This window comes from Gossypium arboreum, chromosome 13, assembly GCF_025698485.1.
Source record: "Gossypium arboreum isolate Shixiya-1 chromosome 13, ASM2569848v2, whole genome shotgun sequence".
Taxonomy (NCBI): Eukaryota; Viridiplantae; Streptophyta; class Magnoliopsida; order Malvales; family Malvaceae; genus Gossypium; species Gossypium arboreum.
In genome coordinates this window covers 110,006,684-110,067,631 of record NC_069082.1, presented here as the reverse complement: position 1 = coordinate 110,067,631, position 60,948 = coordinate 110,006,684, and the positions used below count along the sequence as shown (strand labels likewise).

At 36.2% G+C, this 60,948-nt stretch overlaps 2 protein-coding genes and 1 pseudogene across 2 annotated transcripts; 1 reads left to right on the top strand and 2 right to left on the bottom strand.

Annotated features, from left to right (window-relative positions):
* Positions 1-1,766: 1,766 nt before the first annotated feature.
* On the bottom strand, positions 1,767-14,239 carry LOC108464280 (DUF21 domain-containing protein At1g55930, chloroplastic-like). Its single transcript, XM_017764479.2, has 15 exons — positions 14,014-14,239; positions 12,401-13,351; positions 11,713-11,810; positions 11,516-11,609; positions 6,527-6,604; positions 6,234-6,337; positions 6,000-6,081; positions 5,382-5,521; positions 5,223-5,301; positions 5,046-5,109; positions 4,747-4,838; positions 4,211-4,276; positions 3,921-4,037; positions 3,480-3,656; positions 1,767-2,883 (listed from the first exon to the last, which is right to left on the bottom strand). The coding sequence occupies exons 2-15, from the start codon at positions 12,923-12,925 to the stop codon at positions 2,626-2,628; spliced, it is 1,974 nt and encodes a 657-aa protein (XP_017619968.1). The 5' UTR covers positions 12,926-13,351; positions 14,014-14,239; the 3' UTR covers positions 1,767-2,625.
* Positions 2,096-2,712, top strand: LOC108464281 (uncharacterized). Its single transcript, XM_053024035.1, has one exon. The coding sequence runs from the start codon at positions 2,096-2,098 to the stop codon at positions 2,450-2,452; it is 357 nt and encodes a 118-aa protein (XP_052879995.1). The 3' UTR covers positions 2,453-2,712.
* A 222-nt stretch (positions 14,240-14,461) lies between the features above and the next one.
* Positions 14,462-31,457, bottom strand: LOC108463381 (ABC transporter C family member 3-like; annotated as a pseudogene).
* Positions 31,458-60,948: the final 29,491 nt, after the last annotated feature.

The window sequence follows — 60,948 nt, the reverse complement described above, 5'->3', positions numbered from 1 at the left end:
TTTGCAGTAAGCTTAGTGAGTCAATTTATGCACTCCCCAATGGAGGAACATGAAGAAGCAATGTTTCGAATTCTAAGATACTTGAAAAGTTCACTGGGAAATGGCTTATTCTTCAAGAAATCCGAACAAAGAGGAATTGAAGCTTATACAGATGCAGATTGGGCAGGCTCAATAACAGAAAGAAGATCTACATCAGGATACTGTACATTTGTTTGGAGAAACCTTGTGACTTGGCGAAGCAAAAAACAAACTGTTGTAGCAAGAAGTAGTGCAGAGGCTGAGTTTAGATCAATGGCTCAAGGAATTTGTGAAATGGTTTGGTTAAAAAGAATTATGGAAGAGCTGAGGAAACCAATAACTTCACCAATGAAGTTGTACTGTGATAGCAAAGCTGCCATTAGCATTGCTCACAACCCAGTCCAACATGATAGAACTAAACATGTTGAGATTGATAGACACTTTATCAAGGAAAAAATTGAAGAAGGCCAAGTGTGCATGCCGTTTGTTCCTTCAAAACAACAGATTGCTGACATACTCACCAAAGGACTCTCTAAGACAAGCTTTGATTTTCTTGTAAGCAAGTTGGGCATGATTGATACATATGCACTAACTTGAGGGAGGGTGTTGAAATATGTATATATTTTAAATTTATTTAGGTAGATAAATCTTATTTGGATAGATAAGTTTTATTCATATTCTAGAAATATTTTTATTTTATCTTTTAGTTGTTTACTAAAATAAGGGAACTATTTTCTTTTTATGTTTTAATAGTTTATTAGAATAAGGAACTATTTTCCCAATTAGGATTAGGACTTTTTTTCTTTATTTAAGTTCAATTCTTTAGTTAATAAGAGAAGTACAATTTTATTCAAAGCTCTCTTGAAATCTTTCAATTCTCCACTATGAGACAATCACTAGCCTGGCTCAATTGGCATAATGTTGCCACCTATGCTTTTAATCATCATCTCACAAGTTCATTTTTATTTAAACATCTTTAATAAATAATTTGAAGAATTATACTATATTTAAGTTTCAACGTGTCAAATACAAACATTTCAAACTTAATAAAGAATCGAAACAACAATTAGTCACACAAATTAATTGCACTAATATGGAACACAGACATGAGATTTTAATGTGTACAATTCGTCAGCAATATCACCATTGATATCTGAGGTCCAAGACAAGAGAAAGTTGAAAAAAACAGTTGCACCACCCAAATTCAACTTTTTCATGATTTTGGGCAGGCTAAAAGGCAAAAGATACTTAGCCAAATTCCATGAGATATCTAGGGAGGGTAGGCTGCTTTTTAGCTTGCGCCCACTCTGCCAACAATTAAGTTCAAAGACAAGAGTGTTCCAACAGCAGTGGCCATTGAAAGAATCCAATAACTATACATTTCTCCTTCCACCCATTTCTATCCAACAACTTCATGACAAAACACTACATGAAAAAGAGATAGAGAGAGAAATAGGAAAAAAGAGGCTTCTCTTTTCTCAATGAAAGGGCTTGCATAGAGAAAACCATCCAACTCCAATGTCCAAAATATATTCTCTATTTCAACTCTTTGTCATCATTTTTTTCCGAATAAAAAAAAGATTGTAGATATTGAAATTCCAACTCGAAAACTAATGTAATCAACAAAAGTGAATAGAAGGTTGAAAGGTGAAAATAATATAAGAAGATCCCCCACCAAAAAAGGGGCACTCACCTTTGTTGAAAGGCCAATAGCTCTTGGCAACAAACCGACAGAGAATCAACCATCCTTTTATTCTGCAAAAAGAATCACATCCAAATGCTACATTCCATCTCAGTTTGGATTTTTTATCATACCCTTTTCTTCCTATCATCTATTTTTACCTCAACATATTGCCACATAACTCTGCCTGCTTGGACTTTACATCTCAGCGGCCGATTCTACTTTTTTTTTTTCCTTCCTTCTACATCATTTAAAATCAATTGAAGGGGCTTACATTGAATAGATTAACGCTTTTAAAGCTTATAAATGTCCTATATATATAAGAATAAAGCAACCTCAGATCACCTTATGAGCATTCTCCTCAGTACCATTGATAGGCTCTAGTTTAATTTTCTGATGGGAAGGCAGAGTGAACCAGATGTTCATTCTTCCATTGCTCTCTTGCAAGAGAGGTTCCGACGGTTGCAGAGAGCTAAGGAATTGAGGCAGGAAAGAGAGGTTTTACGGTTGCTATCTGAAGCGGAGAGGATCAATCAAGGCACACCGAATGAAGCATCTCAATTGTTTTTCCATTCCGAATTGATCCTTCAGCCTAGACCACCTCTCCAAGGATCTGTACACAGTGAATCTAGCATGCAAAATCGACGTCAGGTTATTGAGACTCCGATATTGTCGAACTTACAGCAGAGAGATATGGTCTTGCATACATCTACATTTAGTGATTCAGATGTTGACACATCACTTCATCTGTGAACAACTGTACAATGTTAGTCTATTCTCATATTTTTGTTTCGTTCTCCAGTTTTTGGAGTCTTTACATCTTCTTATGGACCTGTAAGAAAATGGTAAGGGAAAAAGGGCAGCCTTCCGGGGGTTTGGGGGGGGGGGGTAATGAGATAAAAAGAAATAGTGTAATATATATATAACTACTGTCCATAAGGACTTTCTTTATTCTCATTATGATCAGCAGTTATATAGTGATCTGAGAGGTCATCCTCTTGCCTCTTTCCAAATGCATCTTCTTCACCATTGTTACCATTATTTGAGTCTTCATCATTGCTTCGTTTCCTCTTCATGATTTTTGGAACCTTTGGAGTTACCTCCATGGTATCTAATAGAAATTCCTCATTGTTTATACATTCAAATCTAACGGCACTTACTTTTCGGGCATTTCCTGCCAATATCTGCACCAAACACAAATTGCCCACATTAAAGTGTTAGTAATACAGTTGATTAAGTTTTGGCCTTATAAACAATTTGAATCAATACAAAACTTGACAGAGAAGATGTATTTATGTAAAAAAAAAAAAGGCTTTAGTCTACATCCTGCATGAAGAAGAGATGCCATGGCAAGTGCTCATCAGTGTTTCCTTCATAATAGCTTTACTGAACTATGTAACATATATTCTATGACCATTTTCTTGAAGGTGAGCATTCTTGTTTGCTTTCATTGTGATTGAGTACAACAATCAGTCCCACAATATCTCAGAAGAATATCGAAATTTGAATGATTCGTCTCAAAAGAAGGAAGATTCGTTTGCCATTAAGGTAAAAAGAAACTGATTTATAAGGAAAATATCGTAATGAATAAAGTTCATCATAATTCCAATGACAGAATGTTTTTTACATTTCATTTACTTGTTTTAGAGATTCTGATTATTCGTAATCCAGAACGCATAAGTTCTAACTGCATTCATTTTGTATGTATGCTCTTTTTGAGGAACAATATTCAAAAGCAATGTTATGCAATACAAATGCATGTGGCAAAAGGATATCGTACCTTGAGTTTATAAATTTGATGCCTTTCCTTTGAATCATGATGATCAGATCCAGCTTCGGAATCCTCATCATCTTCTTCGTCCTCCTTTCCAAGGACTACCTTAATACTCTCACCTGTCCTTGGTATATATCCAAAGGCCTCACAAACAAAACCTGACACTGTCTCATACTGATGTTCCTAAAAGACAGCAAAAACGAAATATATTTATTTGACAAGCATACACTTTATATCTGTGGATCCAGATCTTCATACTGTGAGGGGAGGTCCAACTTGGAGTTCCTTTTTCTCTAATACAGATATTCCATATGAATGGAAAATCACGATTTTAACATTGAAATGCATATTTATGAACATTTGAACTATTCTAGCAAACATCTGCAGGTAGAATGAAAGCTTATGCATGAGGATTTATATAAATAATATGTAATAGAAGTAGCTTACTTCTGGCAATTTGATATTTAGATCTTCAGAAAGTTGATAAATAGAAGTATTAGCATCAACATCAAAGATACCCTCTGCTCGCATTACAATATAGCCAGTTTTCTTCTGGATCTCCTCCTGTCATAGCAGGAAAAACGTAAAATCATATAAACTTGAAAATGAAGTCCACATATTTATTAATAGCATGGTTGATATAAGTATTACTTGATCCTCATTCCACCACCAAATCTTTGTGAATGCAATGCTAACATAATCAATGCAAAGTTGGGAAAAGATGTAGCAAGCCCTACTTTAGAATCATTTTCGTCGAATATTTCACCAACAATCTCCTCAACCACATCTTCCAAGGTGACTATCTGCTCCAAAATAGAAAAGAAGAGATAAATGAATATATAGTGCATAATCGAATGATGGTGCAAGAGGGAGGGAGGTATAAATGCATATTTGTTTCTGTTGGTGTTTGCTAGATTTAAGCATATTGCAGATTCCAATCTCACCTGATTTTCTAACAAGAGTTAAAGGGACTTTGGAACATTTGACAACTCATTCAATTCAATTGCAGGTAAACATGTTTGTGTTCAGTTTCATACTAATAAGTTTAAACTATGCCATACAAATCATTTGATGCTAGTTTAAGTGGGTATAGAGCAGATTATTAGCTACGCTATGTCAGCACTTCTATATAAAACATGAATATGTGCAAACCACAGTTTTAACAAGAATCCATCTTACTTTGAGGTTCTTCCACAGCTAAGACAGTAAGACTCATTCAAGAATACAAATCCAAAAACCAAAACCAATTCATGATTTAAAGTATAGCACGTACTCCAACAGTTCCACCATACTCGTTAAGAACAACAGCCATATGAACCTTCCTAATGCGAAACTCTCTAAGAAGATTCCAGACCGACATTGAATCTGCAAAATAAATTGTATAATTCTTTTTGTAATAGCTTCTCAGAATAATCTATAATGACATGTAGACAAAAACATGTTAATGAATGATAATAAACAGAAGTGATAGATACCATTTGGCCAAATAGATGCCAAGTAAGACATGTAAAATTCAGCTGCATTTTAACTCAAAGCATGGAATTAACTGAAGAAACTAAGCTTAAAAATTACCAGGCACAAAGTATGCAGGTTTGTGAGCCATATCTCCCACAGTAATACTTTCTAGCAGTTCACCCTTCAAAATCAAACAAGTTATAATGCTGTGCACAATGATACTGTTGCATACTTCATAAGCCAAAAATTTATGATGATAAAAGGGGAAAAAAGAGAGAGTAGAAATTGTCTGACCTTTGCAACATAATCTAGTAGATCCATAGCATATGCAATGCCAACTATATTATCAACACGCTGCTCGAAAACGGGCACCCTGTAAAAATGTCAAAAATCTTTTAACAAGTTATTTTAAATTAAAAAGAACCTAGGAGAAAGTTCATGTAGACTATTTACCTTGAATATTCTTGAGTTAACCACAAATTGTGGAACTCAACAAGAGTCGAGCTTGCATCAATTGCGACAACATCGATAAGAGGTGTCATCACCTCTCTAACATGGGTATCTTTTGTCTCTAAGACATTTTCAATCATATCCTGTGAAGGATTCCAATATATAAGAGCACCGGAATAAAAAACAAAGAAAGAGGAACAATTTGTTTTTTTTTTTTTTTGGGGGGGGGGTGGGGGTGGGGAGTTAATATGAACATTGAGAGCTTGAACTCATTGTAGATAACTTAGAATCAATCGCCATAGATTGACATGTCCACGGTGAATAAAGTTTTCCTCAAAGACTATTATAACAACAAATAAGATATCATTGGATCTATTGTGCTCATCAAGGAGCCAATGAGTTAATAATGTATGTTGCACCCAAATTTTCATCTGAGCAAAACATATAAAAGGGGAAGCAAAGAAAATTTTACTTGGGTGCATATGAAGACCCACTGGTCTAGGGTTATAGAAAAGAAGGTAATAGAAAAATATCTATTACAAATACAATATATGTGTGAACCAAATGCTCAATAAGAGTTAAGCATAAATACTTATGAAATGAGTGATGTATATGGGTTACCTGTTCCTCCTCCTCTATTGCTCCACTCAACTCTGCCCCTCGTAACATTAGCTTCAATTCATCTTCAGTAACATAAGGTTCACTAAGGAAAAAGAGAAAATCCATGAGGCATTCCAAAAGCATATAAAACAATGATGGCATATGTTGACAAACCACTGGAAAGAAACAAAAATGAAACATCATGATGAGTTAGAAATTGCAGATAGATTAAAAGCAAGTATTTGTTTTCTTCACCTTTTTCCTTTTAGACCAAGAATTTTGAGCATTCCCATGGATAGATATGTGACAACTCTTCCGATTGGATATAGTATTACAGAAAGCCATGCCACTGGCCTGACCTAGAAATGTTGCAACCACTATCAGTCAGCCAGTTTTGATTTGGTAATGATTACTTTCGCAAAGTACCATGAGAGCCATGAAGCATATAGAATGAAATATAAGAGAAAAAGCTAGTGCTGTTTTAGCACACATCTGGCCGGTGGCGAAATTAAATACCCAGATGTGGGGGAATATCAGAAAAAGCTTACCACAAATCTGGCAACTTCTGTGGGATTGTGAACAGCTACACTCTTTGGTGTGATCTCAGTGAGAAGCAATATGGCAACCTAGCACCATTAAGAAAATTTAACCAGTTTCCTAATGTTTTGAGAGAAATATATTTTCCAACATTCATGTGTTGGCCAACCATGTTGGATATTTGATGAAGGAAAAATTGAAACAGAAACAAAAAGAATAAAAAATTTTGAACAAGAATCAGCTTTTTAACTATTGTTTCATTAAAAACTGATTGCAATGTTTACAGGAATAAGAAAGCTTAAATAACCTAAAAATAATAAGAAAATAATTACAATTTGGTTTAATCCAGTAACTAGATTCATATAACTTTCTTTTTCATTACCTGATTTCAGTCTAATCAAAAAGATATTGTTTCAGTGCAAGTTGGTAACTTGCAGAGTGAAGGGCTTGCAGGTGAGCTCTCAAGTTTGGTGAGCTCGCAGTCTTGGTAAGCTCACATTTTTTGGTGAGCTCGCAATCCGCAGTTCGAATGGATGGTAATTTCACAACACTCCTCTTTGACATCCATGCTTCGAGTTCCAATATCATAACGCAGCTTTTCAAACATCATATTTCCAAGTGCTTTTGTTAAAATATCAGCCAATTGATCTTGCGAACTGTAACGTACCAAGGTTACTTCCTTGGCTTGTTCCACTTCTCTTACAAAGTGATATTTAATTTTGAAGTGTTTTGTTCTTCCATGAAATATCGGATTTTTTGTAATTGCAACAGCAGATTGATTATCACACTTAATCTCTGTTGCTTCTTTTTGCTTTAAATTTAAATCATTCGGTAATTTCCTTAACCAAATAGCTTGATTTATAGCTGCTGTGGCTGCAACATACTCAGCTTCTGCAGTTGACTGCGCCACTGATTCTTATTTTTTCGAGCTCCAACAGAACATACTTGATCCTAGAGTAAAGAAATAACTTGAGGTACTATTCATGTCTTCAATGGATCCAACCAAATCACTATTTGAATACGTAAGTAGCTTGACCTTTTCAGTTCTCTTAAACTTCACTTCATGATCTAGAGTTCCTTTTATGTATCGTAGAACTCTTTTTGCTGCTTTGTAGTGGTTCATATTGCAGCAATGCATGTACCTTGACAATAAACTTACAATAAACATTATGTTAGATCTAGATGTTCTCAAGTAAAGCAAACATCTCACCAAGCTTCTGTAGCTTGTTTCATCAACCTTCTCAATATCTTCATTGCTGGTGAGCTTTTCACCTTGAACGATAGGAGTGCTCACAAGTTTACAATTCTCCAAGCTATATCTTCGCAGGATTTTTATTGCGAACCCCTTCTAGTTTATGAAGATTGCATCATGAGCTTGATTCACCTCTAGACCGACAAAGTATGTCATTTCACCTAAGTCTGACATTTCAAACTTGTCTTGCATCTAATCCTTAAATACAGTCACCAGTTTGTTATTGCTGCCAATCACAAGTAAATGATCAACATATAATGAAATAATGAGAAGTGTTTCATTATCAGTTTTCTTCACATATAAAGTGGGCTTGCTAATGCTTCTTTTAAACCCATTTTTGTCAGGTGACTATCAATTTTTTCATACTACGCTCTTGGTGCTTACTTCAAACCATATAGCGCTTTGTGCAATTTGTACACCTTGGCCTTGCGTCCAAGTATTGCAAACCCTTAAGGTTGTTCGATATAAATTTACCCCTTCAGAAAGCCATTTAGGAAGTCTGACTTTACATCCATTTGATGTATCCTCCAACCCTTTTAAGCAACAAGAGTTAGTAGCAGTCTTATAGTGTCTAACCTCGCAACAGGAGCCAAGGTTTCAATGAAGTCCACTCCATATTGCTGGTTAAACCCTTTCAAAACCAACCTTGCTTTATATATGGTGACTGATCCATCAGGATTCATTTTGGTTCTGAACACCCATATAACAAATTACTTTCTTGTCAATTGGTCTATCTACCAACTCCCATGTCTTATTTTTTTTGATCATGGTGATTTCATCATTCATAACTGATAGCCATTCAGCTTTTTGAGCAGCTTCTTCAAAAGTGACTGGTTCTAGCTTCACTAGATTACACTATTGATAGATTTCAGTGATGGACCTGGTTCCTCATACTGGTTGTTGATCAACTACATCATTTTCATTTTGGTTCCCAGTGGCTCGCAAATCAGGTTTTGGACTCCCTTCTTCACACATCTCCTCTGTTGTAGTACAATTTAAGATTTTTCTTTCATCCAACTTCATATCTCTGCTTATGATCACTTTCTTGGTGAAAGGATTATAGATTTTGTATCCTTTCTTAACACTAGAATATCCAACAAATATCCCTGACTGCGATCTACTGTCTAGCTTGCTTCTTTTTTTATTCTGGAACATGAACAAAACAAGTGCAACCAAATACTTTTAAATGTGAAACAAAAGGTTTAAAACCATACCAGGCCTCAAATGATGTCTTCCCTTCAACCGCTTTAATAAGTAGTCTATTTAGCAGGTAAATAGCAGTATTTACTGCTTCTACTCAGAAATCATTTGGCAGTTTACCTTCAAATAGTAAACAGTAAGCCATGTTCATCACAGTTCTATTTTTTTTCACTTACACCATTCTGTTGTGGAGTGTACACATTGCTCTGTTGATGATGGACACTAGTTTCTTTACAGAATTTTTCAAACTTTTCTGAGGTGTATTTTGCCCCATTTTCTGATCTTACCATTTTGAGCTTGTAATCACTTTGGTTTTCAACCATGGCTTTAAACTTAAAGAAGATTTCAGCCACCTCGGACTTGATCTTCATGAAGTACACCCAACAGAACCTTGTATTGTCATCTATAAATAACGCAAAGTACCTACTTCCATTGGCGACTTTGTTTTCATGGGTCCGCAAATGTTAGTATGTACTAAGTGTAATTTTTCAGTAGCTCGCCATGCTGTGTTCGCAGGAAATGGAGATCTCACCTATTTTCCAAGTTGGCATACCTTACATACATCATCATGATTAGCCATATTTGATAAATTTTCAACCAAATTAATCTTGGACATTTAAGGATTTGAAGTCAACATGTCCCATTCTTTTTTCCACAATTTTGTTTCATCCAGTGAGTTGGTATATGCTACTGAAGTTGCTAAGTTCCAATTGACAGCAAAACTTTTGTCTGTTATCTTTGTTGATATGAGCTCGCAACCACTTAGATCAAGAATTAAACATTTGTTGTCCTTGAATACAACAAAATAGTTTTTCTCGAGCAGTTGACCTATACTTAGCAAATTTTGGTCTATGTCAGGAACTAAAAGAATATTTGTGACAAGTTTAGTACCTGATGGAGTTTTGATCGAAACATCTCCTTTCCAACTGCTTCAGTATACTAGTCATTTTCAACTTTCACCTTAGAATGGAACCTTTTGTCAACATTCTTGAAGATGCTCGAATCTGCTGTCATATAACTCGTACAACCAGTATCTACTAGCCAATTATTTCTTACTCTGCTGGAGAGTTCGCAAGGTGTGGCGAGCTAGGCTTCGCAGGAAATTGTGAACATCAGTCCTTTTACTTCTGCTGTCTGTGCCTCAGCATTTTGTTGTTGAGTATGCCCTTTTTTTTTACATACTTTCTCTATATGGTCAAATTGTTTACAATTTTTGCATTGAGTGTTAGGCCTGAACCAGTAAAACTTCTCAGGATGCCCCAACTTTTTGCAGTGTGAGCATGGTGGATATTTTTTCTTTCCACCTTCTTTCTTTGATTTCTCCTTCTTATCTAACCAGCTCTTTTTATCTTTTTGACTTAAGGAGCTCACAACATCTCTATTTTTGGCTTGAAAAGCTCCTTCATCATGTCCTTCTTCTCTGCTTGCCCTTCTTTGTTTTATAGCATTTAGGGCATTGGTTGCCTCTGAGAGTGAGATCGTTGATAGATCCCTTGAATCTTCTAGTGAGGATATATTTGATACGTATCTCTCAGAAAGTGTGATAATCACCTTCTCAACTATTCAAAAATTGAATACCTACTAGTCTTATCTGGTTCACCACTACCATGATTCGATCCACATATTGCTTCACAGTATCAGCTTCCTTCATCTTGAGGTTTTCAAAATTTCGTCTGAGATTGATCATCTGCTGCTGCTTTGTCTTCTGTGATCCTTGGAACTCCTCCTTGAACTTATCACGTCTGAAACACAGTTTTATAGGCAAGACATCGCCTTGTGTTTTTTGGCACATTCCACACTGTGTTGTTTCATTTGAGCAAGTCTGAGATTTGGCCTCAACACTGGTGGTTTTATTTCAGCATTTGCGACTTCCCAAAGATCAAAGGCTTGAAGATAGGTTTTCATTTTTACTACCCAGATGTGATAGTTTTCTCCTGTAAATATAAGGGGGTGGTGGTGGTGTAAAGTTTGCTGAAGACATTTTTATGAAAATAAGCCCTCAAAGATAAGTGATTCTTGATACCAATTGTTGGATATTTGATGAAGGAAAGATTGGAACAGAGGCAAAAAGAATAATTTCTTTTTAAGAAGAATCAACTTGTTAGCTATTGTTTTATTATAAACTGATTGCAATGTTTACAGGAATAAGAAAGCTTAAATAAGCTAAAAAATAATAATACAATAATTACAACTTAGCTTAATCTAGTGACTAGATTCATATAAACTTCTTTTTCATGGTTGATTTCAGTCTAATCAACTGCCACAATGTCTAATCAAAAAGTTATTATTGTTTCAGTGCAAGCTGGTAACTTGCCGTGTGAAGAGCTCGCAGGTAAGCTCTCAAGTTGGGTGAGCTCGCATTTTTTAGTGAGCTCACAATTCGCAGTTTGCATGGATGGTCATTTTGCAACAAACCACAAGTTAACTGAGTAATTTTTTTTACTGACTTAGCATAAATTCATGATATGAGATAGAAACAAAGATTTGCAGGCATGCCACACGCACACACACATGAAAATAAATCAAAGAACAGGATACTGAAACATACAGTCATTACTCCAGTTGCAGCACTAACACCAGCTTCTCCAAATATTTCAGTTGCAGCATCTGTGACTAAAGCGGTTGCTCCAATATTGGACGCACTGAGTACATAAACACAATCTACAATAAGAAATGCTTTGAAGCTTAAGCTGAAAAGAAATGGAAGAGGAAAATATCAAGGTGATGGTAAGGAAAGAGGAGTACGTGGTGCCTATAAGAATGGTAGTGAGAAACCGAGTTACATCACTACGAAGCATTTTGAACACACCATCTTCGGACTCTTTTTCCGCCAGCTCACGTATCTGAGACAGATTAACATCAGATTATCAATGGATGATAGATTTCTTAAAGGCTTGATGACCTGACAAACTAGAAACAACCAGTATACAAAGAAGAAAACTTGCATCAGATATTTTCTACTTCAGCCCTCTCTAACTAAAAAATTAAAGTGCAATCTATTTTTCAAAATATTTATCTGATGCCCTTATGTTGTTCCTATGGATTATAAAAAAAAAGTTGCTTGTCTTTGTTCTCTCTCCGCCTCTCCTTTCTTCTCCCTTTACACTCCGAATGTTTTCCTGTATTCTATCTTGAAGAGATGAATATCACTAAAGAAGCTCAATTCACCATAATAATACGATATGGAATTTATATGGAAAGCTGACATAGCAAATCAAAAATTGATTTATATCAACTTGAGCCAAATTCAAAAAGTCACCAAAGAAAATCAAACAACAATCAGGAAAGGGAAAATATTCAAAAGATAGCAGTAAAATTGACTGAAGCATCTAGATTCTTTCCAACTTGCAACAATCTGAAACCGCATTACTCACCAGAAATATGCATTCAATAAGTATAAAGCTATTAAATCCAGGGTCAAAGAAATAAATACCTTCCAGGGCCATAATGTAGTTATAGCAGTCTCAGCCATTGAGAAGAAGGCAGACAGACCTAAAAGCAGTGTCAAAACCACACCTTGCTCCTTGAATACTTTCAGAATCATAGATGCCTTAGGCCAAGCATTTCTCAACAGCAACATGGACTTCCCAATCACCACATAACCAGCATTAACCACTTCTTCTACAGCAAACACCCTTTTGCATCCAAGGATTAAAATACCACAAACCATTGCCCCCAAAATTCCCTTTCTCAGCCAACTCAACTTCTGTTCATTTTCTTCACTTGACAACCCCAAACGTGTTTGATCTCCAGAAGAACCGGTTTTTGGCAATCCAAAGGACTTGAAAACTCGGGGATTGGGAAAGCTGGAGAATTGAGGAGTTGGGCAATTCTTTATTTTGGATAAAAACTTTGATGGGAACTTCAAATTTCGATTAAAAAACTTGAAAGGTGAGGACTTTGTTGAAGAAATAAAACTGGGTTGGCTCAGAAAAAAAGATTCAAGTGCCATTTCCATCAATAAGAATAAGATAATATTCTAAACCAAAAAAGGATCAAATTTTGTTTAAACAAAGAATGGAAGTAGAAAGAAAAAGAAAGGGACTCTCAGGTTCTATTGGGATGAAGAGGATTCCCATGGAAGGGTGGGCCCTTCATCACTCTAAGAAGGGGTCTTTCAGAGAAGGCTTGGTTTTGGTGAAAGGGAAGATTTTGCTTGCAGCAAGTGCAGGAGTGAAGCAAAATCACAAAACTTACCCCCCCCCCAAAAAAGAAAATCCCCATTGATTTTACAATTACAACTCTCTCCCTATACTAACCGAAGTTTAGTTACCTGTCTCTGCTTTCTATCTACTTCAGAAAATATGTGGTAGAAAACCATACATGGCTTGAATTTGGCAATATCCAGAACTCCAATCCAATTAAATTAAACCATGAATAGAATCTGAAAATGACATTAATTTTAATATGAACAACTGAGAATATAAAACAGTTGTACTAATGGATAATGGTGAGTCAAAGAAGCAAGTGCCAAGTAACCAAAACTAGAATTTGTAACTATGCATAAAGTTTTTCAACATTGTTCAAGAGTAAGCCAAGTTGGCAACTTGATATGTTCTTCCTCAAGCATTTTGGACTGTTTTTAAATTTTGGATAGCTCAAACATCGGCGGCAAGACATTAATTTTGGATGCCTGGTAACCAGTCCAGTGCACTAGGAAGAAGTAAGTTTGTCAAAGGAAAGCATCCTAAAGATTCATTTCCAAATTGGAATTTGGTTATTCACCACCTGTGAGATCGTTGCTAAACATCCATGATAATTGGTGAATTCCTAGGTTCAAATTTATGTTGCAGCATGTAGAGGATATTCTAAGGCTCCAACTTAGGGGGGAAATTGATTAATAGGATAGGATTGATACTGTTAATTTTCAACTTTGTAGGGACTGGGATCGTATAATGTTTGGGGTAGTTATTCATCTGTTCATTTGTTTTGGTTGGTTTTTTTATGTACTTTGTAGCTGAATTATGCTTCTTTTTGGATGATAAAATTCATCACTTGTCCAAACAAACAACAACAAAAAATAATAAAAAAAATAAGGAATCTTACTTGATGCAGTCGGAAAGGACCCTGAATATTTTTATATCTCGGGGTGAAGCTAAGATTTTGATTGAGTGAGATTTTTCTTTAAATAAAGAATCATCTAAAATAAGATACCTTTTTGTCTTTTTTTATGCATTATCTGGGAAGGAAACTTTTACACCCATGCATGCTTTTGACTTCGTAGAAGGAGATCTTGCTTTAAACAAGAGAATATGTAGATCACAGATTTGGAGAAAGAAATGTGAATCCGCATAAAACTTATAATTGGGAAAATAATTCTGTTATTTTAATAAACTACTAATCCCTTATCCTAATAAACTACTAAAAGATAAAATAAAATATTTTTAAAATATTAATAAAATTTATCTAACTAAATAAGATTTGTCTACCTAAATAAATTTAAAATATATACATATTTAAATAGCTTTTATAAATGAAAAGAGATTATACAACATTATTAGATTCCTAACACTTTTAACTTCATTCCATGAAACTCTGTCTTGGACAACGTACAAGACTCAATGCTTTATTATTTTCTACAACTGTTTATGGAAGCAAAAAAGAAAGGATTGTTTCGCACAAAACATCCTGCGTTGCTTTCGCCCTAATGAGCACTTGGACTCTTCTACATGAAGATGTAAAATTAACACCTGATTTTTTCCACCATCTAAACCAGTCAACTTCATTTTGATCTTATACTGTACTCCGCTACAAGCTGTGCAAAAGATGATGACTTGTTCTCTAGCAATCTAGCCGGGGAATCGTATTCTTCAATAACTCCTGCAACAATTCTACAAGTTTTAAATGGAGTGCAACTTCAAAGAGTGTTGCAAGCAAATCATAATTTACTGCAATACTAACCCTGACTTAGAAGTAGAACCATATCACTATCAACAACCGAAGTTATTCGGTGGGTAATTGTTATGACCGTACAGTCACAGAAGTGCTCCCTTAAGGTTGTCTGGATCAGATTATCAGTAGCTGTATCAACCGATGTCGTTGCTTCATCAAGTACTAAGATCTTACTTTTCTTGAGCAGTACGAGGCAGACCAGCTGCCTTTGCCCCATACTCCAATTCTCTCTATTCTTGCTAGCTGTTGAAGCAATGTCATCAAATCATAATACTGTCATTCAAAAACTCAAATCAAGTAGATCTTAAACAATTTGTATGACATTCAAAAGCAAAAACAACCAATTTGTATATTATGTTATAGGATATCGGACCTAAAGACTCTAGCTTGCCTTCCTTCTTTCTAACTTCATCCCCAAGTTGGCACTTATCCAACACCTTAAGGCACCATTGATACATGTCAGGATTCAAATACTAATCATAAAAGATTGCATTCATTAGAAAGGAAATGGTACGGATCAAAATGATATGAACCCACCTCCCAAATCTGTTCATCTGTGTACTCTTTGAGAGGGTCCAAATTGCTTCGTACAGTCCCTTCAAACATGGTAGGATCCTGAGGAATGATGCTGAGTCTTAACCGCAAATCTTACAATCCAATTGATGAGATACTGACACCATCAATTATAATCTGGCCTGCTGCAGGTTCAACAATTCGGAACAGTGTTTGTATGAGAGTTGTTTTGCCACTGCCTGTTCGCCCTACAATGCTGGTTTTTAAACCTCCAGGAAATGTGCATGTCAGACCTCGTAAGACAAGTGGCATGTACGAGGCGTACCTCACCTATATAGATCATCATCAGTAAATTCAAAAATAATACATCAAATTAGAGTCATAAACCTCATTCAACTGCATTACCTGCAGATCATGAATATGAACTTCTCCACAAAATGGCCAAGATCGGTCCGGCCTATTAGTTTCTATTACTGTTGAAGTTAATTCCCATGCAGCCCATGCAGATTCAAGCACGTGAAAATTAATGCACTTATGTTATCCAGGTAAAGTATGTGCAAGAATTCATACACACAAGTTACCCGGATAAAATACATGCAACTGAAGGGGTTGATGCTTCTTTTCCGTCTCAGTTACATTTTGTTACCGTTTAACTATGCTTTTGTAATCTAGTTCATTTTGAACTTAGTTTAGTTTATGTTTGATGTAATTTGATGGTGATAGAGCTGATCACCAGCTTTGTTTATGTTTGCAAGCAAAATCACCTAGTCCCTATGTAACTAGTGGAGTTAGGTAGTGTTTAGGTAAAGGATTTGTTAATCTTTTGACCAGCCAAATAACTGGTATATGTAATGGCTTTAAGCCAATGTTTCAAATGAATGAAATCATCAGATTTTCTTCTATATGCTCCATCTTTCTTTGCCTTCTAAAAACTTCTAAGTTTTGTTCTTCATTGTTGACAGTAGCTAAAAGCTTGAACTCCAAGCATTTTTCTTTCATATTTTATCCAGGTATAATACGTTGCTGCCGGTGCTCTGTTTGCAACTCTTACTTTACCCGGTTAAAATACTCTCAAACTCCAACAATTGGTATCAAGAGCTTTCATCTTAGAGGTCCTATTGCTGAAAATTAAATGGCTTCATCAGGTTTTTCTCCTGCAGCACCACCAGTTTTTAATCGTGAGGGGTTCCACATATGGGTTGTCAAGATGAGGACTTACCTACGTGCCTTTGATCTCAGAGGAAGTTTTCAACACCGATGTCGAGCCACTCCACTTGAGCCAATCCAACAGTGGCTCAAATCAGACAACATGCAGATGAGAGGACCAAAAGGCACAAGGCCATGTCATGCATTCAGAACTGTGTTTCTGATGTTATTTTCACCAGAATCATGGCTTGTGAGACTCTCAAGCAGGCCTGGGACAAGCTCAAGGAGGAGTTCCAAGGCACTGAAAGAACTAGGCAGCAGCAGCTATTAAACTTGAGAAGAGATTTTGAAAATCTCAAGATAAAGGAAGAAGAGACGGTGAAGCAGTACTCAGACAGGATAATGGCTGTGGTCAACAGCATAAGATTGTTAGGAGAACAGTTCAGTGAGGCAAGAATTGTGGAGAAGGTGCTCTCAACATTACCTGAAAGATATGAGGCAAAGATCTCATCCTTGGAGGATTCGAGAGACCTGGCAACCATCTCTCTAACAGAGCTCATTAATGCTCTTTATGCTCAGGAACAAAGGAGAGCCAGTAGAATGGAGGAGCACCAGGAGGGAGCTTTTCAAGCCAAAGCTAAAGCAACCTCAAGTACCACTGCCTATAAGGGCAAGAAGAACTGGAAAAATAGGCCTAAGCCTGATGCTGCAAGAGGAGGAGATCGACTCTGCAGATTTTGCAAAAGACCTGGTCATCCAGAGGCCAGATGCTGGTTCAGACCAGATGCTGTGTGTCAACACTGCAAAAAGAAAGACCATGTTGAAAGGGTCTGCAAAGAAAAAGGCAGACCTAGTCAAAACCAACAACATAAGGCTGAAGCTCGGATAGCTGAAGAAGGCAGTGATAATAAGGAGCAGTCTTTGCGCCTCCCTTTCACCGCCGTAAGAAAGACTCAAATAGTTGGCTCTTTGACAGTGGCTGCACCAACCATATGTCACCAGATGCAGCTATCTTCAAGTCCTTAGACAGAAGCTGTAAAACACAAGTTAAAGTTGGCAATGACCACTTTATCAAGGCAGAAGGAAAGGGAGATGTGGTTATTCGCACTCCAACAGGTAACAAAATCATTTCAAATGTTTTGTTAGTTCCTGAAATTGACAGAAACCTGTTAAGTATAGCTCAGTTAGTTGAAAAAGGCTATACAGTGGTGTTCAAAGGAAATGAATGTCAGATTAGTGATCCAAGTGGATCCATGCTCATGTCAGTAGCCATGACAGAAAAGAGCTTTGTTGTAGACTGGAATAAAGGCTTTGATAATACCTATATTGTTTCTTCTGAAGACTCCAAGCTTTGGCACCAAAGGCTTGGGCATGCCAACTTTAAGTTTATGGCTCGGATGGTCAGTAAGGAAATGGTTGAAAACTTCACCAAGACAGTTCAAAATAAAGATGTTTGTGAAGTCTGTCAGATGGGAAAGCAAGCTAGGTTTCCATTTCCTGCAAACACCACCTGGAGAGCATCAAGCAAGCTGGAACTAGTGCACACTGATGTTTGTGGCCCCATGAGAACTGAGTCACTTAGTGGCAACAGGTACTTTATTCTCTTCATTGATGATTTTACCAGATACTACTGGGTTTATTTTTTGAAGCATAAGTCTGAGGTTGCTCAAGTGTTTATAAAGTTCAAAGCTGCAGTGGAAACAGAAACAAGCTGCAAGATAAAGACCATTAGGTCAGATAGTAGAACTGAATACACTTCAGCTCAGTTCCAAGCTTTGTGCAAAGACACTGGCATCAAACACCAGCTAACCAATGTCTACACACCCCAACAAAATGGGGTTAGTGAAAGGAAAAACAGGAGCTTGATGGATATGGCCAGATGTTTATTGTTTGAGAAGAATTTGCCCAAGACCATGTAGGCTGAAGCTGTCAACACTGCTGTCTACATTCAGAATAGGCTTCCAACCAAAGCACTTACTCACAAGACACCTTTTGAAGCTTGGTTCGGGTTCAAGCCATCATTGGCTCATATGAAAGTCTTTGGTTGCCTATGTTACAGCCAAGTACCAGCTGTTAAGAGGGACAAGTTGTCCAAAAGGGCTGTTCCTGGTATTTTAACCGGGTATAGTATGGTAAAAAAGGGTTATAGGATCCTGGATCCTTTAACCAACAAAATCCAAGTGAACAGAGATGCAGTGTTTGATGAGAAGGCTTGTTGGAATTGAGACAAGAATGAACCTGAAGCTGTCTTTGAAGAACTTGTGGTTGATCGAACAGAGCCTGAAGAAAATAGTCCTGATATGGACATTGATGACATGCCAGTCAGAGGCACTAGACCTTTGGCTGAAATTTATGAAAGGGCTCAAGTTGCCATAGTGGAGCCATGCAGTTTTGAAGAAGCTCAAGTCGATGAAGGCCGGAAGCAGGCAATGGTTGATGAAATTGCCATGATTGAGAAGAACCGGACATGGAATTGGTTCCTAGACCACCAAGAGGAAGGTTATTGCAATAAAGTGAGTCTATCGAGCCAAGCAAAATGCTGATGGGAGCTTGAACAAACTGAAGGCCGTGCTTGTAGTCAAAGGATTCAATAGAAATATGGTCCTGACTACTGGAAACATTTGCACCAAGCAAGCGTGCTAGACACCATCGATTGTTGATTGCCTTAGCATTGTAAAGCGATGGAAAATCCACCACTCGATGTGAAGTCTGCATTTCTCAATGGCTTCCTTGAAGAAGAGATCTACATTGATCAGCCTCAAGGCTTTGTTGTGTCAGGTAAAGAAGACATGGTATACAAATTGAAGAAGGCTCAGATGGCCTAAACAGCACCAAGGGCCCGGTATAGCGAGATCGACAGCACCGGTCACTTGGGGTTTGAAAGGAGTTCTAGTGAGCTAACACTATATGTCAAGAAGAATGAAGCTGAAATACAGCTTATTGTATCCCTCTATGTCGATGATCTTTTGGTGACTGGAGGAGATCAAAATATGTTGGCTGAATTCAAAGCCAAAATGATGAACATGTTTGAAATGTCTGACTTAGGGCTAATGACATACTTTTTGGGAATGGAGGTGCTCCAAATAGAAGGAAAAATCTTCTTGGGACAGAGAACGTTTGCCTTGAAGGTTTTGTCCAAGTTCTCGATGGAGAATTGTAAGCCAACAAGCACTCCTATTGCTGTTGAAATGAAGCTGTCAAGCCAAGGAGATCATGAACCAGTCAATGAGTCTACTTACAGGAGCCTAGTTGGCTGCTTGTTATATTTGACAGCAACTAGGCCAGATATCTTGTTTCTTTGTAAGTATGTTATCAAGGTTTATGCATTGTTTGTAATGTCCAAAGACTTTCAAGCAAAGAAAGAGAGTGCTAAGGTACATCAAAGGCACTCTTGACTATGGTGTGTTATTCAACAAAGCTGAAACCTTGAAGTTGAAAGGCTATACCGATAGTGACTGGGCTGGTTCAAGTGATGATATGAAAAACACCTCTGGATATGCTTTTACCCTTGGCTCAACCATGTTTTGTTGGAGCTCAAAGAAACAATCGATTGTGGCTCAATCAACAGCAGAAGATGAATATGTTGCAGCTGTAAATGCTGTAAATCAAGCCATATGGCTGAGAAAAATTCTAGCTGATCTTAACCTACATCAAAGGGAGGCAACAAAGATCTTTTGTGACAACAAGTCTGCTGTTGCAATTGCAAAGAATCCTGTCTTCCATGGCAGAACGAAGCACTTCAGCATCAAGTTACATGTGATAAGGGAGATGGAACATGCTCGAGAGGTGGAGCTAATTCATTGCAATTCAGAGGAACAAGTTGCTGATATCTTTACAAAGGCCCTTGGTGTGTCAAGGTTTATAAAACTGAGAAAGCAGCTAGGTGTTACAAGCATGGAAACTAAGGAGGAGTGTTGAAGTTAGTTCCCATGCAGCCCATGCAGATTCAAGCACGTGAAAATTAATGCACTTATGTTATCCGGGTAAAGTATGTGCAAGAATTCATACACACAAGTTACCTGTAAAATACATGCAATCAAGAGGTTGATGCTTCTTTTCCGTTTCGTTACATTTTGTTACCGTTTAACTATGCTTTTGTAATCTAGTTCATTTTGAACTTAGTTTAGTTTATGTTTGATGTAATTTAATGGTGATAGAGCTGATCACCAGCTTTGTTTATGTTTGCAAGCAAAATCACCTAGTCCCTATGTAACTAGTGGAGTTAGGTAGTGTTTAGGTAAAGGATTTGTTAATCTTTTGACCAGCCAAATAACTGGTATATGTAATGGCTTTAAGCCAATGTTTCAAATGAATGAAATCATCAGATTTTCTTCCATATGCTCCACCTTTCTTTGCCTTCTAAAAACTTCTAAGTTCTGTTCTTCATTGTTGACAGTAGCTAAAAGCTTGAACTCCAAGCATTTTTCCTTCATATTTTATCCTGGTATAATACGTTGCTGCCGGTGCTCTGTTTGCAACTCTTACTTTACCAGGTTAAAGTACTCTCAAACTCCAAAAATTACAAGGGCAGGCTCACTAGGGATGCCACTGTATTGAAGAATTCTCTCAACAGATATAATTCGATTCTCCATACTGCAAATATTCCATACTACCCAAGCTTGCAACATATTTAGATTGAGCCCATATGTCACAGCTAAACCCGCAATGGCTAAAAGCAAAAAAATATATTCAGTCATTCTCCTTTACAGAAAACTAAAATTAAGATGCCAATCTGCAATCACTTACCTAGATCAATAATTCCCTTAGGTATAGAGATCAAAAAGAACAAAGAAAAGGCAAAAGTTATAGAAGACAACATGTCGAGGCGGAAGCACAGCCATTCCCTTGCACCAGTAACATAAAATTTTGGACGAGAATAAGCATCCATTAGTTCCATGTTCTTCTGCTGGAATCTTGATTCTTGATCAAAGCTCCTGATAGTTGTTGCTCCTAAAATTGTTTCAGAAAAGCTCTGTATTACTGAAGCTTTGCATACTCCAACCAACCGTGCAAGCTCTCGAGCAGAAGATATGTAATATTGCTGCAAGGCTACATGTTTATAAGAATTCGTATCTCCAAGCATTATGCAAGGTTGAATATTTTCTCAAACCAAGCTTTGGGAACTATAATATATTGGCACATGGTTGCAAGTTAATGAGATCATGTATTTGATATCCACAATTTGGCTTACAACATCGTAGAACAAGATTTACCTGATACCAAATGCAGGTAGCGATCACGGGTATAAAAATGATAAAGATCTGCCAAGCAACCTGAGACATGACGACAATGATTCCAAGGAGTTGGATAACTGAAAAGGCGAATGCCCCGACTAGTAATGGCATGGTCAAATCTACTACACTTTGATCTGTAGAGGCCTATAAGAGTCGGGAAAAGAAAATTTTAGAATCAAGGGAGACATGCCGGAAAAGGGACATGAATACCAGATACTTACTCTGTTTAGGATTCTTCCACTAGGTGTGGAATCAAAGAAGAACATGGGGGCACGGAAAATGCATAAATGCATCTTTTTGAAAAGAAGAGTGGCTGTTTTATATCCAGCTGTATTAAGAAGCATGGATCTGGCAAAGACAGAAAAAGCACTTGCAAAGGCCAAAGCTAAATAGACAATAATTAACGTAAGGTTGGTAACAGGAGGTTTGACATCGGCAGACACAGGAGATGCCCAAGCCATCCAATAATTGCTTCCAATTTGAAAAACCTGAAAGAGAAACTGTGCCAGCAATATAAAAGGTATAAGAGCTCCTCCATAAGCTGTTGTGATATACTTCCAGTAGACTGAAAACCCAACTCTTCCTTTCTCTCGCTCTTCTTCTTGGACAAGCTGTCCTTTTGGCCCATCATCATCTACTTTACTGTTCTCGTTACCTTCTTTCAGCATTTCCCCACTGGCACTTCTTGAAGCACCATCTCCTTCGCTGACACGTTTTTCAGAAATAGATCCTGCCTCAACAGTATCGAGGGCTGACAATGCTTTCTTATGTACACCCACAAGTTCCATAAAATCAGCACCTGAATTCAGAATGTCATTAGACTTTCCAGCTTGTGTAATCCTCCCATTTTTCATCACCTAATAAAAAAAAGTAAAAGTTGAACCCAGTAATTTATATTATTTCATGAACCTGAGGGATAGGATAAAAAAAACACCGAAACTATAAATAGCTTACCAGGATTAGATCAGCAGCTGGTAAAAATTCAACTTGATGAGTGACATATATCAGTGTTTTTGAACTCAAAATGCCAAGTAAAACTTCCTGCCATTCAAAGATAAACATATAGAATCAGGCAATGTACCAACAAAAGAAGAAAGATCAATTGACTTTTTACTTTAAACTAAAGAAAGATGCAAATATTAGCATTTGAATTGATTACCTCAAATACAACAGTATAGCTTTCTGCATAAAATAAAAGTATGAGAACTTTAATATGCATGCTATAGTATCAGACAAAGACAAGATTTTACCTTAAATAAATAAGAGCCCGTATGAGCATCGACGGCACTAAAAGGATCATCAAAAAGATATATATCAGCATCTTGGTATAGAGCACGTGCAATCTGTATTCTTTGCTTTTGTCCACCGCTCAAATTAATTCCCCTCTCACCGATAACTGTCTGATCACCGAATGAGAGGATTTCAAGATCCTTCTTAAGGCTACAACCTTCAAGCACTTGGTCGTACCTTTCCCTGTCCATCGCCTTACCAAATAATATGTTCTCTTCGATCTTGCCACTTTGTATCCAAGGTGACTGAGCAACATAGGCTTTTGTACCACAGAACTTAAAGAGTTCCAGATATTTTGGGTATTTCTCCCAAAATACAGGAAAGTAAACTTGACTTGCCAGAGCCAACTGTACCACAAACAACAACCCTCATACCATGGAAAACTTTCAAATTTATGTCTTTTAGTGTTGGAGAGGAAGAAGCCAAGTCCCATGAGAAATTCCCGTCAACAATTTCAATTGTTGTATTGGAACTACCTCTTGGGAGCTTCTCCATGGCATCAGGCTGCAAGTTATCAAGCCTAAGGAAGGTTGCAATTCTATCAAGAGATACATTTGTCTGAACTATCATTGAAATCGTGTCAGGAAGATTGTAAATAGGCTCTTGAAGGATCCGGAATGTTGCAAGTGCGGATAGTATCTTCCCTGACTCCAGTGGGATGCCTAAAAGTATACAAGCACCAAAAGTGGCTACAGATACAAACGAAGGTGCAATCCAGAAAAGAAAGCTGGTCATAGCATTAGTATAAACAAATCTTTTTAACCATCCTTCCTCAACGCTCCTTAGCCCGATAATCTTTGACAAAAACTTCATTTCCCAACCCTGAAGTTTGAAAATTCTCATGTTCCTCAAAATTTCAGATGTGGCCTTCATCCGTTCATCTTTCGATTTCATCAACTTGTCCTGAAATTTCTCTAGCATTTTCCCCAAAGGAATGTTTGCCAACATAACAAGTATTGTTGTGACAAAAGCTGCGATGGCTGCTAGCCTGAGATTTTTATACAAGATCAACAAGGCTAATGTTGTTAGGAAGAAACCGAACAACTGAAACAAAGCGAAAGCACAACCGGTGTTTTTTCTCTCCCTATAACTCCTGTAAAAAATTATGGCAAGCACAATAGCACAAGATATGTTCTCTAGCAACCTTAATCAACCACAAATCAACTAATGCAAACACAACAAAAATAAATAGAGACACCGGTATTTTTACGTGGAAAACCCCTCTAAATCAAGGGTAAAAACCACGGGACTTTAGAGTCCGATCAAGAGCTCCACTATCATCAAATGTTCAACTACAAGATCACAATATCAAGCCTACAACAAGCATTTAACTCCAACAAGGCTAACAATATGTAATCTTTAGTAAAAGAGAGAAAAATGAGAGAATATCACCAAAAATGAAGCTGCTGAAAAATGGGTATTTTTGATGGTACAAGACTTGGATGAAAAATCCGACCGTACAAAGTCAAGAACACCTTATCGTCTAGCTGCTGTCCAAAAATCAGCTCAATCGAACCACGGATAAACCTTCGATCGTAGAGTTGATCACTGCTGCACCAAACTTGAAAAAACTGATTTTTCTCTTCTCTCTTTTTCTCCAACGAGCTTCAATCTCATTCTCTTTCTCTGGATGAAATTGAGAATTTTTCTCTCAATAAAAATGCTGCCCACTCCCACCTTAAAAGGCCAAAAAATTGGCTTTTGACAAAACCAAAGAAGGTAAAATATTATGGCAAAAAATATGGGTTTCCCACATAGTTGGACCCATACCCAACAAATCTCCCCCTCCAACTATGTGGGGAATGCCTCCATGCTGGAGGTCAAACAACATGCTTCAAACTTTCCTCTTGGTAAGGTCTTCGTCAACATATCAGCACCATTATCATTAGTGTGTATCTTCTCAAGCTCTAATAGCTTAGCTTCAAGAACATCTCGTATCCAATGGTACCTCACATCAATATGCTTAGATCTAGCATGAAAAGTTGAGTTCTTACCAAGATAAATAGCACTCTGGCTATCACAATACAGGATATACTTCTCCTGAGTAAAACCAAGCTCATGCACAAACTTCTTCATCCAAAATATCTCCTTACATGCTTCGGTTGCTGCAATAAACTCTGATTTCCGTGGTGGACAATGCAATACATTTTTGCAATCTTGATTGCCATGCCACAGCTCCCCCTGCATAAGTGATTAAGTAACCTGAAGTAGATCTCCTCGAGTCAATGTCTCTGACCATGTCTGAATCTGTATACCCAACAAGAACATGTTTCTCATTGCCGAAACAAAGTTTCATGTTGGAAGTGCCACAAAGATATATCATAATCTACTTCACTGCATTCCAATGCTCTCTGCCTGGATTAGAAATAAACAGACTAACTGTACCAACAACATAAGCAAGTTTGGTCTCGTGCAAACCATTGCGTACATCAAACTACCCATGGCTGAAGAGTAAGGAATTTTCTGCATCTCTTCCTTCTCCTTTTCTGTGGAAGGACCATGCTTAACACTCAATCTAAAGTGCATAGCAAAGGGAGTATTCACCGCTTTAGCTTTGTCCATACTAAACCTTTGAAGTACTTTCTCAATATACCTCTCTTGTGATAACCATAATTTCTTGGCCTTTCTATCACGTGTCAATCTTATGCCAAGAATTTGCTTTGCTGGCCCCAAATCCTTCATTGCAAAGGATTTACTCAACTCTTGTTTCAACTTCTCAATTCTAGAAGCATTCTGACCAACAATAAGCATATCATCAATATAAAGCAAAAGAAAAATAAAATCATCACCAGAGAATCTCTTAACAAACACACAATGATCAGAAGTAGTCTTCTTATAGCCTTGCTCCCCCATAACAGACTCAAACTTCTTGTACCATTGCCTTGGAGCTTGCTTCAAACCATACAAGCTCTTATTCAATCTGCACACATAGTCCTCTTTCCCTTATGTAACAAAACCCTCTGGCTGCTCCATGTAAAGCTCTTCTTCCAAGTCACCATGAAGAAAAGCGGTTTTCACATCATTTATTCAACTTCTAAGTCATAACAAGCTGTCAAACTCAGTATAGTTCTTATAGAAGACATCTTCACAACCGGAGAAAATATTTCTTCAAAATTAACCCCCTTTTTCTGAGTATAACCCTTGACGACCAATCTAGCTTTGTATCGTGGAGATGAAGACTTCTCTTCTTGCTTCAACCTGTAAACCCACCGATTCTTCAAAGCTCTTTTGCCCTTAGGCAGTTTTACCAATTCAAAGGTATGGTTCTCATGCAAGGATTGAAGTTCGTCTTTCATCGCTTCAACCCACTGATCTTTGCATTCACTCTCCATAGCCTCTTCATAACATTCGTGTTCTCCCCGTCACCAAAAGAACATATTCATCAGGAGAATACCTAACAGAAGATCGTCGATCTCTGGAAGACCTTCGAAGTGGAACTGCTGGTGGAGCTATAGGTGCTTGTTGTTGATCATTCACAACATCATTCATGGGAGTATCAAAGTCACCTATAGTCTGATGGTCACCACTAACATCACCATGCACATCATCCTGGATAGGATCTGGTGAAGAGTCTAGAGGAACCGGATTCACATCGATCAAGTCACCACTACCTTGTGAATCCACTTTCTCCGTCTTATCAATGTCATCAATAGTCTGATCCTCAATGAAGACAACATCTCTGCTTCTCACGAGTTTCTTCTGAACTGGATCATAGAGTCTATAACCAAACTCACCATCTAGACTATAACCAATAAAAATGCATTGTCGAGCCTTGGCATCCAACTTGGATCTTTCATCCTTTGGAACATGAACAAATGCTTTACAACCGAACACACATAGGTGATCATATGACACGCCTTTACCAAACCAAACTCTATCCGCACATCACCTTTCAAAGGAACAAGAGGAGATGATTTATCACATGTGTCATCAGATTCAAAGCTTCAGCCCAAAACGATCTTGGCAACTTTGCATTGACAACAAACATCTGACTCTCTCAATCAATGTTCGGTTCATTCTTTCAGCTAACCAATTTAACTGTGGAGTCTTTGGTGGTGTTTTCTGATGTATGATTCCCTGTCGCAGACAATACTCATGAAACGACCCTGTGTACTCGCCACCATTATCAATACGAATGCACTTCAACTTCTTCCCTGTTTCCCTTTCAACTGATGTTTGAAACTATTTAAACACCTCAAAGACTTGATTTTTAGACTTTAAAGTGTAAACCCATAGCTTTCTTGAACAATCATCAATGAAAGTTACAAAATAAAGTGCACCACCATGTGATCTTACTTTTATCGGACCACAAACATCTGAATGGATCAACTCTAGCAACTCTGATTTTCTATGAGGAGGACGGCTTCTAAATGAAACTCTTCTCTGCTTTCCTGCTACACAATGAGCACAATTCTTCAGTGTAGCATTCTTTAAACCCGAAAGTTGATTCTTCTTCGCTAAACAGTTAAGCCCCTTCTCACTCATGTGACTGAGTCGTTTATGCCACAACTCAGTTGAGTTGTCATTCACTGTCACATTCACCGTCTCTCGAGAAGTCAAAGCTTGCATCAAGTACAAATTTGAGCTCTTCTTTCCTCGAGCCACAACCAAGGAGCCTTTAGTCAACTTCCACTGCCATTCACTGAAGGTGTTACAGAATCCCTCATCATCAAGCTTTCCTGCAAAAATCAAATTCAAACGGATATCCGGTGCATGTATGACATTCTTGAGAGTTAACTTTGTTCCATTGTTACTCACCAAGCTAACATCTCCCATACCAATAATCGAAACCAAACCGTCATTACCCATCTTCAATACCCCAAAATCAGCAGGAGTATAAGATGTGAAGAATTCCTTCCTCGACGTGATATGAAGTGATGCACCAGTATCAATCACCCAACTAGTCTAGTCGCATGCTAGGTTGACCAAATTCTCATCACAAATAACTAACAGGTCTTCACGAGCAATAGTAGCAACACGCTCGGATTTTTTATCGTCATTCCGATCGTGTTTATCACCACCACCTTTGTTCTCTTTCTTCCACTTGAAGCAATATTTCTTGATATGACCTTTCTTACCACAATAATGACACTCAAGATTCTTGTATCTCGATCTTGACTTGCTTCGGCTTTTATCTCTACCCTTTCCATCTTTGTCTCTATTTCTCCCTCTGTTCTCGATAACCAACACCTCGGACTGTGATGTAGAACCCTGAGATCTTCTTTTAACCTCTTCATTCAACACACCACTCTTAGCCAAATCCAAAGTAATAATACCCTGTGGGGCAGAATTAATGAGTGAGACCCAAAAGGTCTCCCAAGAGTCTGGTAGAGTAGCAAGCAACCAAAGTCCTAAAATCTCGTCATCAAATTTGACACCCATACTAAGCAACTGATTCATCACACTCTGAAATTCACTAACATGGTCAGCTATAGACATTCCTTCTTTATATTTCAGCACTATCATTTTCATCAGCAAAAACAACTTGTTATTGCCCGACCTCGAAACATACAAGCTTTCAAGCTTCTCCCACAGTGTTCGAGTATGTGTCTCCTGATCAATGTGGTTGTAAACATTTTCTTCAACAAATTGCCGAATAAAGCCACACACTTGTTGATGCTCAAATTCCCATTCTTCATCACTTTTCGAATCGGGTTTTTGAGTAGTAAAGACCGGAAGATGCAAAGCCTTCACAAACAACAAATCCTTCATTTTATTCCGCCAAAGTTGATAATTTGTGTCATTCAACATAATCATCTTGCTCGTATTAATTTCCATAATTATCTGACACAATAACCAAGCTCTGATACCAGTTTGTTGGGAAGAGCGAAAGCATAACCGGTGTTCTTTCTCTCCCTATAACTCCTGTCAAAAATTATGGCAAGCACAATAGCATAAGATATGTTACCTTAATCAACCACAAATCAACTAATGCAACCACAACAAAAATAATTAGAGACACCGGTATTTTTACGTGGAAAACCCCTCTAAATCAAGGGTAAAAACCACAGGACTTTAGAGTCCGATCAACAGCTCCACTATCATCAAATGTTCAACTACAAGATCACAATATCAAGCCTACAACAAGCATTCAACTCCAACAAGGCTAACAATATGTAATCTTTAGCAAAAGAGAGAAAAATGAGAGAATATCACCAAAAATGCAGCTGCTAAAAAACAGGTATTTTCTTTGCTACAAGACTCGGATGAAAAATCCGACCGTACAAAGTCAAGAACACCTTATCGTCTAGCTGCTGTCCAAAAATCAGCTCAATCGAACCACGGATGAACCTTCGATCGAAGAGTTGATCACTGCTGCACCAAACTTAAAAAAACTAATTTTTCTCTTTTCTCTTTTTCTCCAACAAGCTTTAATCTCATTCTCTTTCTCTGGATGAAATTGAGAATTTTTCTCTCAATAAAAATGCTGCCCACTCCCACCTTAAAAGGCCAAAAAATTGGCTTTTGAAAAAACCAAAGAAGACAAAACATTGTGGAAAAATATGGGTTTCCCACATAATGGGACCCATATCCAACAAATGTAACTTGCAAAGCTACCATCCATAGATCATGCATGTACCAACTAAAGTCACCCACCCTCTCTGCATCAACGGTCATATAATTGATGATCTCTCCGCTGGTCTGGCTCTGCTTCGACTGGCATGAAACAGTTAAACCCTTATTACAAATCATTGCAATCAACACTGCTCTCAACCTAATTCCAACCTGCTGCAACTTAAAGAACCACCACCTCTGAGATGTACACTCTACAAGCTTTGCAACAAAGAAAGCAGTAACCAAAAGATACCCTTCATTTTTAAACACCCGTTGCCCATTCAAGTACTGAACAAAAGTGTCAATAAGATAGGGGCCAACATATGAAGCCACAGTATACATAAAAACAAACAAACCTGTCCAAAGAATATCTTTCCAAACCGAGAAGAACAATGCCTTTACCAACTTAAGTGTCGTAACTTCAGTTCCCTCACCATCAGCTGCCTCAAGCCTGTTTCTAAATTTTGGAAATGCCCCTACGACACTGTCCCTGTTATCCAGCTGAGGAACATCCTCAAGGTCTAAAGTTTTCTTATTGCCTGTAGCAATAGTAGGTCCCATCCATGAAAATGTAAGAATGCTAAAAATGCCAGCATTGGAATATGGAGTTACAGTATCACCCCCTCTTTTCTTACTCAACTCTACACCCCCTCTTTTCTTACTCAACTCTACACCATTACTGACACTAGAATCTCCACTCAAGAGGGGTTCCTCAAGGAGGGCATCTTCACCCTCATTTTAGGAAAAAACGCCACCATATTTAGGAAAAAACCAGTAATAACAGAAAAAACATCGGATACTAAATACTGGCTTGGGAAAGACGCATGTTTTTTTAGATCAACAATGTCTACAACAAGACTATAACAAGAAAATGAAAAATAAAAACCCCACCAAATTCTCAACAAAAACGGGAACCTTTTCTGTTCACCGTAATTGGAGAATTGACAATGCAAATAAACACACATCGCACCCCAAACAAGGATTTTCAGCACATAGTCAGAAAGAGTTACTAACTTATCCTCAGACCAAACATTTCCATACTGATAAAAATAACTTAGCAAACACAAGACAATATTAAAAGCTGAAACAGCAAAACAACAGCCTAAAGTTTGCTTATGCCACGAAACCTTCCTTTGCCTTAACGTCTCCTTTGAACCTTCCTCACGAGCTTCTTTAACTCTGTTCACTACCAATGAGACCAAAAAGAAAAGCAACAAAACCATGTGCAGTGCTGCAGAAAACCCATGAAGAAAAATGGGTTTTAGGAGAAAATCAAAACTAGTATCTAAATTCATGAGTAACGCTAACTCGGAACCAAAAAGATTCACTTTTATTTTGGTATTTTTACTGAAGTTAAGCATGGGTTTTGGGTTCTGCACAAGATTTTGTTTGGTTGAGCAGTAGAAAGTTTCTATTTTCGTGAGTTCTCTTCTTTTAAGAAAAACGAGACTTAAAAAGAGTCTTAAAGAGTCCCAAGGCAAATTACTTGGGGAAGGGATATACGGGGCAAGCAAGCTTGGAGACGGAGAGTACTAAGTGAAGGGGAATGCTTAAGCCTCAAAGGACAGACAAAAAAGGGTTAAGATTTCCAGGAAAGGCGTGATCTTTGAGAGAGACATGAGAGTGAGAGTGAAACAATGGGAAAAAAAGAGACCATAGTAAAGGAAAAATTTCCTTGTATCCAAAAAATGGAAAATTTTAAGTTTCAAGAGGTTAAATTTAGTTAAAAAAATCCCGGGAAAGTCCGCTAGAAACCGTTGGAATTTTCAAACCATATATGGGAGGAGAGGAGAGGAGCGAGGCAACGGGGATGCCTACGTGACTCCGAATTGCGTGCTCAAAAATTCATCCAAAAGTTCGAGATTCTGTTTGGGTCGTTGTTGTTTGGACAGAAATAGAATCTTACCTTCCAAAGGGACAAAACGGGAATTCAAGACAATAATAATAAGTGATAGGAAATGGGCCTCATTTGCTTTCTTCATAAAGTAGGCCCTTCAGTCAACTATGAACTGCTCCAATAGTACAACTTGTTTATGGATGGGATGGACTGGACGATTCAATTTTTTACCTTTTCTTTTCGTTTAGATTCCTTTTTATTGTCAACATCCCGTGGCAAAGAAGTTTTGGGCTGATATTCGATATTAGGTTTCAATTTTGCGTAGCTTATTTTCAATTCAAAATTACAATGTCTTCTCGAGTTTAAATTTTATTATTTATAATTACGATGTGTAGATTTCAGTTTCATATGTATATTTTATTTGTAAATTTTTTATTTTTTATTCATTTGTAATGCGTTGTATTAGTTAGATTTTATATGTAATTGGTTATCTATATTTACTTGTATCCATATTGTATTTGTGCTAGTGAAATTTTTAAAATTTATAAAAAAATTTAAAATATATTATTTTTTATATTTTTATAAATATATTTAAATAAAAATATTTTTTACTTGGGGTTGTTTAATAAATTGAAAATTTAACTCTGAAGAATTAAGTATAAAATTTTAATACAAAAATTTATAAGTATTGAATTTATATTATAGAATTATTTGTTATGTTAGTAAAAGTTAAATACTGAATATAACTATGTTGCTTGATAATAATGAAATTTGATTTTTGAAAATTATTTAATTTATAATCTTATTGGTCTTCGTACCCGTTTTATGATCCATGTTCAAGGTTTGTCGTTGTGCTTCCTAACAATGTCATTTCCAAAGATCGAACCTATATTCTCTCATTGGAAGTGTAATGTATTGTTAGACCATTGATAATGTTGGAAAAATCAGTTTAGAAAAATGATATTTTAACATAACATAGTTTTAAAATTTTTCTTAAAACCAAACTATTGTGATATTTATATCAATAAACCTTATTACTTGAATTATACATGTGTTTTTGGATTAGATGGACTTGATTTTTCTCTGCTTTCTACTACTTGATCTCCTTCACGAATCTCAACCTCAGTTTGCTAGAGCGTGAGCTCTATTCACAAATCCATGATAACATTATGCTCAAAAGAGGCTAGAAACTAAAGATGATAATAGTGAGCTCTATTCACCTTGTCCTGCGATTAAGCAGTAAATTCTCTAAGTTCTGATGAACTTAGTGAGAATATCCTTTACAACATAATATAACTAATCTGGCAAGTAAACATTAAGAGATAAGTTTTTTACAGAGATATCAACTCTTTGTCTCCTCTTAATATATAATAGATTTTACCAGAGTTGCGGTGGTCTCTTTATTTCTCTTACAACTTTTGAATTTTTATTCGTTCTTCGTTATTCTTGGAAAACTGTTGTCTGCTCAATTGTCAACAGACTTATTTTGCCTCGACAGACCTTCACCTGCGGATCCCTGTGGTCTAGTTTCGCTTGATCACTTATTGTTTGAATTCTCCTATTTTGTTGATGATTTAATCTTAACGACCAGCCATTTGCAACCTCTTCTCTCCACAATATGCTAGTGGTCCATTCATCGGCCTAAGGCTTGTGGCCTTAAGCTAGTAGAGTTTTGCCTTGTTTATGCTTTTCCCAAAAAATTCACTGTTTCTCTAGCGGACTTGATAGCCCTATTGTTGGTCTCATTTTGCATTACTATTGGCAAATCCCTTTTATTAATCCAGAGATCTACACCCCTCGGGTGTATCTCGCTGATGCATACTTATAGTTTAACACCCTATTCACGCTACTCTTTCTGTCTTAGCCTATGGCGTACCTTCTGAATCGTGAACTTCCTACTAAGGTCTCATATCTCTTATCTTGGTGAACCTTTAGAATTTATCGTCTCAACGGGCTTTTCGAAATGTCGTAATTCCATGCCACCATGGTTTGATTGAGCATAATACCCATGTTTAATGTCCTGGCGGACTGTCTACACTTACATACCATTGCATTCTATTGGTTACCTTAGCCGAACTAAGGTCTTACACCCTTTTCGCCACTTACTCCCTTAGTCTTGACAGATCACCCCGTGTTTGTTGTCTCGATGAACTAACTATTCTGTGTTTACTGTCCCAGCAAATTGTCTATTCTATGTTTACTATCCCAACAAACTTACCTTATATTTACTTTTCTGATGGACTTTCTCTGTGAATGTCATGGGGTCTTTCATCCATGGTCTTATATCGGTTTACCATCTTGGCGTATTATTACATGATGCCATGGAGTCTTCCATCTATGGTCTTACTCATCATACCTGGTTGTCATAGCATCTTTCATCTATGGTCTTACACCGTATATCGTATACGTTGTACTATCCCACCATGGCATCTTTCATCCACAGTCTTATGTTACGTACTTCATACCAGACTACCATAGCCTCTTTCATTTATAGTCTTACGTCATATACCGTTATCACGGTGTGGCCCCGAAAGACCAGTTGATATTGCCATCGTGGTAAATACCTTTCCATAATTTCATCCCTCGAATCCTCTTCCCATTACCTTTTTTACACCACCTTCTTGAAGTTTGATCACTGTAGTGTTCCCTTCGCAAGGTTCGGAGCTTTTCCTGAGTTGGTAACTAAATGTTCACTCCCTATTTACCATCCTAACTTTATCTATCCCATATAGGTTTATCCCCAATTATCATGCAATACATGCATCTAATTATCACTTATCTTAAAACAATAACAATCAGCTTATAATGGTTCAACAATATTATTCATATATTTTCTAGTTCATGTAAGCAACATATTTTCATTACTTACCCAAAAGTAGGGTACAAATACTCACCTTATTCCTTTATTCTTGTCTCCATAGATAACCCGAATGCTATTTTTTCCATAGACCTGGTAGTTTTTCCTCGATTATTTTCTTCTTCTTAAACTTTCATGCCTACAACTACTGCAACATGTAGAGTCTCCGATGATTATAACCTCTTCTTCTTCAAGACAACTAAAGAAGATAATAATTTCTGAAGAAAAGAATATGTAAACGGGATTAAGGAATCCTCATTTCTCTCGTTCTCCTATCTATATATGTATCCTTATGGTGTGATCTTCACAGGCCATCACCACTACACAATCCTAATTATTATTTTTCCCACTACTTAATTAGCATATTCTAATCTAACCAAATCAGATTACAAATTTAACATTCTCCTAACTAGCCACTTAATTTTTCAATTTTCTCGCTAGTGCCCCCAAATTTCCATTACTATTCAATCAACTCCCTAACTCCTCATTGAGTTCAAGTATTTGGAAATTTGGATGAGATAACTCCTCCACCATTAAAGAAAATTTCGCCCTCGAAATTTCTAGTCGGGGTAGATCTGAAGCAGTCTCTAAATAAAATTATCCTTTTTAGAACCATCCCCTCCCAACTTAGAGGCTACCATTCCCATTCACCTAGATAGTCTAGCCCATTCCCAATATTTTAAGCCACTCCGCCCTAGTGGTAGATTCAAAATTTTCACGAGTAGAGGCCATCCATCGACAAGTGTTTTCTTAGCCTTTCTGGCAGAGTATTTTAGCACGCTCTACATCAAACCCACTAGATTGAGTTCAGTATTTCTGATGGGTACTTAATAATTATTTGGCTCTTCTAGACATTCCCGCTTTTCCCAATTACTTTATAGGTGTCACCCATTGATTTCAATAAGTTAAATCATTTGATTTATTTCAACTAAACTTCCCTTGTACGTTTGGCTATTTAAATGGAGTCGTGAAGTAAGGAGGTGTATTGCTTGAAACTTTCACTCTCTTCCTTGTCGAATAAGTTACTATAAAATTTCCTTATTTTATACTTCTCTGTTTTTCCCCATCCGAGTTTGCTTCCTTATTTCCTTAACTACCTCTCGCAGGTTTCTCATGTAATTTATTAAGGCTTTCTTTTTCCTTTCTTTTTGTTATCCCCAAAATGGCTAGGATCAAACTTAGTCATCAAGAAAGGGTAAATCATCGCGGTAGTGGTAGTAAGAAAGGGCGTAATGGTAATGATGATGTTAATGGGGTTGGGCCCAGTGCCCATATAACACATACTCCAGTGGAGACCATCCCGTTGTTGTACTACATCCCATAGGGAAATGGTCCGCTACTTGGATGTTTGCTACTTGAATGTTAATTGAGTGACACCTCCAATGACATCCTCCTTTCACTACACTTGTTTGAGGCTGAATTTCATCTCCCTCTCAATTCTTTCTTCTGCTCTGTTCTTGATGAGTGTGGGATCACACCTAGGCAACTCACTAGCTTTTTTTGGTGGACCTTGGTGGCTTATTTCATTGATTGTAGCCTGAAGGGCGAGCCACCTCTTCTTAGTGTTTTCCAGCAATTGTACCAATTAAATGTAACTTCTCGGATGGGTTGGACCATTTTAGAGTTCGTCTAAGGTATGAGCCCATAATTAAAAATTGGGCCTCCAACCTTCATCTTAATAGAAACAAGTTTATTCGAGTGAGGTGTAAGTTAAGGGGTGGGTTTGGGTTCTTGACCTAATAATCTATTCCTTCAGAGAATGTTTGCAACCGCATACAACAGCTGGATAATAAAGGCCACTGTAAATCAGATTAACCACATGAAGTTGGGTCGCTCTCTTGTGCTAGAGAATCATATTATTGCCATAAACATTTTTCATTTTTGCCTAAACAACCACAGTCCCAATGGTTACATACCTTTAGTAAATACTCTTGAGGCCATTTCCTGGGTTGAATGCCTTTCAAACATAGTATGACCCTACAAGGCTTCTGATGACTTAGCCACCATTTTGGTTGAGAAGAAAGAGGAAGCTTTGAATTTCTTTTAGTCTTACTGTAGGCTACGCAAACGCCCCTTGTCCTTTCCTCCTACAAAGGTTATAAGTGAGTCTCCTAAATAAAAAAATTATTCTTCGTATGACTGATCTTGATTTTTTTTCTTTTAGTAAGTTATGCTTAATCGTCCACTCATTCTTAGACTTCAAACAACATGATATGGATTCCATCATGGAGAAGGTTATAAAGTCCATTGATGATACTGAGGCGATGGTGCAGGTGGATGATAGCAGTAATAAGAGGCTAAGGATTGATGGGGGTTCTCATAGTATAGAGGGTAGCAGCAGTAAGTTGATCCTTCGCAAAATAGGCAAGAGACTAGTTACCTTTGAGAAGGAGTCTACTCCTCCTATCCCATTGGCTCAACACAAGACTCAAGATGAGTCTGCAACCACTCTTGCGGACCTCTCTCCCCTCACTCAAAGTCTGCCTAGTACTCTTACTCCTCACTTTGCCCCATTTATGCTGCCCTCTCTTACTTCTGGACCGATACAACCTTCTTTGCCATCTGTTGAGGCATTAGGGTTGCTACCTTGGAGGGACCATTTTGTTGTGGGTCAACCTCTTTTTTCTTCAATAGAGATTATCCAAAGATGGGAGAGGGACCTACCCCAAGCATTGAGGGAATGTGCTCTCCCTACTTCTTAGCATCTCGCCAACCTACTTTACGGGATTTAATGGGCTCCCACCATATTTAAATGAAGGAAGGAAACTTTATTTGTAACACCCCTAACCCGTAACGGACATCAGATTAGGGTTACGAGGCATTACCGGACAGACAGAATATTACAGAACAATACAGTATCATTGATATCATATAATATCAATACATAGATATTCATTCACAATTCAACCTTTAATATGGTCTATGAGACTTAAAACATACATTTAAGGAAAGGTCGGAACTAAAACGAATGAATTTAGAACTTTCAGAACTCAACCAATTCTTTCAAACTGTTAAAGTTACACTCCCGTGCAACTAGGCCATGTGTCACGCATGGGCCCTAGACACACCTATGTGAACCAGCCGTGCCAAAAATAGGTTCTACACTGACTTTTTCACACGACCAATATGCATGCCCTTGTACTATGACCGTGTGGATACTTAGCTAGCTAGTGACTTTAGCCCACGACCATATGACACGTCCGTGTGTCAAGACCGTGTGGTTCTTAGAAGAATACTATTTTTCTTACACGGCCACAAGGCACACCCGTGTCCCCTGACTGTGTGGCACCAAGAAGGCTTATTTTAAGCCAAATTTGCCACCCTATTTTGAGTCCAATCCTGTAAGAAATAATATATAACATTCATACCAAAATTTCCAGCCAATTCCATGCGCAAAACATGCTTCATTTTAGCAAAATCATATTAGCTCATAAAACACCACAACTATCCATCATTTGACACCATCAACCAAATACCAAAACTATATACAACATTTCATTTTCTAACCAACTCCTATAGCATAATATATACACATTAAAACTTATATTCATAGACCTTCTAGCCTATACATGCCATACTTTAAAATAATTACACTTTCAAAAGTACCAAAATGAGATCGATAGTGTGGAGACGGTCCTCCACTATCCACGAGCCTTCAGTAGCTACCATAACTGTAAAACAGTCAGTAAACACACAGAGTAAGCTACAAAGAGCTTAGTAAGCCAAATACAATTCAACCATAAAGATTCATAATCATTTCATAGAATATTTCATACTTAACCATACACTTTTTTTTGCATATATGCCATGCTTCACTTCCAATTCTATACATATTTCATAGAGACTGAGTTTTTCATATTCAAAAATTTAGTACAATACAAACGTACCTGAATAAGTTATACATTTCATATACTCAATCTCAGATTTCGTATGCTATCATCAGACGGGTTAGAAACGATATAGATGCTCATAAACAAGTACAATGCCAACGTCCTGGACGTGGTCTTACATGTAACTCAATATCGATGCCTCTGTCTCAGACAGGGTCTTACACGAAATCAAATACGATGTCGATATCCCAGACATGGTCTTATACGTAAATCTCAATCGAGGCCTGTGTCCCAGACACGATCTTACACGATGTCTCAAACAGATGTCAACTTTACTTAGGAAAATACAGAGCTTTCCAAAGATAATCATCAGGCACTCAAGGCCATCCAGTACAGATTACAGTTTATGTGTGCAGAATTTATTCAAATTAACATGTAATTGTAATTTGACTTACCTCGTACGGATTTTTGATGTAAACGAGTCGACTACTTGACTAATTTGGACTTCCCTCGATCTAAGTCCAATTTTCTTTGTTCTTGATCTAATACAATACAAATTTAATCCATTAAATCATTCATTTCATTCAATTTAATCCATATACACATATTTAGGGCACTTTACATTTTAGCCCTTTCATTTTCACACTTTGACAATTTAGTCCATTTTTCACAAAATCACCAATATGCAAAATTCACCAAAACTATAGCTTAGCTGAATATACATGGCTTCCATACAAGCCCAAATAACATATTTAATTCACAATTTAGTCCTTCAAAACCTCGTTTTCACAATTTGGTCCAAATAGCTCGATTTCATCAAAAACTCAAAGACAAAACTTATGAACCATCTACCAAACCTTCATAATTCATTCAAAAACATCACAAAACTCATGATATCAACAATGAAATTTCATGAAATATTTAACAGAAACAGAAATTTAGACATGGGCTTTGAAGAACACGAAGCAACGATCACAAAAATGTAAAAATTATCAAAAATGAACCAAAGCTCATACCTTAATCAAACCATTCCATGACCGAACCCTAGGATCATCTTCTCCTTTCTATTTCTTTTTATTTTCGGCAATACATGCAAAAAATGGCTTCATTTTCATGTTTATTTTCATTTAATAACTTTAATATTCATTTTCCCATTTTAGCCTTGGCATATATCATCAAATTTTCACCAACTCATGTCCATGTTTGTCCACTATTAAAAAAATGGTAAATTTGACATGCAAGGACTTTTATTTTAAAAGCAAAGCCAAATAGGTGCTTTAACATCTAGCACTCAACTTTTACACTTTACGCGATTAAATCCTTTTTCATGATTAAGCACAGAAATAGACAAATTAAATTACAGAAATCTAGCAAATATAAATTCACATATCACAGACACAGAAAAAAATATTAAAATATTTTTTAGACTCGAATTTGTGGTCCCAAAACTGCTATTCCGACTAGGGTTTAAACCAGACTGTTGCATTATTGGTTGCGTTCTTTACAAGCGATGCATTGAAATCGAAGTTGGTTATGCCCAATTTCCGATGATCCTGGCTTTTAAGGATCAATAGCTGGTTAAACTCCACTAAATGTTAGAGGCCACAACCCTTCAAATGCAGAAGTCTGCTGAATCTGCCTCTGACTAGGAGTTTAAGTACAACTCTCTAAAGTTAGAGTTTGAAGATAGAGTTTACCAATTGGAGGAGCAAGTCAAGGCACAAGAGGGACAATGCTTAGCGAACCTAGAAAAGGTTTAAAGAGAAAACACTAAAGCCCTGGCATAATAAAAGGCAGAGACTGAGGCGAGAATCATAGATTATTTTCCCAAGTTGAAGTCCAACTACATTCTCCATGCCCAAGTTGTTGTGGGCCCTTTCGACGTGAGTCGTGTAAACTTCAGCTATCTTCGCCAGTTCATCAACTAGAGACTAGGCTTCAATGCTATGAATCCTTCTAGAGCCGAGTGAGAAGAGATCCAAAATAAATGGAAAGAATCTAATAGTTTTTACCTCCCAGTCAAGCCTGAGCCTACCACTCTTACTCTCATTGAGGAAGCTAATGATGAAGAGGATTTCCCAAAGGAAATGACCTATCCGCCTGCTGGGGACGATATCTAATTTGTTATTGTCTTTATATTCCTTTCCCTATCTTAATGAAATATTTTTACTTTCTTACCTATTTTTCCATATTTCATTGATCAACAATCTGATCATGATATGCTAATCTTGTACACATTGTCATTACACCCACTATTTACCATAAATCTTGAGAGGCTAAGCCATTGCCACTGTATCCTGTATGTAAGGGTTGTCTTCCAACTTCATACGTCCAGAAGATTGCCGAAGCCAAAACTCTGATACCACTAAATTGTAACACCTCATACCCGGCCCAATTGCTGGGTCCAAGTACCAGATGTTACAATAACCTGTTTGATTCCACTTTACACCCATAATAATTTAAATTACATATAACAGCCTGTAACAGCCCGTTTTTAGTGAAATTCGAACAATGGTTTTGGGACAAAAAATCTGATGAGTAAATTATTATTTTAATGTCTATGGAATGTTAGTAAGGTCGTAAATTTTTTTTTTTTAAAAATTTTAACGGCTGCGTGCTTAATTATGTGAAAAGGACTAAATCATAAAAGGTGTAAAAGTAGGATTCTATTAGTTAAAGGTATCAATTAGCTATGAAACTCAGATGTGACTAGACTTAAATGGTAATTAGACCATTTATTATGTTAGTGGACAAAGATGGACATTTAATTTAGTTATTTTAAGATTAATTAACAAGGCTAATTTGGTAAATTAATAAATAAGTTAAAGTAAAATAAAAAAACAAAAGGTATCATCTTTTTAGTCTATCTCTCCACTGAAAATAAGCTAAGAAAACACCATTGAATAATGCTTGAAGGTTTGGCTATGTCCAAAGGTTGCATGTAAGTGATTTTTGATCCTGTTTTTAATTATTCCTATGTTGTTGAAGCCGTTGTAGCTTAATCTAGCCAACCCATGGATTAAATTACAAAACAATTAAATATTTAGGGTTTTTCCATTAATGTTCTTACATGATTCTTGAAGTTTAATGGAAGAATATAAATCCTTATTGTTAAATAAACAGGGTTTGTAAAGTGATTTTTGGATGAAAATGTTATTTAGCGGCTTATTTGTAAAATTAGCAAAATTTCATGGTAAATTTTGAAATGGTGGTTTGTATGAATTGACATAAGTTCCTAGTGAATTTTGCTACCGTGAAATGAGGATTAAAATGCTTAAATTTCAATTTATGAGCTTAAGGACTAAATTGTAAAAAGTTAAAATATTTACGGCCAAAGGGTCAATATGCATAAATGTGAGTTATGGATTGAATTGAATGTTTGATATTTATTGAAGCACTTAATTAAATATAATTATTTATTTATATCAAGACAAATCTAAATGGATCTAAATCAAGGAAATACGAAAATCACGGAAAGGCAAAAATCACAAATTAGCTCGATCATATTTCTACGCTCTAATTATCAATGTAAGTCCCTAGTATTTCAATATGTAATTTAATTTCTCCTTATATTTTCACATTATAGCCATGTAATTAGATGCTTATAGTTAATTATTCCACGAATTGCTAATACGTGCCCTTGTTTGTACTTCGGAACAACTGAATTGCACATACGTGCCCCTGTTTACACTCCAATAACTTTGAATAAAGTAATATGTGAGTTGTATTCAATTGTTGTTAGTTTAAATGATATACTATGTCTTTACTAAGCTCTATAATCTTATTTTTTCTTGTGGAGATCGTTGTTGCTGACATTTGGACCGATCAAATTTTTGGCTCACATCCATCGATGTCGGTAGTTCATGTGTCTCTTAGGGTGGTGGGATGTACATGTGGCTATATAGGTTGTTTTGGCACAATATGACAATATACTAAACTAAGTTATTAGTTATTTTATCAATATTGTAAATAGGTATATTTTTGGTATAATTAGAATGATATGAAAGTGAACACTTGTGGTTTGTTTTAGTTTATGATTGAAATAAGTTGCTATGCTAGGAATGGATCAATGTTGACATGTTTTAGTTGTTGATGTTTGGACATAATTGTGGTGTCTTGAAGGGCACATTGGTTGGTTGTTTTAGGACATTTAAATGGTATGTTTATGTTGAGTTACTTATGGTCACAATTATGGTATGTTTTCAGATGATATTGAACTAGATGTGCATGTTTAAAATGTGATAATGCATATGTTTAGGTAAGTTCGTATATTTGTTTTTTTAAGGTGCCTTATATGGCATATTGGTTGAATGGTTTTAGACTAGTGAATTTGTCATTTAATGTTGATTTTGGTCAGGTTATGATGCCTTAATCATGTGTACAAAAATGCTTTTAGGTATATGCTTGATTTGGTGATGGAAATGGCTTGATTTTAGCTAATTTCGTGTCCACATGGCATGAGACATGGGCGTGTGACTCGACCATGTGTCCTATATAGGTTTTAAGGCATGCAAGTCAAGCTGTTACATGGCCTAGCACACGACCTAGTACATGGGTGTGTGTGGCTATTTCGAGAGTTACACGGCCTAGCACACAGGCGTGTGGCTTGGCCGTTTAACCCAACTTAGAGTGTTACATGGACACAGACATGGGCTGGGACACGACTATGTATTCCTATTTCTAAAGTTACACAGCTTAAGACATCGGTGTGTGAGTCAGACGGCTTGGCCACACGGCCGTGTGACCCCTATTGTAACACCCTCTACCCGTATTCCAAGCCTAGAATAGGGTACGAGGCATTACCGAACTTAATATAATCAATCATGTAAAAATCAACCATAAAATTTCTTCTAAATTAAAACTTTCATACATATGTTTAACGTCCCTTATATGGGCCTACGGGGCCCAAACCATACATTCAGGGTGGTTTGGGACCAAACCATAAACATATGAAACTTTTGCAACACTTAGAAAATTTTCACACTTTGGAGAGTCACACAATCGTGTTTTCAACCCGTGTAACTCTCTGTTTATAACTTCATCACCCTTGCCAGTCGTACACTTCATATAAATAACAAGAAACATGTATGAGCTCAGTTCTCATTAAATTTCTCATATATATATACACAATTTCACGTTCTGTAGTCATACAACATATATCAGCCATAGCTCTATAATCTAAGTATATTTTCATAACAACTTATCTTGATTTCATACTATTTCATATTTGAGCTTAAATAACCAAAGTATTTGAAATATCATCTTTATGCAAATAGTACACATGAGGTATATAATTCTATAATTATGAATAAACACATTTATCAAACATTTTCCATATTCATATATCAATGTCTCATGTCTCCATATATCAATAACCGTCATTTTCATGAATTCCGAGTTCAATTTCATAATTATTTGTCTCGTGTTCAATTTATTCCATGTCGGAACTTTATTCATTAAAACATTTGAATTATCAATACATATGGACAGTACATTCAAGATGAACAATTATATAATCACAAATGAATTCATTTATCAATCAAGTTCTATACTCATATCTTATCAACTCGTACTTCCTTGTATCACATAATTCCATGTAACACTTACCAAACTTTGTCAAATTAGAGAATGTATTACGGAATTGAGTACTTCGTTTACTCGATGCCATAGTTCAACTATGGTCTTACACATCTTCACATAATGTTGCACTATGGTCTTACACATATTCCTATATCGATGCCATAGCCTAGCTATGGTCTTACACGAATCACATATCTCACTGATGCCATATTCCAGATATGGTCTTATACAGTAGCATATATCACACCGATTCCATATCCCAGATATGGTCTTATACGAAAATCACTTGTCATTTGTAGCCGAAGCTACCACTATTCACTGATCAGGTAGCCGAAGCTACCATTTTTCACTGATCAGGTAGCTGAAGCTATTAATTTTCATTGATCAGGTAGCCGAAGCTACCACTTTTCAGTAATCAGGTAGCCGAAGCTACCACTTTTCACTTGTCATTTGCCCTTGATCAGATAAGTGTAGCCGAAGCTATCACTTATCACTTTCACTTGTCCTTGATCAGATAAGTGTAGCTGAAGCTATTACTTATCACTTTCACTTATCCTTGATCAGATAAGTGCAGCCAAAGCTATCACTTATCACTGGTTGCCATGGTCCAATCATGTTCTTTTTCGTCAATTCACTTTGTCACTGAACTGAAGTGCTCAATTTGATCATTTATTCAATCTTCATGCTTTTACATTATTCACGATTTTATCATCAAAACATATGAAATAACACATCATGAAATTCATAAAATTAACAAATAATCACTAAAATTTAGCCATATAAACTCACAAGTTCAATTTTTGTATTATAATGATAATTATAATTTCATAATAAATATTCCAAATAAAACATTATATCATTTCTAATTCAACACTTATCGATTATAATCGGGCATGTGATCAGTTTATACACGAGTCATTCATATATTTTTCCTCCTCCTCTTCTCCATCCATATCCTTGGTATAAATAACACACTTGTAAGTAACCTTATCCATAATTTTCACAAATTACTTATGTGAATATTCAAGCTATCCACTCGTATCATAGTCACTAAATTATTTATATCTGGAGCTACTAAACTCCAAATTAAGATCCGCTAATTTTCCTTGAAACTAGACTCAAATATCTTCTTACCATATAATTTTCAGAATTTTTGGTTTAGCCAATAAGTACAGTTTATTCTTTAAAGCCACCCATGTTCTGCTGTTTGACAGTTCTGACCCTTCTTCACTAAAAATTAATTATCTCTTCATACAGGATTTGAATGATATTCCTGTTTATTTCTCTTGAAAATAGACTCATTCATTATTCTATATATATAAATTTAAGCCCCTAGTTATTTTTATTCAATCTTTTATTATTTTTCAAAGTCAGAACAGGGGAACCCGAATTCATTCTGACCTTGTCTCACAAAATTCATTATATCTCATGATTTACAAATCTATTGCTTACACCATTTCTTTTATGAGAAACTAGACTCAATAATATTTAATTTCATATTTTTTAATCTTCTAATTCAATTTCTAAAATTTATGGTGATTTTTCAAAGTTAGTCTACTGCTGCTGTCCAAACTTGTTTTAGTGCAAGCTGTTTATTACCATTTTCACCTAAGCTTTTAATAATTAACAATTTCATCCCTACTCAATTAGCCTCTCAATTGAGCTGGTTTTTCTCAATTAAAACTTTATTATATCATTTTAAACTACTTTAAAACCCTTGGAAATCATAATTTTAGCACTAGACTTTAATTTCAAAGATTTTCACAATTAGGTCCTCAAATCAATTTCCATCAATTTTACTTGATGAAATTATCATATATCAAAAACTAAAGCCTCAATTATATGTTTATTCATCATGTGCCTCCAGAAATCATCCATAACAACTTTAAAATTTAGCCATGAAATCAAAAACTAATGAAATAGTATGTTGGACCCAATTGTAAAAGTTCAAAAACATAGAAATTTCAAGGAGAAAGCAAGAATTAAACTTACATGAAGCTAGAGTATGAAAACCAGCTTGAACCCTCTTCCATGGCTATTTTTCAGCTGATGAAAATGAAGAGAATTGAAGAGAAATCTAGATATTCCAATTTAGTCCCATTTTTATTTAGCTAATTTTAGCAATTTTCCAATTTTGCCCTTATTTCACCCATTTCCTGATTTTGCTCAGCTATTGCCGCCCAAAATATCTCCTTTGGGCTTATTTTCACTTTAGGTCCTTCCTTATTTGACAATTGAGCTATTTAATCCTTTTAGCAACTTTTACACATTTTTTAATTTAGTCCTTTTTATTTAATTAACCATCCAAACGTCAAAATTTTTTAACGCAATTTTAATACTACCTTATTGACACTCCGTAAATATTAATAAAAATATTTATGGCTCGGTTTATAACACTAAGATCTCGATACATCTTTTTCTTAATTTCTTGATCAAATAAATCTTTATAAAACACAGTTTACTATTTCAAAATCTTTTAAAAACTACATTTGGCTCGTAAATATTAAATAATATAATTTACGAGTTCATGTGTCGAATTTGATGGTCTTGAACCACTATTTTCGACATTGCTGAAATTCAGGCTATTACACCTATAGTTCAAATTTTCTAACTTTTTCTTAAACTTTCCAAATGTTTTCAATTTGGTTTTGAATTGTTTCTATCGTATTTCTAGGGCCTCGAGGGCTTGGTTAAGGGACAATATGTATGTAAATGAATGATTTATACTATGTTTATATGAAATTTATGTTCTTATGTTACGGTTATATGGTAATACTTTGTAACCCTATTCCAGCGACAAATACAGGTTAGGAGTGTTACATTTAGTGGTATCAGTGCTACGGTTTAGTCAATTTTAGGACTAATGTAGCAGAGTAAAGTTTAGTATATACATGGCACTATACCCTGTGACAGTGTAATGATTTTGATTTGTTTTAATATTGTATTTTCTTATAGATTCAAGATGTCAACTGAATTGACCAGAGCTATAGTTAATGAATCTGAAAGTAATGTTCAAGCTTTGAATCCCGAAGCAAGTAATAGTGCATTTGTTTTGTATTTTTTTGGTGATGAGATGAAAAATGTATTTCTTGGAATGATGAACCAATGGTTTAACAAGTTCAAGCAAGCAAATCTTGCGGCTCTTCCACCTGCACCCTCTGTTGTGCCTTATCGAGTACCTCTAAATACTCCAAACCCTGTATCTGTGATGGTTACCCAAGTATTAGTTGGCAAAATTCAAAAATATGAAGCTGAGGAGTTTAGAAGTATGGTAGATGATGATCCTTTAAAAGCTGAGTATTGGCTAATGAATACAAAGAAAGTTTTTGCGAAAATGTTGTGCACCCCTAAAGACTGTTTGAGGTGTGCGATATCCTTATTAAAAGATGAGGCGTATCTATGGTAGGATACTTTAAGCGCAATGACCTCAAATGATCATGTTAATTTGGAATTCTTCCAAAATGAGTTCAAGAAAAAGTATGTTAGTCGACTGTTCATTAATCAGAAAAAGAAAGAGTTTCTTAAGTTAAAACAAGGAAATTGGACTGTAGCTGAGTATGAACGTGAGTTTTTGTAGTTAAGCAAGTATGCTCGTAACATCGTATAAAATAAGGAAGAATGGTGTATTAGATCTGATGATGGGTTGAATGATGATATCCGTATAGCTGTAGCAACATTGAAGTTACGAGAATTTTTAGAATTTTCAGAGAGAGCTCAAAAAGTTGAAGAAATTTGTAAAAGCAAACGATAGTCAAATTTGAAATTTTGAGACTATAACAAAAGAGGGTTATTCAAGCCTGCTTAAATGTCTCCTTCGAAGAAATATAGAAATGACACAAGTCGGTTAGCTACTCCTTCAAAGTTCGTTAGTAGAGAGAAACTGAGGCAAACCAATTTCTAGTCAGTTAATTCTCCAGCGGCTAGTGTTGGAAGTGTAAGAAATGCTGAGAGAACTATTCCTATGTGTAATGATTGCAATAAAAGATATTTTGGTGAGTTGCGATCGAAATCGGGAGCTTGTTTCCGTTGTGAGTCTACTAACCATTTTTTTCGTAATTGTCTGAAGAAGCAAAATGATTTCGGTAATCAATCAAACAAACTTGAAGCAACTTCTCAGAGAGATATATTATCTAGAAATGATAGAAATGCTACTCCTGATCAAGAAAAGAACATCAAGATAAATGAACAGTCTGAAGTAAGAATACCAGCTAGAGCCTATGCAATCCGAACTCGAGAGCAAGCTACTGCTCCAGATGTTATTGTGGGTACTTTTTCTTTCTTTGATATTAATGTATATGCATTATTTGATCCTGGATTAACTCATTCGTATATATGCACTACGTTAGTAGACAAAAAGAAAATACCTGTTGAATTCACTGAATATATTGTCAAAGTTACAATTCCCCTGGGTTAGTGTGTTCTAGTTAATCAATTATGTAGATCATGTCCACTGAAAATTAAGGGTTATGATTTCCTTGCTAGTTTGATGTTGTTACCCTTTAATGAGTTTGATGTGATTCTGGGTATAGACTGGTTGACTCTGCATGATGCTATTGTGAATTGTAGAAGAAAACATATTGTGTTAAAATTCCTGGATGGTAAATGGATCTGAATTGAGTTAGACAGATTGGATGGTATATCTAATATAATCTCAGCTATGACGACACGAAAATATGTTGAAAAGGGTTGTGAAGCATATCTCACTTATATAGTTGATTTTAGGGTTTCAGAATTGAAATTAGAATCAGTTTTGGTTGTGTGTGAGTTCCCAGATGTGTTTCTATTAGAATTACCAAGATTATTGCTGACCCAAGAGGTTGAGTTTGCTATTGAATTGGTGCCGAGAACATCCCCGAGATCGATAGCTCTATATAGAATGCACCCACAGAATTGAAGGAATTGAAAGCAGAGTTACAAGAGTTGACAGATAGGGGCTTTAGTCGGCCCAGTTTTTCTCCTTGGGGTGCTCTTATGTTGTTTGTTAAGAAAAAGGATATATCTATGCGATTATGTATTGATTATTGACAACTCAACAAGGTGACGATCAAGAACAAGTATCCATTTCCACGTGTTGATGACCTGTTTGACCAGTTGAAAGGTGTGACTGTATTTTCAGAGATCGATCTTCATTCTGGTTATTATTAGTTACGAGTTAAAATATTCGGATGTGCCAAAAACCACGTTCAGAACTAGGTAAAGACATTTTGAGTTTCTTTTGATGCCATTTGGTTTGACTAATGCACCTGCTATATATATGGACTTGATGAACAAAATATTCAGACCGTGTTTAGACAATTTTTTTGTTGTGCTTATTGATGATATTTTGATCTACTTACATGATGAGGCAGAGCATGCCCAACATTTGAGATTTTTTTTTTGCAAACTTTACGCGAAAAACAATTGCTCACTAAGTTTAGTGAATGTGAGTTTTGGCTTCGAGAAGTTGGATTTTTGGGACATGTATCGGCCGATGGCATTAGAGTTGATATGAGCAAAATTTCAGCTGTAGTAGATTGGAAACCTCCGAGAAATATATATGAGGTTAGAATTTTTCTGGGTTTAGCCAGATATTATAGAAGATTCATTAAGGGATTCTCGATGATTGCTACATGTTCACAAGATTGTTGTAAAAAGATGTTAAGTTTGAATGGTCTGAGAAATGCCATCAAAGTTTTAATCAATTGAAAGCTTTGTTAACCGAGGCACCTGTGTTAGTTCAACCAGAGTCTGGAAAAGAACTTGTGATTTATAGCGATGCTTCATTGAATGATTTGGGTTGTGTTTTGATGCAAGAAGGCAAAGTGGCAGCATATGTTTCTAGATAGTTGAAACTGAACGAAAAGAATTATCCGACTTACGATTTAGACCTTGCAGCTATTATTTTTGCTTTAAAGATTTGGAGACACCGTTTATATGGAGAAAAATGTCATATATTCACAAATCATAAAAGCTTAAAGTATTTGATGTCTTAAAAAGATTTGAATTTGAGATAGCGGAGATGGCTCGAGCTATTGAAAGATTATGATTTGATCATTGACTATCATTCGGGAAAGGCTAATGTCGTTGCTGATGAATTGAGTAGAAAATCTTAATTTGCTTTACGAGCTTTGAACATGTGGTTAACATTGATTGATGATGGTTCGATTTTAGTCGAATTAAAAGCTAGACCAACATTTCTGTAACAGATTTGCAAAGCTGAGAAATGTGATGATGTTTTGATAGCTAAATGAAAATAGATTGAGACGACACTTGATTCATATTTTCATGTTGTTTTCGATGATAGTTTGTATTTTAAAGACAATTTGTGTTTTGAGAAATTCTGATTTCATTGAAAAGATTTCACAGGAAGCTCACAGTAGTAGCTTGTCTATTCCTCCTGGTAGAAAGAAAATGTATAGCGATTTGAAAGTAATATACTGGTGGCCAAGTATGAAACAAGAGATTTCAGAGTTCGTATCGAGATATTTAGGGTACGTTTGGTTCACTGTAATGGAATAGGGCTGTAATTAAATAGAGTCAGAATGGAATAGAGTCAGAATCGAATTCAATTTGTTTGGTTGAATGGAATGGAATAGAACCGTAATAGTATTCTTGTGTTTGGTTGAATGGAATGATATTGTAATAGCATAAGGAAAAAAACTAAAATGACTAGAATACCTTCAAGAGAATTTTTTAGATAGATGATTATTGTTATTGTTATTAATTTATAATAGGATTATTATTAAATATAATTTAATAATAAATAATAAATAATTTAATCATACTTTAATATAATTATTATTAAATATAATTTAATAAAGATAATAATATATAATTTAATAACATTCTTAATATAATTATTATTAAAATATGAATGAATAAAAATCATAATATATAATATTAAAAATAGTATATAACTATTTTATTATTTTTAAATTACAATTCATATTTAATATGTTAAAATATCATTAGCGAAACAAATAATTTAATTATGTTCTATAAATTAATCTTCCTATAAATTAATCTCAATTTTATGGTATCATCTAAAGTTTCATTTGGACTATAATAACTGGTGTCATTATATTCCTATAAATTAATCCCAAATTTATGGTTTCAACCAAAATTTCATTTGTTATTTACATAATTTTTATATAATTTTTTTATGGGTAAACTACAAAAATAGTCACTTTTGTTTGCCTCATGTTACGTTTTAGTCACTTATGTTTGAAATGTTACGTTTTAGTCACTTATGTTATTATTTTGTTACGAAGTGATCACTCTTCCGTTAAGTTCTGTTATCTCCCTAACGGTAATCCTATGTGGCAGTCCAACTAGATATTAAGTGCCAACTTGGATTTCCAAATGGGATGTAAATAGATTTTTAATTAAATAAATTTAATTAATTAAAAATTTTAAACTCAAAATCTTAGTAGAAAAAACCGTTCATCTCCCCTATTTTTTTTTAGCTTTCTTTTTCAGTTGACTAAAAAAATTCTATTACCATCAGAATTTTTTACATGTACAAAAACAAAAGAGGATTCAATGGAGGTTCCGGTATATCTTCTTTACCAATAAATTTACGTTCTAAGACTTAAAATCAGTGGCTTGTTTGTTCAATCCGAATTTTTTTTGTTTGTTTGTTTGTTCTAAGACAAATTTATGTCTTCTTCACGTTCTTGAATAATTAGTTTCTCAATCCGTTTTTTTTATTTGAACCAGCTTGTTTGTTCACAATCCTTTTGTGGGGATTCCATATTTTTCAAGTGTCTTATTTAGTGATTGTCGGAAGAGGACGGGGGTTGATTTACTAATTAAGTAGCTTACAGGTTGTAGGAAATTGGGCAATCATGATAATGAAAATTTTCACTCGAAAGTACCAAAACATGTACTTGCATTTATGCCACGTTGAGGCGTTTTATGTTTTGTGTTTTTGCCCATGTGGGTACTTTTAGATATGATCGAAGGAGTATGTTTCATCATGCTTAAATTGTTTGTATCTAGTTCTTTGGGGTTTATCTTCCTGTTGGTTGCTAAAAAAACACTGGGAACATAAGTAAAAGGATAATTCCAAATATTTAGATAGTTCTTGTTGCTGTAAACTATTGATTGAACTGAATATACCTTATTGATTTTGAGGGTCCAATGATTTGTAAAATAATTTTAGCCTGTTTATTAGTTTTATCTTTTGCATTTCAACCTCTTTGGCTTTTAGTTTTTTTTTTCAGCTTATTCAGGAATGTGTTGTGCAAAGTACATGACATAGGTTGTGGGACTTGTTAATCACTCAGTTACTTATGTTCTTAAAGAAGTTTTTTTTCATTCTTGTACTAATTTGATGGTTATTTATGAGTTTGTAAGTGCTCTGTTCTTTTTCTTTCCCAACTTACCCTCTGTTATTTACAGGTTTTATGATATTAATGTACTTATTTGAAACTTATTTGGACTTACGGCAACATGCTGCTCTCAAATTGACAACTCTTCCAAAAACATTGGAAGGAGTAATCAGCCAAGAGAAATTTGAAAAGTTTCGAGCCTATAGTCTCTATAAGAGGTTGGTTTGTTGTTTTTATTGATAATTTACTAGATTACATTGTTACATTAGGGAATAATCAAGCTTCCTTTTAACTTGATTTGACATAGTCCTTGATGCATCTCTCTTATTTCGCAGCCACTTCCATTTTGTTCATGAGTTTGTGACGATCCTGATAGATTCTACAATTTTGTTCTTTAGCATATTGTCTTGGTTTTGGAATGTGAGTTGTTTGTTGTTTAATAAATGGATCATCCCTTTTGTTGATTGTCACTATCTTGTAAATTAATTGTTATTTATCGCAGAAATCGTGAATTTTCTTGCGGTCTAAATGAAGAGAATGAAATATTGCACACCCTTTGATTTTTGGTGGTGTTATGATATGGCCACAAGTTAGTTCATGATATTTTCTTTGTCTTCGCATCCCTTAATACAATTATCATTTTGTGTAAGTTAACACGCACCATTTATTTGTGGTTTTATGTTGCGATCAACGACCTACCCTTTTCTCTTTATTCAACTTTTGTAATCAAGGCCCGCCATGGTTTCAATAAAGTTCGTATTCTTAATCGTTAAATCTCTTTCTTGTTTCTTTGTTTACTGCTATTTTTGGAACTTTTTTTAAAATTTTAAGATCACACTTATCTTGTTGTTCCTAATTATTTTATCATATGTTTGGCGACAAACAATATGGTTATTCTTTAAGGACCTTATCAAAGGAATATGTCTTGCTATTGTACTTGGTCCACCCATTGTTTCTGCTATTATTGTCATAGTACAAGTAAAATTGTGTACATTTCTAGCATTTGGTCTCTCTGGTCAAATATTACCGGTCCTTTCTATTATAATCGGACAATTGTTAGCTTAACAATGAGATTTTATGGTCTTAATTACTCTCTAGTCTTTTTGCTATTATTGTTATCCTTCTAGACTATGGTGAATCTTTATTTTGTGATTACAGAGTGGAGGTCCTTATTTAGCTATCTATCTTTGGGCATTTATGTTTGTACTTTCTCTTGTAATGATGACAATTTACTGCTGTTTTGATAGCTCCACTTTTAATTTGTTCACCCTATGAATATTTCTTAACCATTGTGTCATAGTTTCATTCAAGCTTCCTTGTTTCCCTAAGTCTAATTATGTTTGTTTTATGCTTGGATGGCATCAGTAGAAATAGCTTCTGAAGGAGAGCTCGATTTAAGATTGAGAATTTACGTTTGTTGATGATCAAGTGCTGCAGATCCCACCTAAAAATACTTTTTATGCTTATGCATTGTCGATCCACTCTTACTAAGAGCTGGTTAGGATAAGCTAACATGGTTGAAGAGGACGAGGAAGAAATCATGGGTGTAAATAAAATAAGAAACAGACATGTAAAATTGAAATTAATTACCAAATAATATGAGCAATTTCATGCTAGAAAAATCAGAATCTTTTGTCTCGTAGTTAACAATTATTTTTACTTAATTAGCATTGTAAAAAGGAGAGAAAGAAATAAACAGGCACTACATTACTTTGATCCTATATTTATATATATTTTTTACTTCAACTGGTTGTTGATTTGGTCTACAAAATGAAAGTAATCAATTTTAATTTCACATGTGATTGTCTTTACCATGAATACCTCACGTATAGTTTATGAAAATTTTACTTTATAAGTTTGCTCTATAAGATATATATTTTAGTTTATCTATATAAATTAGCGTGAGGATGAAAATAAACTTATGAGATATGCAAATGAGATCCTTAAAAGAGTTGAACATAATGCATAGTGAGGCAAAAAATGGCATATAGATGATATCCTTAAAAGATGTAAAAAGAGTTGAACTATTTTACTCCCCTTTGAGAGAATATGTATAATCTAACATTTCTCAAGTAATTGTCCAATAGTTTAACATTTCAAAAAAAAATTGTTTCTAACCCTAAATTAAGACAAAATGTATAATCTAACTATTGTTAACATGATTCAACAACCCTTTCAAAAAGATATATTCTTTATTCACAAAACAGATTTCCTTTTGAAAGTTAATTTGGCCCTAAAAATTGCTGTAAGGTTTGAGCTTTGTTGGGTTAAGGGTGGTTGGCTTGATGTGTTATCCATTGAAGTGGCTTGGTTCGAAATTTGTAGGCTCGATGATTGGCTTGCCATTTGGTTACCCCCAACAATCCCTTTGCAAGTCCTTGTATTATGGCCTGGTTTGCCATATTTGGTGCAGTTGGCTTGCTGTCCTATCTTGCTTAATTTTGGTCCACTCTTTCTTTCTTCACCTACTTCCTTCCTCCTTGTTTGTTTGGGTCTTCCGGGGGGCCTTCTAATTATGGGAGGAAGAATGGGTTCCATGTCCCTCACATGTTCCCATTACATAGGACCTATACATAAAAATTTAAAGATGTCAAACACATTTTATAAATAAGTAATATTTCATAAAGGTTTAGAGTTTTAAGGCTATTACCTTTTACAGGGTTAATCAAGTGGCTATAAATATTCAACTGGTAGTGACAAGATAACATGTATTGACGTAAGTTTCGGGCTCACAAGAAGTAATTGCATGCAAGAAACAAATGTTTACATGGGATTCTGACAAGTCCCATTTTCTGCATGAACAGGAGGAGTTGAGGAGGTCAACCACATGTTTGTTACCTAATCCACATCTACCTCATACTTCTCGTTTCCATCATATACCGCCATATACTACAAACAAAGTAACATTTTAAAGTTAAAAATTTTTCCATCCAAGTAATGAATTCAAGCTTAGTAAAAAAGTTAGCAACACTTACTTATTAGATCGACTAACAATTTCAAACAACTTCTTCAGATCCTTGGACATAAAGGTCCGGGATACTTCTCGTGACCTCTCTCATAGAAACCAACTTAGTCATGACTTTTCTTCTAATTATTTCCAACATCGTTCGGATAGGTTTATCTCTAGCTTCTAAAATGATCTGCAATGAGAGGAAAGTCCTTAAATAACTTCAACAATAATTATACAACATGAAGTGATAAATAGTCGATTTAAAAATAAATTTTAACCTTGTTGAAACATTCGTTGTTGTTGTTCAAGAGTAGATCAAATTTGCATTTAGTTGAGAAGTGGGCTCTTGACCAAGTCCTTGGATCCTTGTCACGCAGCCAACCCTCGCAGATTCTCGACAAAGGACCTCATTTCGGACATTTCTTCTTCAAATTGTCTTGGAAAAGTTGCTTTAGCAGCTTTCCAAAGAAGTGAGACGCATAACTTGGCCTCTAAATCCTTCTATGTTTTTAAAATTGTTGTAAAGATGTCGTGCACAATTTCTTGCTTCAAATTAGGGAACAACAAAGATATCGCTTCTATTAAACCCTAAAACAATTAAAACAACATGATAAGCAATCATTTTATATAAACAATTTAGCGATACTATGACTTTATAGTACCTTTTGTTTGTCGGACATGAAGCATATATTGTAAGAGTTGTTGATCTCCAAATCCTCTCAGAATAACTCGAGGAACCAAAACCATGATTGTTTGTTTTCACTCTCAACTGCAGAAAAGCCATTGGATATATACAATTATTGGCATCAACCCCAACAGCAGCAAGTAAATGTCCATCATAATATCCTTTAAGCCAACACCCATCTAACCCCATAATTCTCCTACAACCGCTTAACCAACCCGACTTGCACGCTTCAAGGCATATATAAAGCCTCTAAAATAGCCTACAGCCTAATTTACGATGGTTGTTGTATCAAGGTTGCTTCTCCTTAACTCAAGTAAATAATCGTATATATTGGCATATTGGGCTTTGTGATTCCTTGAACTAGTTCCGAGCCCTAATCTTAGCCCTCATACATTTAGTCCGAGACACTATTGTTCCAAAATCTACCCTAATATCATTTTGTAAAGATGTTAAGGAATAATCGGGATCAACTTGAAATTTGTGTAAATAATGTCTAGCCATCCACTTTGAAGTAATATTTTTATTTTTCATTGCCTTGCCACACTTATGGTGGTTGACTAATGTCTTAATTTGCCAACTCCCATCTGTTGGATCCTTGGGATTTAATTTGGATGCCCACAACGTCCATGGACAACCAGGTACACAGACTGCTTTCACCCTAAGCTTGTCATTCCTAGTTAGTTTGGTTACTACCCTATTTATCCTCCCATACTGTTTAATTGCATCTTTTAAAATGTCTCTACTAGGGAAAACCAAACTCTTTATCAATATAAGGTTCCTCATATCAGTTTGAGGATTGAATAGAGGGTACTTTTTATTCCCATATTTATCATAATCCATATCATTATTCAAATCATCATCACTGTTACTATCAAAATCATCTTCTAAACCCCAACAACTTGAACCAAGTAAGTGGTCTAACTCTTTTTGTATTGTAACACCCCAAACCCGGCCCAGACGTTATGGCCGAATCTGACGTGCCACATTGGAGTTGAAAACCCACGTTTCGTTTTAATGTTTTAAAAACCATATATTTTATTGAGTTAACAAAGTGTATAGAAGCTGGGCACCAGTTAGGTATCCGAGACAGAGGAGGTGAGCCATGAAGGCTACTTAAGTACCAAGCTCTTTGATTGGAACCAATCCTAGACATGCCCACAACCATAGCCACACTTTGTTATATCGAGTTTAAATTTGTTTAAGTGGACGTCTTTGATAAATCAATTAATCGTGATGTTGAGATATTTTAAAACAAATATCGTTTTGAAAACACGCCCTAAGTCTAGCCCATTTGAATAATTATTAACCAATTTTTTAAAGTTATTAAAATTAAAATAATCCCAAAAAATGAAAGGAAAGTTAAAATTGGCCTTATTACAACCCAAAAGTAAATAATAATTAAAGTAATTAAAATGAAAACCAATACTTGTTTAAAAGCCCAAAGATGATCACCGTGGCCACTCAAATCCTCTCCTACCAAGTCCTCACATCAAGGCTCACCGCAAGGTTAAGGAAGGGGTGAGTTTGGAAACTCATTGTGCAACAAGCCCCTTTCGAGCCCAAAACAATAACGACCTATTGGGTCTAAGCCCAAATCCAATCTCAATCATGCACCGGGTCAGTAGCCCTTTTCATATTTCATATTTCATAATCTTGGTCAAGCCTTTTCATGTTTCATATTTCATAATCTTGGTAAAGCCTTTTCATATTTCATATTCTCGGGTCAAGCCTTTCTCAGTAAATGGTATGGCCCTTAGACCCATTTCAATGTCACATATAATTTCAATGAAAGAATGCAACCCATTTGGGGAGACTACTCAACCCATCATCCGCTACTCTCCACCCGCATTCAACCAACACACCATGTGGGATTAACTCGACCCACCCCGCCAAACTCTCCATCGGCAAAGATAGTGCTTTATCATATAACCGAGGCCTAGCCTCTTTTAATAATCGGGCCAAAGCCCTTTCAATAACTGGGGCATAAGCCCTTTTATAATCGGGCATAAGCCCTTTTCGATAATCAGGGCATAAGCCCTTTTCACTTCCTCCATCCATATAAAACCCAACCCAATGCATTTATGATTACCTCATGTGCATATCATACATATCATGTGCGTATCATACATTTCATGTGCATATCATACATACCATATTTATCAAAATCCCATGTATTAAAATCATACATAAACCCTAGGGGTATAATGGTCATTTTTACCTAGGGGCAAAACGGTCATTTTCATATTATAAGGGTAATCTTGTAATTTTACCAAAAATTAGGGTTTCCATGTTTATTAATGATTACTTAACAATTCATGGGTGCAAACAAGGATTCTCGCCCGCTTTTAGAGAAAACGAGTTATTGGGCCTAAAACCCTTAATGGGCCCTACTTAGCCAATTTCGTCATCTCGGCCCATTTAGCCTATATTCCATAACGGTTTTAACAGTCTTATCATGCCATATAATAGATTTCCGTTTACTACCAATTTTTCCCAAATGGGCCCGAAAGCCCAATGGGCCCCACTTCGACCCCTCGAGGCCCAACTTACCAAGAACGCCAAAAATCACACTCTTACCGTTTCCATCGTTCTCGATCATCATCTCATCGATTCTAACTAACTAGTGAGCGTCATTGCTCATAAGTCCTCGAAATGCCGAATTTCGGATTTCGCTTTTCGGCATTTATCGCTTTAAGCTATGAAAAGGGTTCGTTACACACGATTTGCGATTTTCCTTGACGAGATCTCCTATGAGATTTCTCCTATAATCAATTATTTAACTAGATCAGCTCGCAATAATTGAACCAAAATAAGAACTTTCCAATATTAACACTTACACATTCTACCACCATCCATAATGGCCTTAGGCACCTTACCTTTGTCGCGATTGATGACTAGGCCTAGCTACTCCGTGATCCAAGCTACTCTAAAACGACACTACACCTTGCTGCTCCTTCAATAAATAAACCAAAAATATTAAAAGAAGACCCCATAAAGTCTATGCCCATATTCGCCATCTCCTAAATTAGAGAGGTTTCGCTTTTCTTAAACTCCCTAATATTGAATTGATTAAAGCTACGAGCACTTACCAAGGTTCACTTACCCAAACAGTTTCAATCCGTGTTAACTCCGATTCAACGCATCATGCACTCTAAAACACTAGCGTAACCCGCACCACAAGGATCCTACGAATCGCCACCAAGTCACCCAAGGGTGTTTGTGCTTTTGGCTTTTGGGTCATCAAGAAAAAGTGGTTATGGACCAAAAGGGTGTTGACAAAAGAGTTGAAAGGCTTTTTAAAATAACAAGAATCGGCTAAAAAGAAAAGAACAAGTGTATACCTTTATAGAGCAATCGACTTCCTTTGACTCCTTGATTTGGCTTATTGATATTCGGTTAGAAACGAGAAGAATGATAGGTTCGGCTTTTACTATAAACGAAAGAGAGGAAGAATAAGAAGTAGAGAGTTTGTGGAAGAAATAACGAAAGAGAAAAGAGAGGATTAGCTTAAGAACAATCGGCAAGAGGAGAAAGAAAAGAGAAGAAGGCTACATACCAAAGAAGAAATCGGCACACTCGCACCCTAATGCCAAAATTAACTAGCCTAATACCCTTCTCGCCGAAAATCCCTCTCAAATCTCCCTTCCAAACGGCTAAGCTCTATCCTTCTCTCAAATCCTAAAATCTCTCCCTTATCCCTCCTTAATTTATGCATTTGACTTGATCCAACTCTCCTCTTACGTAATCCACTTAGGTTCCAACACTTACCCTTCCCGCACATAAAATAAATCCTCTTATTTGCCAACACAGGAATCGAACCCAGACTTCCTTATGCTCCACACGCCACCTTTTTAGGAGCTTAGTGGCGTCACCCTTGCCACTTTACTACAGCTTTTTTTGTGATACATTTTACCCACAACTTAATATAAGGGCACCTAGCCGAACCCCTAACTCCTAAGTCCAAAATTTTAAAAATTCTACCGGTTTTGGCCAACTCATGGGCCTTCCATAAGCCCATTAACATACCCACATTATGAATTCCATAATCACATACCAAATTTTAGAAATTTACTTAAAATATCAAGAATCGCGAAACCCGAAAATCGGGATGTTACAACTCTACCCTCCTTAAAGAAATTTCGGCCTCAAAATTTACTCCGTCCAAACAGTTGAGGGTATCACGACGCATTGCCTCTTCGGTCTCCCAAGTAGCTTCTTCCTTGCCATGGTTCCTCCAAAGTACCTTCACCAACGGATCGACCTCCTTCTCAACACCTTGACATCACGATCAAGTATTTGCACAGTTCCTCTTCAAAGGTCAAATCCGATTGCACCTCAATTTCTCGCGCAATCGCACGACATGAGTTGGGTCGAACGATATCGCCTTAGCATGGACACATGGAAGACATCGTGAATGCGATCCAGTTCTGGAGGTAACTCTAGTTGATAAGCCACCGGCCCTATCCGCTTAATGATTCGATAAGGTCCAATAAACCGTGGGCTCAACTTACCCTTCTTTCCAAATCTCAAGATCTTTTTCCAAGGCGAAACTTTCAAAAAGACCATGTCTCCTACCGCATATTCAATATCCTTACGCTTCAGATCGGTATAAGACTTTTGTCGATCCGCCGCCTCTTTTAACCGCTTCCTGACCACCTTAATCTTGTCTTCAGTATCTGCCGCCAACTCTGGCCCAAGTATTTGCCTTTCCCCCAATTCTGCCCAACAAGTAGGCGAGCGACACCTTCGCCCATGTAGTGCCTCATATGGAGCCATCTGAATACTTGCTTGGTAACTGTTGTTATACGCGAACTCCGCTAAGGGCAAATGGTCCTCCCAGCTTCCTTTAAACTCAATAGCACAACCCCTCAACATATCCTCTAAAATCTGAATAACCCTCTCTGACTGCCCATCCGACTGAGGGTGAAAAGCCGTACTGAAATCCAATCGCGTTCCTAATGCCTCATGCAACTTTTGCCAAAACCGAGATGTAAACCTTGGGTCTCGGTGCGAAATTATCGACTTGGCACACCATGCAATCGCACTATTTCCGCCACATACAATCGCCAACTTCAAGTGAGTAATCGGTTCGACGGTATGAAATGAGCAGATTTCGTGAGTCTATCCACAATCACCCAAACCGAATCCTTCCTAGAAGGTGTCAACGGCAACCCACTTACAAAGTCCATAGTTACCCTTTCCCACTTCCAACGTGGTATCTTTACCTACAGTAACAATCCGAAGGTAGTTGATGCTCGGCCTTCACTTGTTGACATGTCAAACATCTCCCAACAAATTCG

Bases quoted from the DNA above. Each gene is read 5' to 3' on its own strand.
- LOC108464281 (XM_053024035.1), top strand. From the start codon at position 2,096: ATGGGAAGGCAGAGTGAACCAGATGTTCATTCTTCCATTGCTCTCTTG.
- LOC108464280 (XM_017764479.2), bottom strand. From the start codon at position 12,925: ATGGAAATGGCACTTGAATCTTTTTTTCTGAGCCAACCCAGTTTTATT. The intron at 5,110-5,222 runs GTCAGACAATTT...TTGATTTTGAAG, and splicing joins TACTAGATTATGTTGCAAAG to GGTGAACTGCTAGAAAGTAT. The intron at 3,657-3,920 runs GTAAGCTACTTC...GCTGTCTTTTAG, and splicing joins TAAATATCAAATTGCCAGAA to GAACATCAGTATGAGACAGT.